This window comes from Callospermophilus lateralis, chromosome 4 (assembly GCF_048772815.1).
Source record: "Callospermophilus lateralis isolate mCalLat2 chromosome 4, mCalLat2.hap1, whole genome shotgun sequence".
NCBI classification, from domain to species: domain Eukaryota; kingdom Metazoa; phylum Chordata; class Mammalia; order Rodentia; family Sciuridae; genus Callospermophilus; species Callospermophilus lateralis.
In genome coordinates, this window is record NC_135308.1 from 147,772,565 (window position 1) to 147,844,653 (window position 72,089).

Genomic DNA, 72,089 nt, shown 5'->3' on the forward strand with positions numbered 1-72,089 from the left:
ACAGCCAAGAAGCTGCGAGACCTTGCCTCCTGCTCCCCACTAACCTGGGTGCCTCTGGCTTTGCTCTGGTCCTGGCCTCACAGGCTACAATCTGTGCCTTACTGGAAAAGAGGTTGTAGGCTCTGCTATTTTATCTTAGGAGCCTTGCTCACTAGTCAACTGCTGCACCCTCCCTGCCCTCATTTAAGAGCCAAACGACCAGAATGCTGGGAGGGACTTGGAGGTTGGAAAGCACAAAATCTAACAGCTGAGATAGGCGGGGGGCGCCCACAACCGGAGCGCGCTGCAAGCCTCTAAGACAACATCAGGTGTGGCCGCCCAGGATTTCTCTGCTCTGTGTGCCTCCACCTGAGAGCGAACAAACCCAAAGTGAGTAGCCTTGACAACATATCCCCGCCCCCGCAATCTGTTCCGCGGCGCCAGTGCTTTACAAAGCACCAGGACCATCAGCTTCGCACCGCACCGGACGCCCCTGGCGCGATCGCTGTGCTATTGCAACTTTCCATTTGAGAACAGCAAAGCCTCTGGTGCACCTGAACCCAGGCGGCCTTTTATTCTGCCCGTCCCTCATGGACGGCATCAGTTTCTCAGGCCTCTCCCCCTCTTATACTCCCTATTCTCCAACCCAACTCAATCCAAACCGAGAACCCTCAAAAATGGGATGGATGGGCTTCCAGGGAAGGCGAACCGAGGGGGCTCAGACATTCAGTCATTCTTCAAACATTTTTAAGTCCCTCCTTAAGTCAGAGTGGAATAGGACAATGGTCACTTTCTCATGGTGAGATGTAAGCGCGAAAAAAAGATGACAAGATGATGTGCTGGGACAAGTCTGAACTGTTGGGGTCAGAATTCGGTCTTAGCGGTCAACGACTTCATTAACAACGGTGCTTGGACAGGACAGGATCGACATTTTCTCGGTTTTTGCTCTCCAAGGCAATCCCTTCCCAAACCTGCCCTCTAGGCTGGGAATCCTGCCCAGGAGTCAAAAGCGGCCGGACCCCACCCACTGCGTCCCTAGGCGTGCTCTCCCGTAGTGGGGAGCAGGAGGAGAGGTCTGGGAGATTCTGGCACGCGGAGGACTCCCGGAGTCCGCATTTGCCGGTGTCACCCAGGCCGTCACCACCCGAGAAGGGTGCCTGCTTGGCTCGGACCCAGCAGGTGTCCTGCCCGACTCTCAACGGTGGGGCGAATCCACCAAGCTCCTCCGCCCAGCACCTCCCACCACCTGCTTCGCTCCTCCTCTCTCCGGGTCGCGCGTCCTCAGTAGCAGGTTCAATTCCCGCTGGGACCGGGCGCACAGCAGCCGGTTGCCCGCTGGCTCCCCCACGCCCCTACAGCAGAGGCCCGGCCGGGGGCATCGGCGCGCCAGCACCTCTCCGGGGGACAGCGGCGGGCTGACTGGGCATGCTCAGGAGCCGGGAGGCCGGGCGCCGAGGGAGCCAAGCGCATGCACTCGCCGGGCCGGGCGCCGGCCGTCCAGGGGCGCGGCGCGCAAGCTGCTGCTCTTGCCGACGCCCTGGTCAGCCTGGGCGGGACGCGGGCCAGGATGGCCTCCCTCACCGCTTACGGTAACGGCGGGCGGTCGTGGGCTCCCGGGGCGGGGCGGCGGGGGTGAGCAGGTGGGGCCCTGGGAGACGTCCGAACTCCCCGGGAAACTTTGGGGTTGGGCTCCGCGGGAGGGTTTGGAAGGGAGGGAGTCAGGGAGTCAGGCATCGCGTGCCGCCCTGGAGGCTGAGGGACCCATACTCATTGGGTCGAAGGCTGCCAGTTACCTGGGAAGGGGGTATTTGCGGGAAGAGTCTGTGGAGTCCAAACGCTTCGAATTTGGGGAGGGTGTGGGAGCTTCCGGACGAGGGAAAAATTCCACCCGCTCCGACAACTCAGAGGAAGGGACCGGGGTGTCAGGTCCTTTTCAAGCAAAGCTTGGGGTTGGGAGAGATGCGTTCAGTCAGCGCTTATCTTGTCCCTGACTGACCTTGGGCAAGTTATTTAAACTTTGTGCTCCTGCATTTCTCCCATCTGTAAAGAAAGATGAGAAATTGTGACACATGCTGTGGAATTTAAATAATAAGCACCGAAATGTGTTTTTAATTCAAAAGGGAAATCAATTTGGAAATAAAAGTTCTATGGCAAAGGAAGGCATTCCCCCACCCCGGCTTTTTTGTTTGTTTGTTTGTTTGTTTGTTTAATTATTTAGAGAATATAGATCTACATATATACACACATATATGGCATTGTAAGATTTTGAAGGAAAACTGATTCACAGTGTGAAGGTTTCAGTCAGGTAGAAATCCTAGCAAGCCTTCTTATCAACATTCTTGCTTGTGTGGAAAAAGCAATTCTCTTTAGTCCTGTATCAGGCATGTTACTGAGACTTGGTTGTAGGAGGCAGAAACTTAAGAAGACAGCCCTCTTCCGCTGGCTTGCAATCAGTTGTGATAACATCTAGATTTGGGAGTTTTAAATGGGAAGGTTGTCAAAGCCTGGGGTTGGTGGGAGAGAAATCGCTGCTCCTGAGTGTGGAGGCTTCATTCCCCAAGGCAGAGATGTCCCTGCTCATTTTCCCCAAGGTGAAAGGGGTCAGTCCCTCTTTCTCTGTATTTAACTGTTTAGAATAATTATTTGGGTAGCTCAGAGGATTTGCATGATGGTTGGAAACTACTAACAGATTGAAAGCAGATTACAAATTGAGTTGCCTATTGTTTTTCTTTTCTTTCTTTTTTACTCAAAGTATTTTTGCTAGGATATGAGTTGTACCTATCCTGTGCACATTTAATACTCAACCTTGTTGTTCCTGGGTTACCATCTAGGGATGATTCAATATTTAGATGGTTCTTTGGGCATGTTCATGGGGAAAAAAAATCTATTTTTACACCTTTTCCTATCAGAGGGCTCTAACTTCTGATTTTTAATATCATTTTAGATACTGCCCTATGGATACTGTTGGTAATAGGTTTACATAATAATCCGTTTTATAAGTTTCTAGGTACTGTAGAAGCTTATATAGGCAACAAGGTAGAGAAAATGAAGTCAGAATAAGTGAAATTACTTTGAAAAGCAAATCTATTCAATAATTAAAGGAAAAGGTGGCTTATAATATTTTTTTTTGTGGCAATTAAGAATTCTCTAGGCGTCTCTTTGGAACCTTAAAGGGAACCAAAACAAATTTAAATAAAGATATCAGTCAGAATTTGTGCTATTTTAAATATGCTTCTGACACACTCTCCTCCCTTCCCCATTTCTGAAACCGGGAACACACTTGGCTACCAAGTACACATTAATTCTTAAGTCTGTAGCGATGTAACTCAAAACATGACAAGATAAGTTAGTCCATCAGGATTTTCAACTTAGTGAACAAATTAAGGAAAAGCAAATTTGAGCACATTCAATATATTCTTTATCCACCCAATGCTATTGACATCATTATCTGAGGAGAGGGCATGGTGGACTCAGGAACTCTCTACAAATTATCTTTTTGACAGTCAAACTGCTTTAAAAATGCCCCCCACTTTCAATTTTACTGGATTTGGGTTTAGATATATGATACAATAGGATTTAAATTTTTTTTTGTCTGGAATTTATAGGGTTCAATTTTTATATCCAGTTGACTGATTTAATAATGCTTTAGTCCTATCTTTAGAACAGGGGCTGCCAAGAGAATGAGCAGTTATACAGTAGACTGTGTGTTTTAGGTTCCTAAGAAGAGAGAGAAATTGGCTTATGTATGCATTTCATTAGTAGCAGCCTCCAGTAAACCTCATTAGCTTTCCTTCCAATATGCATTTTTGATCCTATATTAGAACTTACTCTTTCTTATTTTAGCATGAATTTTTACTTTCAGGCAACCACCTAGACTCATACATTCTAGAAATGTGAAATAAGATGAATATATAATAAATAATATATGTCATATGACCTCTAATAAATATATGTTCAATGAATGATCTGATTTTTTAAATTCTGAATTTTTAAAGCCTCAACCCTTTACACTTAGCCTGATATTTCTTTTCTTGTCCTTTAAATGGTTTGGGTTCTTAACCACTTTTAGCACATTATATAACCATATGCACAAGACTAAGGATGGGTGATGAGTCTCTCTTAGAGAGAAATAACTGGGACTTGGCCATGCAAGGGGCACAGGGGCCTTGTTCCAGACTAAACAAGGAAGAGCCCTGTCATTAGACTTGCAGGCCTGGCATTGAACTGTCAGCTTCAGCTCTGAGGATGCTTAATAAGGGCCCAAATAGCTGATAGAGCACAGTAGTAGCTAGTTCAGATAGGGCAGACCTCTTTGAAGAGATATTGGATCAGAGACCTAAATGAAGGAAAGGAACAATCCAGTCCATTACACAGGAAAAGAGAATTTCTAGTAAAGTGAACACCAAGTACAGAGGCCTTGTGGCAGGAATGAGCTTTAAGGCTACCTGGAAGGTCACTGTGGCTAGAGCAGAGAGAGTAAGTCAAAGACAGGAAGAAATGCCCAGAGTTGGTATTGTTAGAACTATGTTCCCCTCGTTTGCCTCCGACTTGGTAAGTTACTGCTGCTTTGTGGACTCTTCCTTCTGTTTGTGTTGCTTTGGTTCTATCCTTGAGCTTGATAACCACAGTCTCAACCATTTGGATGGTGTTGATCCATGCCCTGTGAGTACTGCAGACTGTCCCTTTAATGGGAGGCCTAAATGGGGTGATAAAATTTTCTGAGTTGTAAGTAGAATGTGGAGTATGCCTGGACACAATAATAATGGGGCTTTATGTGATTTAGCTCAGTTAATCCCCACAACAACCTTTAAGAAATTGGTCCAACATTAGTGCCATATTCATTAGAAGAAATGGGTTAAAGAACTTGCTTAGCCTCACATTGTGAGTGGCACATTCTAGGAGTTTGGCTCTGGAACTTAAGGGTGAGGGTCATTAGGAAGAAGAAGAAAGATGAGCAGATATGTGGGTGAGAGTGTGAGTAACTCCAGGGAGAAGGCTGACTTGAGCCAAAACTTGAAGATGATGGACAAATAAGTTAGTACTTGTGATTGGAAGTGGTTGCAGGAGAGGGCTATACTGAGAGCTAAGCCTAATTGTGGAATGTGGGAATCAAATGAAGGTGAAAATGGGTGAGAGCCCAGGACATAACTTCCCTTTCTGTGACTTCATCTGTATTCAGGTGATTCCTGCAGAGGAATCACCAACTTGGAGCTGCTTTTTTGCAGGTGCTACATTATACTCGGCTGTGTGCCAGACTTTTCCACTGGTTTGCCCTTCTAGCATATCAAACTCAATGTGTCCAAACCAGAATATCCATCTTCCTCTCCCATACCTGTTTCCTATGTGCTGTCTCCAGATACTGAGCTCAAACCCTGAACCCAGGGTTCCCAGAATGAATGAGATGTCACTATTTCTCTCACAGATGGAAGGTCAGCTGGAACACACAGACTCCTAAATAGAAAATTATAATGCAATATTTTATGGAATAGGCTGGGGTGGGGTGGCAAGGGATGGACCGGGAACATTTCCTTGGAAGAGTGGATGTTAAAAGACTGGGAGACATTCCAGGGAGCCATAATAGCATAAATTAAGATGAAGGAGAGAAATGTCAGGGGGTGTGAAGGCAGCTTCGAGTGGCATAGCATTGATAGAGCATGTCATCAAGTCTGGTGTGGCTGGAGAGGTGGGCAGGTGTCAGTGTGCTTTGCCTGCTCCCCAAGACAGAATCCCAGGAGTCATCTTCCAGTCCTCCTTTACAAGCATGTATCAATAGTGAACTTGGGCAAAATAATTTACCTTCTGTGCTTTTTTTTTAAAAAAAATAAATTATTCAAATAGGGTCTCTGAGATTTAGATGGAATAGTCTTGTAAGTGCATATTAGTGGTACATAGTAAGTACCATTGTCACTTGGTATCCAATGGTGTTTTGTTCCAGGACCCTCTCCAGATATCAAAATTCATGGATACTTATGTAAAATGGGAGAGTATTTTAATATAACCTACATACACCCTCCTGCATAAATCATCTCTAGATTACATATAATACCTAATACAATGCAAATGCTGTGTAAGTAGTTGTTACACTGTATTGTTTAAGCAACAATGACAAGAAAAAAAATCTGTACATGTTCAGTACAGATGCATATTTTTCCTAAATATTTTCTATCTTCAGTTGGTTGCAGAATCCTCAGGTAAGGAGGATCCAATGTACTCAGTAAGCTTTAGTATTACCATCAACCGCCTCTCTCAGCCAGGAGACTCTCAGTCACCAAGCTGAACCCTCTTCCTTAACATCTTTCAACTCTCTTTTCTCCTATCCCTCACCCAGGCCACCATCACTGCTGGGTCTGATAATCATAGCAACCTCTAGCTCCTCTGTTTCCATTCCCAACCTCTTCTGGTCCCAGTTGCAAATCTGATTCTTTATTTGCCTGCTTAAAATTTTTTATGGCTCTTCTCTGCCTGGGGTCAAAGTCTAACCTCCCTACTCTTTGTTCTTGCTGCTCTTGGCTATGGGAAACCCACCCTTTAGGGAGAGAGGTGTTGAAGGCTTTCTCTGGTTTCTGGACCTTGGCATACCACCTCTTTTCCTTTGACTTTCTCCATCTCAATTGGTGCCTCACCTGGGACCTCTTAGGGCATGTCTTCTTCCTAACACCTTCCCATTTTGTACTTCAATGAGTGGATTTGTAAAATCCCAGAGGACAAGGACTGTATCTTTCATTTTTGTATTTCTGGTGCCCATCATAGTGCCTGACACTATAGGTGACCCAAACTTGGTTGTTAAACTGACAAAGGGACTGAGTGAACTCTAGCAGAGGGCAGTACACCATTTACAAGTTGCTCCTCCCTTCCCCTCCCCTCATCTATCCATCCCCCTCCCTCCTTCTCTCCTTTCTTTCCTCCCTCCCTCCCTCTCTCTTTCTTTCATTCTTTCCTCCTTCCCTTTCTCTGTCCCTCCTTCCTTCCCTCACTCCTTTCCCTCCCTCCTTCCACTGCAACCACCTCCTCCTCCTCCTCCCTCTTTCCTCCTCCTCCTCCTCCTTCTTTTCTCCCCCTCCCCCTCTCTCTCTCTCTCTCTCTCTCTCTCTCTCTCTCTCTCTCTCTCTTTCAGAATCTTGCTAAGTTGCCCAGGCTGCCTCTCAAATGATCCTCCTGCTTCAGCTTCCTTAGTAGTTGAGACCACAGGCATATACTACCACATCCAACTCCATGCACAGGTTTCTAAACTCCATTTTCCCATTGCAAATAACAAGTGAAATAACTTTTACTCTTCAGAAAAGAAGAGCAGACAGAAGAGCAAAAGTGTTCATGCTATGTGGTGATATGAGACGCATGCTAACTGGCTGGGACTCAGGCTTAGCTACCAAATAAAGACAAAGAGCTATTTGATGACTTCCTCATTTTGGCCCTCCTTCTGCCACCTGGCATGCTTGTTATTATGCAATCCAGACACTTGTGGTCAATATTGATTAGGATCCTTTTGATTAGGAAACTGCAGCAAAGCATCTATGACCTTCAGTCCTTCACAATGTATAAATTTCTTTTGGGGTAAAATTAAATTAAAATTTCCTTTTGATCTTGTGAAAAAGCATTTTAATCATTCCTGTAAAACATTGTGTTTTTTGTATGAGTGTCTTAGTCTATCTGCTCTGGCAAGCTATATAGTGAAATACCACAGACGGAGTGGTTTCAGCAGCAGACATTCATTTCTCACAGTTCTGCAGCCTGGCTAGACTGGGATCAAGGTGCTGGCAGATTATGTGTCTGGTGAAGGCACATTTCCTAGTTTGCAGACAGCGTTCTCATTGTGTGCTCACATGGACTTTATTGGATGTGTGCTCATTAAGAAAGGGAGATTTCTGTCATCTTCGAGGACACCACTCTCACCATCAGTGTCCTGTCCTCATGAACTAACCTAAGCCTCGTTATCTCCCAGAGGTTCCACCTCCAAATACCGACAGGTCGAAGGTGAGGGCTTCAACATAGGAATTTTGGGAAGGACATAAACATCTACTTCAAAACAAATAGTAATATGTATTTTTTATGAGAATATAAATGTAGACAGATATTTCACAGCTGAGGGAGTTTCTAGAACAAACAATTCAACCTAGGTTTTGTGAGTGCTTGCTGTGTGTTAGGTACTCTTGGCAATTCTGGAAGTAACAAGAAAAAGAAAGGAGGAAAATCCTGTTAAACGAATCTTACATGGTTATGATAAGACACAGATCTTTTCTCTCTGAGGAAGATGCAAATAGAATGTATGATTTTCAACACTGAATCGAGTAGGTGTAAGTAGGAAAGGAAAGGGAAGGCTTTTCTCTAATTAGAGTTCATGAAAGGGCCTTTGTCGCAGTGCCTGCTGCGAGAGTGGAATCGAAGGGACGCTGAGATGATGAGGATCAGGCACAGTAGTTAAAATGTAGGGATGGTGATTAAAGTATCTGAAAGCTTTCTAGAGGCTTTGGCAAACATTTGTTGTGCCTTCTATGCATTGGCAGCCAGGCACTGTGGACACAGCTGCTGGAGGGATGGCCCTGCCCTCCAGGAGTGTGGGTCTGGCTCAGGTCCGGAGGAGGACACAGAGAGGCAGCTGCTACTGTAAGAACTCCCGCGATCAGTGCCTGCCTCGCCTGTCCTCTAGTGAGCAGAAGGAGCCCGTGAAGAGCCAATGCAAAAGCTCTATGAAAACCGGGAGAGCCCTGTAGCAATGTACTAGTATACAGCACTGCGACGTGAATGGTGTCTTTATCACAGTAATAAAGGGATGTTTCTATAGGAAAAGCTCTGATGAGTAGAAACACACTTCCTACACTTTGATTCATCATCAGCAGGTTCTACTGGAGACAGCCTGTGCCTACCGCACATGGTGGGCACTCAGTGTTTTTAGAGTAGATGAATTTCAGTGATAAGAAAAAGGAGAAAGTCGAGGCCCAGGGAGATGAGGAGATACACATGACTCAGCTAGAAGGAAAGGGTAGGGCTGAAAATTTAACCATTTTGTAAGCCTGTAAAATACTCAGTAAACATGGAATAGATTCTCACGTTGATATTCTGAAGAACACATGGTGTTTTAGTCAGCTTTTTTTTTTTTCTTTTGTCCTGTAACCAAAAGACCTGATAAGAACATTTTTAGAGGAGGGAAAGTTTATTTGGTGCTCTTGGTTTCAGAAGTCTCAGTCCACAGATGATAAGCTTTTTTGCTCTGGGCCCAAAGTGAGGCAGAGAATCATGGCAGAAGGGTGTGGGAGAGGGAAGTGGTTCAGGATATGGCAATCAGGAAGCAGAGAGAACTCTGCTCACCGTGGACAAAACAGAAAACCCAAAGGCATGCCCCCAATGACCTGTCTCCTCTAATCACACCCTACCTGCCTATAGTTACTATCCGGTTAATCCATATCAGTGATCAATCCACTGATTAGGTCAAGACTCTCATAACCCAGCCATTTCATCTTTGAAAATTCTTGCATTGACTCACACATGAGCCTCTGGGGACACCTCATATGTCTACCATAGCAACATGCATGCACATGTATATACACATGCATGTGGTGCATATTCAAGTGCACCCCAGTATCTTTTCTTACTAGTAGGTTCTCTAGAGTCTTTTTATAAACAATTTAAATTGATTTAAAAAAACAGATGCAATAAGTAGTTGTAGCTCACTCTATACAGTGAGTATATTTAGCAAATTAAATGCTATTTCTAGTACACCAGCAGAGATGGTTATTAAAGGAATCATAGTAAATGTATTTTGCAAACTCAATGGTTATCCATTATTTATCTGTTGGTAAATTCATGAGTTTCAGCCACCCATGTTGTTTAAAAAAATATTTATTTGTTAGTTATAGGTGGACACAATGTCTTTATTTTACTTTATGTGGTGCTGAGGATTGAACCCAGTGCCTCACGTATGCTAGGCGAGTGCTCTACTTCTGAGCCACAATCCCAGCTCTTAAAACGTGTTTTTAAAAATTAAATTAAAACTTTTTTTTTCTTTTTTAAATTTGTCCTTACTGTCCTGTAGGTAAGACGTTTGCTTGCCCAGGCTTTGTGGATTGAGTTGCAGGGGAAAACTTAGCCTCAGACTTTAGGCCACATGTTTTTTTTTTTTTTTTTAATTCAAGGGAATCTGGCATCTTACAAGTCTATCAATCTCTCTTATGCCTAATTTATGTTCCAACAAAATCCCAACTTAGAACTTTGGAGCCTTCTAGTTTGTGAAAATAATCAAGCAATCATAAGAATTAATAAAATTTCTCAAATGTAGAATGAAGAAGAATGCCATAAAGATGAATAACTTAAAATAGTTGTTTCCCTAAACATCTTGGGAAGACTCATGGGCTAGATTCATGTTAAGATATCTGAGCTCTCCCACTTTTCAGCTGTATGACTGAGAACAGAGAATGGACTTCCAGGGCCCAGTTACCTCAGTAAAATTAAAAGGGTAGGACCCAGTCATTTTTGCATTTCTAGAAGTCTGAGCTGTCATCCTTCAGAACCCAGCCTAGAAATGGATGCCATTCTAACTTGCCATTGAGCTGGTCATACGAGAGTTGCTCAGCGTTACCTGCTCTTGTACATTTTCCAGGTGAATCTCTTAAATAATGTCCTTTCACATAAATTTATTTGTAGGTTGAACTCTTAAGGTAGTTTTGTGATGCATTCATTTTGCAAACATTTTCATTGAATTGTGCACTTCAGATACCTATCAGTGTGGGGCTCAATATTTGATTTTTAAACTGAAAGTCATTGTGCTGTTTCAATTTTATGCATTTTTAATGAAATTTTGCTTGTTCAGTTATTAAGTATATGTTAAAAACTCCCCCTCTCATGGTGGATTTGTCAGTTTCTTCCTCTAGCTTCACATATTAATGTTAATTTTAGTTTTTGCATCATACATTTTGAAGTTATTTTGAGCTTACAGGTTTGGTGCTTTTTAAAAATTTTTTTAACAACTTCCTGAAGAATTGGACTCTGACACTCTGCATTCTTAATAATTTTTTTTTTGTCCTAAAACCTTTTTCATCTAAAAGTAACATAACTACATAGCTTTATTTTACTTAGTATTTTCTTGTTGTATCATTGTATATATTTTTGGTCTTTGCTTGTTGTAGCTTTCTATATATATGGTATTTGCCTGCAATCTTTTTATATCTTTTACTTTCAATATTTCTTAATCCTATATTTTAGATGTTTCTTTTATAAACAACAATTAGTTGGTTTTTTAGAAAGGAACCCCCTCACAATCTCTTAAATAACAAACAGATTTAGATTATTTACATTTATCATTATTACTAATATACTTGAATTTATTTCTATAATTTTACTTTGTACTTTGTCTTTTTTTCTATGCAGTTTTTCTGATTTATTTCCTTTTACTAATTTGAATTAATTGCTTAAATCCCTGCTCCCTCTTTACCATTCTGCCCCTACCTCCATGAATAAAATAAGAAGTTTTGAGATTTAGTGTATTTCTGTTTTTTTGTACTTTTACTTAAATATTTCTTAAAAATGAAATACCCACTCATAACTAACTCTAAATTTAATATATTAAATTTTCCCTGAACAATACTTCGAGGACCCAGCTCCTGGTTTGTATAGTAACTGTTACTTAACACAAGAGTTCTGTTAATTTTTTCCTAAAACCTCACAAATTAGACTAATTATTGTCTTCTGTTAGCAATTTTTTTACTTAAAATTGACTTTGTGTTTACCAGAATTTTACATTCAGTGAATAGGCATAAATAGGTGAGGTTCATTTTTTTCTCACTAAGGTTATGATGAAAGGTAAGGTAGGTTAAGCATTGAGATGGGCCTGATTTTCTTTTTCTAAGACCATATTGTTAATGAGCATACTGAAGATAATTTAAGACAAAAAAAAGTTGTGTTAGTTTTGTCTATTCTTTTGTTGATTGGTGCCCTGGAGATAGTGGATCTTGCTACCTATAGAGCCTCATTGCTTAGCACATCAGATAAACAATCGATAAAGATAGGGTACCAGATAAGGAGGAATCCACTGAACACAGCTTGCTTTATAATCTGTCCTCCTTTTGTCTTTGTCTCTGTTTTCAATTATTATTATTTTTTTAGTGTTAACACAAACCTGGGTTCTAATTCTAGGTTTATGACCTCCCAGAAGTGTGGCTCTGGGAAAATTTCTTAATTTTTTGAGTTCCCAGTTTGTTACATACATAGTGGGATAAGCACATGTACCTTGAAAGAGTTGTTTTGAAGCTTTAATGAGACAGTGAATGTAAGCGAAATAATGAATGTTTAGCATAGGGCCTGGCAGAGAGCAAGTGCTCTGTGACTGGTGCTAACTCCATCACCTCCTCTTTTTCTTACACATTTCTTTTTTCCAGAATTTGCATTCCAGGTTTGCCTTACCATGATATTTTCCCTTTCTTTAAAAATGTTATTGTGAACTATAATATAGTATAGACAAGTGGGTAAGACAAATTTATAATTTAATAAATACTTATAAGGTGAATGCCATGCATCACTACCTAGGCCAAATACCAGAACATTTCCAGCAGACCCTACTCTGTACATACCCCCTGGGTTCCCCACCAAATGGAGCCACCATGCTGCTGATTTTTGTACTAATTATTCTATTACTTTTCTATACAGTTTAACCATCCAGGTACGCATCTATGGAGAGCATTAATTTAATTCTGTTTATCATTGAAGTTTGCATAAATAGAGTCACATGTGTTAGTTTTGGGATTGCTTCTTTCATTCAATATTATGCCTGTAAAATTCATCCATGATACATTGTGTAGCTTTACTCCATTCATTTTCTTGCTTATTACGTTTTGTGGATATCCTTGTTCTTTTTAAGTGTGAAATAAAATATTAGCTAACACTAATTGAACTCTTTTTATGTGCTAGGTGCTGTTATATAAAAACTTTTTATATATTAATAACTTAATGGGAGCCCTTATTATTCCTCTTTTTATTACAATGAATCAGAGCCACGTAGGGATGAAGTAACCTGCCCACAGGTTGGAACCAGCTGTCTAGATACTGACTCCAGAGCCCACAATGTTCATTGATCTCATTCAGTCTCAAGTTTTTTCACTAATTATCTGATATTTTCATTGCTCTTGGTTGCTCAAGGATTAAGTGGCTTTTAAGCCTCTTCCATGAAGTCTAGTATTTTTGTTAACAAAACCTTCCATCTCAGAATCACCATGAATTGCAGGCTGCCATGGCTCTTTGTACTTTTGCTCTGTGTCTTTTCAAAATATTGCCACCAAAATTATTGCCCCAGTTTTACCGTTCCAATTTGACTCAAATGGAATAATTTTTTCATTCAAATTTATTTGCAGTCTCTTCCTAGGCCTTCATTACTAATCCAAGCATCCTGCTTCTGTGCTGATTGCTAGTTTCTCAGTATGCTTTTCTTCTTCATTCATAGACATTTCTTCATTTGTAGATCTCCTCTTCCCCTTTGATTTTGATGCCCTTGGTCTTGTCCCTTGACAATCTCCTCTCTTGCAAAGTCTCTTAAGGACAGACTATTAGTGAAGGGTTTAAAAAGAATTAGGAATGTCAATTTGAGAGTAGTTGGAGTAGTCTGGGATGTTTTGGGTCTGGATTTTGTTGATTTCAGCAGATTCTACAAATATATACTGAAATATTTGCTAACTATGCATTACATGTAGCTGATTTATTTTTATTAACCATACCTCATGCCCCTCTCCCTGAAAAAGTGAGGTAAGCATTATGGCCAATACTTTCAGCTGTAGGAACTAGTATTGAAGAGAGTTAAGCAGATTGCCTAAGTTCAAAGAGCTTCTATGGAGCAAAGTTGGGCTTCAGCCTGGTGCTCCTTCTCTCTGATCACAATAACCTCTCTGAAGTTATAAGTCAGTATCTAGACAGTAGGTTCCACTCAGTGGGCAGTTATAAGTTATTATATTATAATTTATAATATTTTTTTTCTCTTTCTCTGAGTCAGTGAACATTTATTGAGAATTTCTCTTGTGCCAGGAACAGCACTTATCTCTGGAAATTACAAATTGAATAGTATGGGTCTGTCCTTGATAAGCCCAGGACCTTGGAGCTGTGTAAACCAGTAGTCTTGCATGCCCAGTGTGGTTATTGGAGACGTGACTAGCTGTTCAGGAAGCACCCTAGAGGCTGGCGATGGTCTGGGAATGTGTCTTAGAGAAGTTGGCCACATGCACTTGCTAGAATTATTTTTCCCACACTAAAAGTAGTCTAAAAATGTTTCTCACTATTTTTACCTCATTTGTTAACCTACCCAGTGGTCTCAATGTAGCCTCTGAGCCGCATTTCTTTGCCCTTTGGTTCACCATCTGCTTTTGTCAATACTTTGTTTTCAAATACAGGGCACAAACAAACCTGTGCAGATGACTGTGCAGATGACTCTCATTTCCTGGCTTCTTTGTCCAGGGATCTGCTATTTTTAATTCCTAAGAATGTTCACCTACAAAGTCATCATCTTTACCAATCCTCACTGTGCTATCATTAGAATGTGATTCAATATGTTTCTAGACATCCTTCTTCTTTGGAAACGTTTGACTAATTCTTATTTTTTTCCCTATAATTTTTACCATTATAGAACAGAAATCTAGGACTGGGGATGTGGCTCAAGTGGTAGCGTGCTCGCCTGGCATGCGTGCGGCCCGGGTTCGAACCTCAGCACCACATACAAAGATGTTGTGTCTGCTGAAAACTGAAAAATAAATATTGAAATTGAAATTCTCTCTCTCTTTAAAAAAAATAGAACAGAAATCTATAATGCTTTAGTGTTACATAATATTCAAAAATTTTCTTTACGTTTTGCAACCATTATTATTATGCCTCTTTAGTTTGTGGTATTTTATGTTAGACTATATTTTGATTCTTAAAAGTCATACATGCCCTACTATGTTGTTGTTTGGGACTTTATTTGTTTAGAGCAGTTTTGTATTCACACCAAAATGTACAGAGGTTCTATATGTACCCTGTTCCCACACGTGAACAGCCACCCCCATTTTCAACATCCTCTACGAGACTGGCACAATTGGCCAATCTACATTTATGTGCCATTAACCACCTAAAGGCCATAGTTCTTCGGGCTCACTCTTGGTGTTGTACCTTCTGTGGGTTTGGATTAGCATGTAATGATATGTATCCATCTTTATGGGATCATATGGAGTTGTTTCACTGCCCTAAAAATCTCTGCTCTACCTATTCATCCCGTCCCTCTGCCCAAACCCTGAAAACCTGATGTTTTTAATGTCCCCATAGTTTTGCCTTTTCTGGAATGTCATACATTTGGAATTGAACAGTAGGTAGCCTTTTCAGATTGACTTATTGATCTTAGTAAATGTGTATTCAAGTTTCCTCCACATCTTTTCATTGCTTGAGAGTTCATTTCATGTAGTGCTGAATGTGCCACATTCTGTCTGGATGTACCTCGGTTTGTTCATTCACCTACTCAAGGACATCTTGGTTAATCCCAATTTTGGAGATATTTGTGCTATAAATATTTGTATGCAGGTTTTTGTATAGACATAAATTATCAGCTCATTTGGGTAAATACCAAAGAGCAGGTTTCCTGGATCATATGATAAGAGTCAGTTTAGTTTTGTAAGAAACTACTAACCTATCTTCCAAAGTGGCTGTACCATTTCGCATTCCTACCAGCATTGAATGAATGAGAATTCCTCTTTCTTTTTTTTATTTTTTATTTTGGTCGGGGGAAGGTCCTGGAGATTGAACCTGGGGATGCTTTACCACTGCTTTATCCATAATCCTTTTTATTTTCTATTTTGAGACAGGGTCTCACTGGCATTTCACTCTGTCAGTGTTCTGAACTTTGCTATTTCTAATAGGTATATAGTGGTGTCTCATTTTTGTTTTAATTTCCATTTCCCTGATGATATGCTATGTGGGACATGTTTTCTTGTACTTATTTATCATTCCCTACCTCCTTGGCAGATTGATAAGGTCTTGGACCCATATTTTTTAATCAGGTCATTTATTTTCTGATTGTTGAGTTTTAAGAGTTGTTATTGTAGATAATAGTTCTTTATCTGATGTATCCTTTGCAAATACTTTCTCCTAGTCTGTGGCTTGTGTTCTCCTGCTCATGGTATTGTCTTTCCCAGGACAAACTTTTTACATTTTAAAGTCTGCTTCTCAATTACTCTTTCATAGATTCCCCTTTTGGTGTTTTCTCTAAAAATTGATTGCCATATCTAAGGTCATCTAGGTTTTCTTCTATGCTGTCTTCTAGGGGTTTTGTAGTTCTATACTCTTGCTGTGTTTCATAAACAATTGGGAGAGGTTCTTGTTTGGATTTGAGCTCTGTTCTGAGACCTATTGTCATTGTGACCTTGGGCAAGACACTTGGCCACATGGAGCCTCAACTTTCTATCAGAGTCATGAGGGTGGTGTCTGCACAGGGTGCTTATGGGTGAAAATGCTAAAATGCGGTATATTTTTTAAGCTCATGATTTCTTTTGCACCCACTCTGCCTAGGATGTTTTCTGTTTATAATAGTGAAGGAATTCCATGCTCTGTGCTCTACTTTCAGCCTTGAGAGGAATTGCATCCACTTCTCTGGTTTGGCCACTGTTATCTCTCATCAGGATTATTGCAGTATACTCAGAAATGAATCTTTATGTTCTCCAGTCTGTCCTCCACACTGCCATAGAATGATCCTCTTGAAATGAAGAGGAGATCTTGCCTTCTAGGAAAAACCCAAACTAATTCATGTGGTTTACAAGACCCTGTGAAGTCCAGTACTGCTCCCCTCTCCTGTTACTGAATTTAGCTGCTATAACTCATGAGGTTTTATGTGGGCTCTGAGCCGAAAGCTCTATGGACATGCTGAAAGCTTCCTGCCTGAATCTTTGCCCTCAATTCATCCTTTTTTTTTTTTTTTTTTTGCCTAGTCAGACAGTACTTGACCTTTAGGTTTTAGTTTGCTTGTTACTTCCTCCAGGACTCCTTAGTGTTCTCTCACCTGAAGCACCCACCCAAGCACCTTCACGCCTTCATTATATAATGGTGACACTGACCTGAAATTGCCTGTGTGTGGCTGTCTGGGTCGATTATCAAGATATTCCAAGTGCCCATACCAGTGCCTGCACCTAGCGTCCCCTAAACATCAAAGAATATAGCAGCAACTGTGTATGAAGTCACCAGTGACACAGACAACTGCTTATTTACTGCCAATTATATATTTAATTGTGATCACAGGGTCTACAAGGCGGTGACTAACCTTCTGGTCTTTTATTTTTTAAACAGACAGAGATGTGAGCAGTGGGAGTTATAACCTATCTTCTGCAACAACGGGCAGCTACTACAGTTGTGTCAGCCAGATCACCATAGGTGAGCAGCCGAGTCAGCTTGTTTTACAAAAATGGTTGTTGCCTGGAGAGAGGGGTGGGGGGCGCTAAAGAGGGAATGAGAAGAAAATGTGCATGCATAAGCATTTATTTCCAGAACCAGAGCAATTGCTTGTGGACTCACCTTTCTGGGGCGCCCTCTTGTGGATTCTTACTGCTTTTGAGTAGAACTGAAGGAAATAAGATCCAAGGACTATAGTGAACTGGTCTTTCCCACTTTTCATAGTTTGCTTTAACCCTTTGTTTATGTATCACATGAATTATCATTTACCTAATATTAAATTAAACTTAATTTTTAATATTGATCTATTAAAAATAAACTTTTTATAACTGCATATAGAAAATGTGTATTTACCATAAATGTAAGGTAATGCATGCATGCACGCATATCTATCTACATACATATATCCAAGAAAAACCATGCTGGACGTGGTGGCACACACCTGTGATCCCAGTTACTTGGAAGGCTTAGACAAGAAGATCACAAACTTGAGGCCAGCCTTTGCAAGTTAGTGAGACTCTGTCTCAAAAATTTAAGAAAGAACTGAGGCTATAACTCAGTGGTAAAACACCCCTGTGTTAAATTCCCAGTATCAAAAAACAAGCAAACAAACAAACAAACCACACACACAAAAAAAAAAGAAAAAAGAAAACAACAAAACAAAACAAAGCAGTGTTACTAAATATTACCTGAGAATTATTGTCCTCCAATGCTCAGGGTAGAAATCTACTCTTTCTTGTTTGAAAAGCCATGCTAAGCAGCTCTTAGGGTGGTGCTACAAACCAAAGTGAGACTTTCTCCTTGTTATGATCAAAATGAGGCAAGGAGTATTAGAGATATTGTTCTCACCATGACACTTTCCACCTTATTGAATGCACTGTGTGCCTCATGCAATTGATATTTTTGCAGCATTAAGAGGCATTCCAAACTCCAAGGAATCATATGTGTACAAGCTGCCTTGACTCCTGACTTCTCAGAAACAAAATCTCCATATCACATCACATGGCTGACTTCCAAGGCTGAAGCCCTGTATTTTGGGCCCTGTTCTCTGTGTATTGCCTCCTTGTCGTGGGACCTCACAGAGCTCGTAGCACAGGTGCAGAACATGGTGTGCTCCCCCAGCATCCTTTTCTGTTCCCTTTCTCTCCATTGTAAATGTAGTTTATTTTTGGTCCAAGAGGGAAGAGTGACCCTCATTACTTTTCTATTTGTTGAAGTCTTCCTATCCATTCTACTTCTTTTCAAAAATTTCATGATTCCAGAGACCTGGGCACTGACTTAGCAGGAAAATAAATAATGGTGATAACTATAGCTAACATTTATTTTGCGCTTACTATTTGCCAGCTGTTCTTGGTCCCCAGCATACAGTATTTTATTTAATCAGAACTTCAAGAGGAAGGTATCAGTATTCTTCAGTTTATAGATAAGGAAACTGGATTTTTTTTTTTTTTTGCAACCCAGTCAATTATTAATGTATCCAGGATTTCAGTTCAGGTTTGTTAGACATTACAGTCCATGATTTTAAACACTATGTCATAGTTTTTCAAACTCCAGCAGTGTGGACCCCTGTAAAAAAGAAATAATAATGGTGAGCCTCTAACATGGACTTAAATTCTATTATAAGGTTCTTTGGTACATTCAAATATAAAGCTAAGCATAGACACCTTATATTCCAAGTAGCCACCAAAATCAAATAAAATTTAAAACACTGTAAAGCAACAAAACCCTCAAATTTGTCACTGTTAGTTGATTTTTTGCTGTTGTGACAAAAACATTTGACTTTAAACAATTTAGAGGAGAAAAAGTTCATTTTGACTCATAGTTTCAGAGGTTTAGTCCACGGTCTACTGACTCTATTGCTTTGGGCCTGAGAGGAGGAAGTCATCATGTTAGAAGGGCATGGCCGAAGAAATCTTCTCAATCATTGCAGTCAGGAAACAGGGCAGGGGGAGGGAACAGGGACAAGATATAGTCCCCAAGGGCATGTCCATAGTGACTTACTTCCTTCAACAGGTCCCATCTCCTATATTTCCAAATAATGCCATCAAATTATTAATCTGTTGATGAGATCACAGCCTGCATGATCCAATCATTTCCCCAAAACCTCTGCACTTGTCTGCATTGGAGACCAAGCCTTTAATACATAATCATTGGAAGACATTGTGATTTTACTGGAACACAATCACAGTTTGTAATGCAGTATGGTACTGGCTGCAGTGGTGAAGGACCTTTGAGTGCAGCATGTCATCACTGCTAGGAATTTCATGGTGACTTGGCATTGCTGTCATTGCTTTCTGTCCAACCCACTGTGAAACCTATTAATGATCACTCATGTGAGGTTATTGGATCTTCATTTGGTATGAATGCACCTTGACATATCCATCTCTTTCCTCATTAAGTGTATCAATTGGTGCCAACCTGCTGGAAACAGAAGCAAGCCCAGACACTAAAATTAAGTGTCAGAACTTGGTTCAGAATGTGCAAATTTTTAAATGACTAACTTTTAAATGAAAAGGAAGGGACAACTTAATATATATCTCACCTGTAAAGGTGACCTCACTTGGAACTAGGGTCTTTGCAGATGTTAAGATGAAGTCATACTTTCTTAGAGTAAGCCCTAATCCAATATGACTGATGTCCTTATAATAAAAGAAGGGACGCAGAGACATAAGGAGAAGGCCATATGATGATGGAGTGATATGTCTGTAAGCTAAGGAACACTAAGGATTTCCAGCCACCGGAAGCCATGAAAAAGTCAGGGAACAGATTCTCTTCTAGAGCCTTCAGAGAGAGTGGGGTCCACCTGACACTGTATTTCAGATTTCTACCTTCCAGAACTGAATTTCTGTCATGATAAGCCACCCAATTTGTGGCACTTTGTTATAGCAGCCCTAGAAAACCAACCTCTAAGGGGAGGTAGATATGGCAGATGCTTGGTCTTCTCTAAAGATGATGGAGGAACCAAAAGAGTCTGGATGCTGCTTCAGTTCCCTGATGTAGACTGGCTGAGACCATAGGGAAGGTTATTATTTCACATAATGGAAGACAGGAGGCAGGCTTATCCTTAGGACAGGTTGATGAAGATGCTCTGTGGCACTGAGAAAGGTCTTTTCCATTGGTCATTTATCTCTATGGTGGCAGCCAGATGGCTCTTGGAACTTCATTCAGACAGCAGTGCTCAGAAGTAAGAGTGCTAGTACCTTTGTTGGTTCACTGGAGGGGCCAAAACTTTCCCCTGAGGATCCCCAACAGATTTCTCCTACCTCATTGGGCACAATGATGTCTCATGACCATCCTTGAATCATCTAGGGACAAGGAAGATGGCATTATCTCTAACCCTACCAGACCCATTTGAGGTCCTTGTTGGGGGTGAGGATGAGGTAACCTGTCCTGATGTCACAAAGCTTGTGGGGGTGCAACAGATTCCCAAACAAAACTGAGACTACGGAAAGGAAGGAGGGGGTTGGATTCTGCACAGGCAATAGGCAGTTGGTAAAAGTGGTAAATAATTAACAACTTTAGACTCAGAGTGCCAGAAGAAGGACACATCTCTTTGACTTTGTAATGATATTTTTCAACTTGATTGAATTAAGAGATGTCCAGGAGTAAGAGGTTTATGGGTGTGTCATTGAGGGTATATCTAGGAATGATTGGCATGTGGGAGAGCCAACTGAAATGGAGACCCTCCCTAAGTGTGGGCAGCACCACCCAATAGGATGATGGCTTGGATAGAATAAAAATTGAAAGAACAAGGAAGCAACAGCAGATGCAAGCTCAGTTCTTCTTGATCAGGTTATTGATTGCTGCTGATCATCTGAAGATATCAGACTCTTCGCTTCTTCCCTCTTCCAAAGCCAACTCTGCCAGTGATTCTCCAGAAGCCTCAGTGTCTTACTGGGGTAGCACTGTTGATCCATCTTGTTCTGGGCTTTAGCCTCTTGGACTGCACAGCGACTGGTTCTCCCATCTCCCCAGTCTGCAGACAGCCATTGTGGGCTATCCAGCTTCTGGTTGAGAAAGTCAACTGATAAATCCCCTTTTTATAATTATACTTCCTGTTGATTCTGTTCCTCTAGAGAACCCTGACTAACACAGACTTATTTAGGGAACTGTTTCAGAAAAGCTCCTTGCTTTCTTCCATCTCCTGCACTTCAGCCTTTTTCTTACAGCGTAGTCATTTCATCTAGCAGTGTTGTGTGGGGTTATTCCATGTACAAAAATGATGCTCCTATGGATTCCCTACTAATGTGGTTCCTACAGAAACTACAACCTGCCAAAAGCAGAGATGTTAAAAAAAAACAAACCAAAAAACCAACCAACCAAACAAACAAAAAACACCCCAAAACAAATCCCAGGAATAGAAAAATGACTCTTTCTGAAATCCAAGAGGGTCTTGGACAATTCCTTATTTTCTGGTTATAAATTCTCGTTTTACCCATTTGTTAGAGATTGAAGAATAAATAGGTAATTGACATCATTTTTTTCCCTCTCAAGACAGCCTATAAACTCTAGATGTTCCTTCCATGACTCCTTTCACAATTTGGGAGCTAGTGAATGATAGTGTTGACATTGAACCTTAAGAGAATCAAGACCTGTGTTTCTACCTCCCTCCTCAATAGGAGACATGAGGGATGAGAAAGAATAGGCAGGGTACAATTGTGACACTCCTATTACTTGCCTCTTAGATGACAGCTGTTTCCCTGGTGGTTGTCCCTTCAAAGTACTTTGACCTCATTGCTACTTTTAAATTTAGACTAGTCCATTTATATTCTATCATAATTATGCAAATCTTGTCGTAGCTCATTTGTATCAATAATATGGGTTAAAATATTTGCTAATGAACTCCATTTCTGGAGTAAATGATGTGATAATTTTCCAAACTAAAAAAAGGCTTATTTGCCATGTGAACAGTATTTTTTTTAAATTAAGTATATGCTTATAAATTAACCATAATTTTATAAAACAAATGGTAAAACCTGAAATTGTGCAGAGTGCAGAGTTAGTTCCTTACAACCTTAAATTTTTTCTTTTTAAAATTTTGAAGTAAAAGAACATGTATTTGTTAAGGAAATATGAAGAATCAGTACTACATATTTATTTATGGGTGTATAATATGATGTTTTGATATACCTAGTGAAATGAACTGCATTCAAGAAAGTTAACATATCCATCATCTTACATTTGTGTGTGTGTGTGTGGGAGGGGGTAAGAGCACCTAAAATCACTGTCTTTGCAAATTTTCAGTATACAATACAATATTATTTACGACAGACCTATGTTCTACCTTAGGTTCGTCTTATTGACCTTACATAACTGCAATTGATATCCTATAACCTATCTCTCCCCATACCTTTCCTACTCTCCTGGTAACTACCATTTTTACTCTGTTTCTATGTATTTGAATTTTTTGAAAAATTCTATGTATAAGTGAAATTGTGCAGTACTTTTCTATGTGTCTGGCTTATTTCATTTGATTGTCCTCCAGGTTGATCATCTTGAGGTAAATAGGGATCTCCTTTATAAAGCTGAATAATATTCCCTTTTTTATATTTGCTTAAGTTTATTCATTAATCTGTTAACGGACATTTAGTTCTTACAGACTTTTAAACATAATGCTTTCATGGTGTGCTCCATTCTTTACAATAATTCCAGAGAGTGTCAGAAAAATGGAACAAGAGGGATTTAAGCAAGTTTCTGAATGAAGCAATAAGGCAAGAGGAAAACATGGGATTATTATTCCTGTAGAAGGATTCTGTGGTTCAAATAGAAGGCAATGAGTTTTCATATTTTTAAAATATATTTTTAGTTAGATGGACACAATATCATAATTTTCTTTCTTTATTTTTTTTAATGTGGTGCTGAGAATTGAACTCAGTGCCTCACACATGCCAGGCAAGTGCTCTACGACTAAGCCACAACCCCAGCCCCTCATTTTTTTAAAAAATATTTTTTAGTTATACATGGGCACAATATTCTTATTTTGTTTATTTTTTAAAAAATGTGGTACTGAGGATCGAACCCAGTGCCTCACATGTGCGAGGCAAGTGCTCTGCCACTGAACCACAACCCCAGCCCAAGTTTTCACATTTATAATAAACATGAGGAGCATCAATTTAAACAAAAAATTCTAGAATTTCATTTCTATGGCTCAGAACTGTCTTAGGAGTTAGGGCAGAGTCAAGAGTATTGATCACAAACTTGCATCAGAAGTTTAGTCCAAGAAACATGATTAGAATCAGTCTTGGGGCCATCAGCATTAAGTTTAGACTTTTACAACATCTCTGGCTCCATCTTAGTTCTTATCTCTAGGGGTTTCATATTCCTCATTCAAGATTCACTCACACTCATTGCATTCCACATAGGACCTTTTTAGAAAGGTGACCAACCAAGAAGAGTTAAAACAATCCAGTCAGCATGTCATCAGCATTTCCTGTTCCTTGAGCATTCTGGTTGACCAAGATTTCTCTATTAAAGATTATTCAGAAAGGGATAGATAATATAGAAACTTTTCAGGGAACAGTCCTGTTATGGTGCCATATCCCCAGCTGCTTTCCTCCTCTGCTAGGATGTTTTGCCTCACCTTGGGCTCAGAGCAATGGAATTGGCCATTTATGGACTGAGACCTCTGAAACTGTGAGCCCCCAAATAAACTTTTCCTTTACAAATTGTTTTTGTCGTGTCTTTTGGTCATAGCAGCTAAAAACCCAACTAGAACAGAAATCGGTACTGAGGAGTAGGGTTGTTGCTGTGACTAAACTGGCCTTGTGGTTTAGAAGCTTTTGGAGCTTTTTGGAATTTGTGCAAGTAATTTTGAAAAATTTTGAAATTTAGAGATATAAGCTGGAAAAGTTTAAGAGTTTTGTAAGCATAGCATACTGGGCAATTCTTGGATCTTAGAATGCCAGAATGCCAATAGGACTGTGGACAGTAATGATTTGGCTCAAGAAGTTTCAGAGGAAAATGAGGGCTCTGTTGGAAATTGGATTAGAGGCCATTAGTGTTATATTCTGGCTAAAAAGTTGTCTGCATTTTTACTGTGTCCTGAGACTTTCTGTGAGCTTGAATTTAAAAGTGATGAACTTAATCTGGTGGAAGAAATTTCTAGGCAGCATAACATTCATGGCTATTGCTGGAGGCTTTTAGCCAAGTTTATTGTGATAATAAAGAGCAGAAAGCAGAGCAGAAAGATTGGGAAAACTTCCAGTTTGTTTAGAAAACTGTGAGTAAAACTGGAACTAAAGAATGTATGGTTGTTAAGACAATATAGCCACTGAAGAAAAACTAAATACTTTACCTAGAAATAGTAGGAAATATGGCTTTTGAGGGCATCTCAGGAATTGGCAAGATCACACCCATCTCAGGTTCAAGGGTATAAAAGTAAGAATTCTTTTGAGAAGAGACCAGTGGGCTACCTTGCTTGCACAGGGCGGGCCTAGAAAGTTGTTTCACCATGCTCAGTCACCCATACACTCAAAGACTGCAGCAGATATGGCCCCTAGAGTTTTGGCTACTGCTTTAGATGGTGGCAGACCTTGGCAGCAACCACCTGGAATGCAGGATGCTGGAGTTAGGGGATCATGGAGGCTTCCACCAAGATTTCAATAAGGAAGGTCTAGGAGGCCAGGCAAAGTGCAGCAGGATTGGATACCCAGTGGGCAGCCCCTGATACAATGATATGTGGAGATGTAGGAATGCCTGCTGAGAAAAGCTATAGACAGGCCAACTAGAAGCCATGTAGGCTGCAACCTGCAAAGCAACATGGATGGAGGTACATAAGTCCTTTGGAGAGAACATCAGGATGCCATGTGCCCCATATGCTGAACATGGAGCTATAGCACTTGTTTGCCCAGCTAGATTTCAGTCTTGCTTTGGTCCCATTCCTTCTTTCTATGCTCCTATTTCTCCCTTGTGGAATGGAAATGTTTACTATATACCTTTGTATAGTGTACATATGTAACTTGCTTTTGATGTTTACACTTAGAGTTTGTTTTGATGCTCATGCTTAGAGTTTGTTTTGAGTCTCAGAAGAGACTTTGGACTTAGACTTTTGGCAATCCTGGAATTGTTCAAAGACTATGGGTCTCTTGGAGATGGACTAAATATATTTTGTATTGTGAAATGGGTATGAGCTTTTGGTGGTCAGGGGCAGAATGTTATAGTTTAGATGTGAGGTACCTCCCAAAAGCTCATGTGTGGGACAATGCAAGAAAGTTTAGAGGTAAAATGATTGGGTTATGAGAGTTTTAACATAATTACTGTATTCATGCCCTGATAAGGATTAACTGGATGTTAACTGTAGGATGGTAGGGTGTGGCTGCAGGAGGTGGGTCCCAGAGGTCATGCCTTTGGGGGTATATATTTTGTCCTTGTTTAGTGGATCTCTCTCTCTCTCTCTCTCTCTCTCTCTCTCTCTCTCTCTCTCTCTCTCTCTCTCTCTCTTTCTCCTTCCTGGTGCCATGTCCTGAGCTGCTTTCCTCCTCTGTACCCTTACACCATGATGTTCTCCCTCTCTTACTGCCAGAGAGCAATGGAGTCAGCTGTCTATGGACAGAGACCTCTGAAATCATAAGTGTCAAATAAACTTTTCCTCTTCTAAAATTGTTCTCATCAGGTCTTTTGGTCACAGCAATGAGAAAGATGACTAAACAAGTCCCCAATTATAGCTCCCAGAATCCCTGCTGTTGCCTCCCTTCTTAGCAAGAAAGTGTGTGTTGGTGTCACAAAGCACTGGTATTGTCTACAGTGAGGGTGGACTTGAATCTTAAGTGTCATTTCTGTGCCTTGTTGACTTTAGAATAAAGTATAACATCCCCCAGGCTCAGTTTTCTTATCTGTCAATGGGGCTAATAATTCCTTCTGACAGTATGATTGTAAGGTTTAAATGAGGTGGTGCTTGTAGATCCCTTAACACAGTGCCAGTAAGTGCTAGAGAGTTCTGCCATTGTCAGTGGATCTGTTACTTAACCATAGTGAAGTGGATGGTTCATTTCTAGGCCTCACTCATGACTTCTGTGTGGATGACTCCTAGATTTTTGACTGTGGTCCTGTTTCTTCTGACCCTCATTTCCACTTTGTGTTTTTTCCAGCTACCTGCTCTACAGGTCTACATGAGTATGTTCACTCAAGCTCAAATACCTCTTATCTAAATCACACTTGACTTTCCTTAGTCCTTGGAAAAAGCCAGTCCTGATTGCCACAGTTAGAGTGAGAAAATCCACCATTCCCTTTGTCATAAGTCTTTTCTGACATCTTGCCAGTGAGGGATGAAGCTACCTAATAGCTAGAGGCTCCTTTCTTCCCAGGTCAGTGTGGCATATCTCTCTGCCTCCTTTTTCCTTCCTCATGACAAGACTTTAACTTGGTCCCTTAACAACTTTCACTTGGCCTATACTCAGCGGTCTCTTGCATGGTCTCCTTAAGGCTGCATTCTGAGGGGAATTTAGTGAACGGAGAGTGCTGGCTTGGAGCCCAGCTTTGGTGGTACATACTAGTGGGAGGGAGGGAGGACTAGAGCCAAAGAGAAAAGCTGGAAAGAAATTATGAAGGTGACTAAAGCACCCTCTAACCTGAGGGAGGCTCCATTCATAAGAGAGACAAACACAGAAGAAATAAAACTTGGAGGGAAAGTCTGATCCATATCTATGTCCATGTACTTTCCAGCATGGTGGGGGAGGGCTGCTCTAGGTACCGTGGTTCAGTCTTCAGACTTCATGCAGGTCGCCTTCCTTTCTAGCCCTCCCCATTCAGGACTGTCTTCCTACCCACCTCCAGTCCCTGCATCTCAGCATCTGTCACTGGCTGTCACTTCACCATGGTAAATAAGCTTCCAGCAAGTCACAGTAGGATAGGAGAGGAGACCAACAGAGGAAGAAGTGATGATTCTGACTACATCAGCTGCTGTTGATGTGATTGTACCAATATTGAAGAATATTGCTTTGCCTCCCAAATAAAATCAGTTTAATTACCTTAGCATGTAAGACCCTTGACTGTGTGTGTGTGTGTGTGTGTGTGTGTGTGTGTGTGGTTGTGACCAAAAGACCTGTCAAGAACAATGTAGAGGAGGAAAAGTTTATTTTGGCTCATGGTTTCAGAGGTCTCAGTCCATAGATGGCTGACCCCGTTGCTCTCTGGTCCAAGGTGAGGGAGAACATCATGGTGTGGTGGAGGAAAGCAGCTCAGGACATGGCACCAGGAAACAGAGAGTGAGAGAGCTCCATTCATCAGTGACAAAATATAAATCCCAAAAACATACTCCCAGCCACACATCATACCTGCCTAGAGTTACCACCTTGTTAATCCATATTGGTGCATTAGGGTACAACTCTCATAACATAATCACTTCAACTCTGAAACTTCTTGCATTGTCTCACACATGAGCTTTTAGGGGACATCTCACAATTACACCACAACATCTAACTTGGTGTTCTTTTTTTCTTCTGACTGCACATATATTCCTGTGCTCTAAATCTAGGAATGTAAAGACACACAAGGGCCAGGCATGGGTGTCAAAGAGTGGAGCCAGGTGGGAGTGAGGCATTGGAGAGTGGTGGGGACCATGGCAGGTTGGGATTCCCTTACTCTACCTCACGGAGGTGGCAATGTCATGGCTCTGACAGTTGCCCTGTGGGAACGTGGGACAGTGTGTTCAGTAATATTCAGGAGAAGATCAAGAGAAGACTGAAATTGGTACTTCTGTGAGACTGTTTTAGATTTTTATTGTTTTCAATTTTAATTTTTTAAAAAGTGGACTAAATAGAACACATCTGCACAGCATATTTGCCCCTTTGGTTTCTAGGCTGCAAACTTTGTCTGTAAGGCTAAGTTTATGCCAGCTTCTCTGTGACCTAGTCCCTCCACCTGGCATGGCTCTCTTCCCTGAACTCCTGAAGGGCCCTTTCAGTCCTACTTTTAATCTGTTTGTTTCATTTTGCTTTGTATTGTAGTTAGTTGCAGTTTAGGGGAAAGAACATAGATTTTGGAGTTAGACATATCTGGGCTTAAATTTTGCCTTTGGCATTTTCTGATTGCTTGATCTAGGCCAAGTTGAGATCCAATTTCCTCATCTGTAAAACCAAAGAGTAATAGTCCTCTTGTACAATTGCTGTGAGGACTAAAGACCAGTTATGCAGAGTATCTGGCATATAGATAGTCTTCACCTATGTTTTATTACAAACACAGATAATAGTCTCTGAGCTTCTCAAGAGTAATGACTGGGCACTAGCTTGTAGTATGCACTTAATAAATATATGTTGGACAGATGAACAAGATCCATCATGTATGATATTATCTGCTTGCTTATTATTTAACATGCATCCTTATTTTGAGTGATGTTTGGTTTGACTTAGCTAAGACTTTGGGAAATACAAAAACAAATAGAAGATTTTGCTTGCAGCTACTGATCTAATGTGTTTATCTCACCAGGTTATGATGTTGCCGGGCCTGTTGCAATTGGGCTCACCCACTGGAAAAATCCATACGCACAAGGAAGACCCACCCTCCCATCAGATCTGCCCCTCTTGGTCTCCAAAGATGCAGGCATCCCCGTGTACCACCGATCCTTCACCTGCAGGACTGACTTGGCCACACCCTTGTCTTGTCCAGCCTCATTGTCCATCACTCCAGTGCCTTCTTACAGCAGCAGCAGCCAGGAAACGCTGAGTCAAGACACGACAGGTAACAGTGTTGGCCTCCTATTGTAGATTCAGAACTTAGTATATCGAATATTCCATCATTCATTTGCCTGGTGAACAAATTGCATCTACATGTCTACTGATGTGATGCTATGGACTTCAGTAATACTTCCGCACTCACTGGCTTTAATTGCTTGGCTATACCAGAAGGAAGGTTGGGTGTGTTTGGAAATATTTTGACCTAAGCGTTAGTTCTGTTTGGTAAAATCTCATTTGGAAATTACCTCTGAATCAGAATTCCGAGATCTGTTGTATGACTTTTTCTTTTTAATTTCTTTAATTCTCTCTCTCTCTCTCTCTCTCTCTCTCTCTCTCTCTCTATATATATATATATATATATATATATATATATATATATATATAATTACATATTATTTATATATTATTATTATATAATATAACCTGACTTACACTCAAAGAGGTCATTGTGTTAGTCTTTTTTTTTTTTTTTTGGTCACTGTGACTAAAAATATCTGACATAAACAACTTAAAGGAAGAAAAGTTTATTTTGGTTCATGATTTTAGGGGGTTCAATCCATGGACAGATGGCTCCATTTTTCTGGCCTGAGGTGAGTCAGAACATTATGATGGAGGGCATATGGTAGAAGGCTGCTTAGTTCATGGCAACCAAAAGTGGAGAAAGGGGAAGGAGAGAAGTCAGTGACAAGACAGACCCTTCTAGAGTCCTACTTTGTCCAACTAGGTCTCACTTCTGACATCCTCTACCACCTCCCAGTAGTCCATTTAGCTTTCAAGGGATTAATCTGATGAAGTCAGAACCCTTATGACCCGACCATTTCCTATAAAAGCCCCACCTCTGAAAGTTGTTACATTGGGTACCAAGCCTTCAAACATGAATATTTGGGGGAAACTTCATATTTAAAACATAGCAGTCAACAAAAGGGCATTTTGAATACCTTAGGTAAAGAAATTCACATTGCTCCACCAAATAATCTATGTCAGGGGTCTGCAAATCACTGCCCATGGGCAGATCTGGCCAGCTGAGAGTTTTTGTATAGTCTAAGAACTAAGAATAGGTTTAAACATTTGTAGCTGGTTATAAAATTTTTTAAAATAATATTTTCAGACATGAAAATTACATGAAAGTTAAATTTCAGTCTTCAGGTATAAGATTTTATCAGGACATAGCCACACTTACTCATTTGTATATTATCTATGGCAGAAATGAATAATTGTGAAAGAGACTTTAGTGCCCACAAAGTCTAAAATATTTGCTATCTGGCCCCTTTCCATAAAATGTTTGCCAACCTCTGATCTATGTAATAATCCTTGAAAGTCATGTCTTGAACAATCAAAGCAAGAAGAATGCTTTTGACATGTTGCCTGAAAGTTTGTTACTTATATCACACTGATATTGGTTACAGAAAGCTCTACCTGTGTAAAAGACTGTCCTTTGGTTGTTTTTATCTCTAAAGTATGTGTTATAAGTTTAAATGATGCAGAATCTATGCTGCCACATTTTTCTTCTATAGATAATGGTTTAGTCAGTCAAACATCCAATGTGTGGTTTCCTGTTCTGGAAATAAGCCTTTGTTGGAATTCCAAGACCCTCAACAGTTCTCATATGCTGCCACCTAGAGTGAGACTTAGATATTGCCAAAGTTCCAGACTAAAAAAGCAATCTCTATTGAATTGCAGGCTTCTCTATATCGTTAAGGAATCACTGTTAAACTTGTTAAAAATGAAGATTCCTGGGCCCTGTCCGAGGGGACGCTGTGTCTGTGGCTAAGAACAGGTTTAAACATTTGTAGAATGAGTTTCAGAAATCTGTATTCTGCAGGCTTCTGCGTACTGGGATTTTGATTCCTCAAGTTCCCATGCCTTGAGGGACCCCCTCCAGTGGTTAAATGATGAAATCAGAATTACAGAGACTGATATTCAAAAAGGTGGAGGAACATTTTCATACATCAGCTCTGTACTGGACAAAGCTGATTATCTTTCTGATGGTCCTGATTGAGGGTCATTTTGATAGCAGAAAATCTATGATCTGGTATTTGAAAAATATCCTATATTGCAAGTTTGAAATCTCCTAGGTTTTAGTCTTATCACAAAGAAGAATAACTCTGCTTGCTTTAGTTTAATAACATCTGAGTTAGGAAATAGAGTGTCTTCTTTGGCCAGGGTTGCTGAAAGGTTATGGCATTTTTCAGCAAAAAGATGTGAAATGGCAGCTGCCAGATGAGCATTTTATCACATTTCCCTGTGAGTTGGCTTTTTTCTTTCCATAGAGCACCATCCCCAGAAGCAATCTGATTTTTGGAGGAGGTTTCTATTTTTAACTTGTAGGTTTTCAAAAACAAAATCAAAGCCCGTGATTCTCTTCATTTCTGGGAACTTTCCTTTAGCAATAAAATATTGGTGTTTTTAAACAATCAACATCATTATTATTATCATCATCACTACTACTGTTATTTGTGTCTCGATAAAGTACAATTGAATATCTAAAGATGTACTACAAAATTACATGGTGTGATAACATTTTACCACAGAAATTGTAGATGTTGGTGTAATTTCTGTAAGTCTCAAAAATATGTGTAGGTTAATTATTACATTTATTTGATTTCCTATAGCAGTTTATTGATTTTAATATGTATTTTGTATGAAAGCTTTGTTTCTTCTTATTTCTTTGTTTTTTAAAAGTAAAGTTAATATTTATTTATAATTTTTTTCCTTAAGTCTACACAGTGGCCTCGGGGGCTTATTGGTACATATATGATATGTGAGAACTCTAAATTCCTGAGTTGTGCCCAACTGGTGACGCCATGAATTTGTCTGAGGTGTAGAGTTCCTTAGAAGGGGTATATATGTAGTAGCATGAATTCGATGTCTTTCAACAAATTGTGACAAGATACTTTTGGAACTGATGCCAAAGGAAACAGGAGGTTTTTAAATTTCAGAGATAGAGTTGTTACAAACAGTGATCTTGCAACTTGAGCTGATGTGACTGTGAAATGTAATCTGACCTTGCTGGGAGCCCCGGGTGCTCATGTGCTCTCTTTTAGAGATGCTCAGAGACACTCTTTCACCTGCCTCTGCTTGATACAGCATGTCCAGCTGTTATTAAGTCTTTCTGATTGAGTGTTTTCCCAGACAAATCTCTGGGGTAGAATAATACAATGCCAGTTGTCCTCTACAAAAAACAGGACAATATAAATCAGAAACAGTTTCTAAGTCATTCTATTTAAACTGAGTTTCTCTTAGATAAGATAGAGCTTGGTTGGTTTTGTTTGTCTTAATCTTTTCTGACAACCCCTATCTTTTAATTGGTGTATTTGGATCATTCACATTTAATATGATTATTGATGTAACTGGATAAGTGTCTGTCGTATTTGTAATCATTGACTATTTATTTGTTTGTGTTTCTTTTCCCCCTTCTTTTTTTCCCTCATATAATATTTTAAGGATGGAATGAAATCGATCTCCTTCTCTCCCTGCCCTGAAAATTTTTCTTCTTGTCAAAATGGCTCTGAAGGAATATTTCAGTTGAAATCATATGTTATAGAATAAATTTCCTGGTTGGGTTTATGTAGAACGTGGGTGTGAGGGTTAATGTACTAAAGTTAGGAAATTGTCACAGTTAAAGCCACACAAATGTTCTGGCATTTCTATGCATTTTGGAGGGTGATCTGTGGTTTGCTGGCTGGGTAGAAGATGCCACAGTGGAAGGACAGGTGAGTGTGCAAAGAGGTTGATGAAGTGAGGAACTGGTATTCTAAGCAGTAGAACTGTGTATAAAAGCCGATTCCAAGGCACTGGGAGTAAATGTTTCCTTCACCTTCGTTATGGTTTGAATCTCAAATGCCCCCTAAAAGCTTGTATCTTAAAGACTTGATCCTCAGATGATGGTGCTATTGGAAGGTGGTGGAAGCTTTGGGAGGTGGGATCAGGTCTCAGGAAGTAGATCACTGTAGGAATACCTTTGAAGAAGGTATTGGGGCTCTCTTTCTCTCTCTCTCTGCTTCCTGTCTGCCATGAGGTGAGCAGCTTTGCTTTGCCACGTGCTCCCCACCATGATGTTCTGCCTCATCACTGACCCAAAAGCAGTGGAGCCAACTGATCATGAAACCTCTGAAACCACAGGCCAAAATAAACCTTTTTTCTTATTAAGTTATCTGACTCAGGTATTTTGTCACTGTGATGCAACCCCAGCAAAACATTTAAGGTCAAACCCTGAATGTACTATCTGTGGATATATTGCTGCACAGGGTGGTTAGGTTCTCTAGGGCTGTTACTTTGTTATTTCATTTTGACATTCAGTAGTTAATTGATGCTTGTGATCAGGCCCAAAATCTTAACCATGTATATCCTACTTAGAGAAAAATTGACATAAATTGGGGACTGCCTGTACTTGAGAACTAAAAGGATCATTGCAAACATTCATTCGATAGGAGAACTGCCTAAGAAAAATAAATCACAGAGCTTTCTTCAAGTTTCCTGTTTTCCTAAATTTGACTATATTGTTCTTTTCTGAATTCAAAGCTATATGCCATCATTTAATTTCTGAATTAGCACAGTCCTAGTCATTCCTTATCCATATGTGGTCATTTGGTTTTTGAAGACTAAAAACATTAGTGAATCAAGGAATGATTAATGGCACAGGAGGACAAGTCAAATTAAATAATGCAGCTATGAAGTTGAAGATTTCTGTTTTAAGAAACTAAAGAATTTGAATTAAAGCTGTGTTAAATTAGATATAGAAAGAACAATATGTTCTTATAAACAAACAGCATTAACATGCTCCAGTAAAGTCATCCATTCACTCAGGCATCTAAACTCTTATTACTCAAAGTGTGATCCATGAGAGATAATAAGGTCTAAGAATGGAATTGAGCAAAATAGTCTAAAAGGAGTGCATGCGAGGACCATTTTGGAGATAGCTTCAGTGCATGTAGTGATTAATGAGATGTGGCATGAATAAATGGCTATCCCAAGTATTTCTCAGTTCAACTACAATGGAAGCTCCATAGTTTGGACTAGTGATTCTCAAACTTTTGATGTGAATATAAATTACCTGGGAATCTTGTTAAACTGCAGGTCCTAGTTGAATGGGTCTGGGTAGTTGGTCTGGGTAGTTGGTGGTAAGAGTCTGCATTTCTAACAAGTCCTTAAGTGATGTCCACAATTCTGGTCATGGAGCTTGGAATGTAGCACAAGGCAAAGATAGAAAATATTATACCAAAGAATGTGTGGTCAACAAGAGGCAGGTGCTATGAAGGAAAAGAATAATCCTCTTAGAGATACTGGGTAATATTATCCAAACATGCCTCTGTGTACTCAAAACAGCACTCCATACAGGACATTTCCTTCACCAACAGTTGTAAGTGGGAGGTCTGCTTATACTCTGTTATGGGAAATTTCTGACTTGTGAGATATGTGTTCTCACTTTCCCATAGACATTGTTCAGACACTAAAAAATGTAATGAAAGCCCCACAACATGGAGCTGTCTAGAGAGGGAACTTAGCTGTCTTTATTCTAGTTTCCTGGAAATAGATTCCAAGCCAGAGAAGCATGCGCAGAAAATTTACTGGGGAGTGCGCTTGGGATGAGAATGTGTGTGTGGGTGTGTGTATGCAAGTGGGAGGGTGGAGGAAGCATGACTGGGCACAGGGAAGATGTGAGCTGTGATGCACAAGTGAGGTGTCAGCCAGTCACACAGGGAGGTCTGGGGCTGGGACGGATCTCAAAGTCGTCCCACAACAAATCCAGCCTCTCATTGCCTGGATGCAAGCTGCTGCTGCAAGGAAAGGTATGATCTTTGGAAATTCTCTTTGAGAGCAATTCCCTAGGAGAGGGCAGTTATGTGTCACCAGCACCATGCTCATGAAAGGCAATCCACTCCACCAGCTGACTAAATTGAAGCGATTTAGAGGATAAAAATGGGGAAGCAAGTTGGAAAGTATAGTAGAATTTTCAATTAAGCCTTAATAAGAAATTCACCAAATTTCTTCAGGCCTGTGATAGGAGGGGGAGATGGCAGCCAGCTCGTATATTGGAGTGCCAAGTTGAAGCAGGCTAGCATTGTTGAGATCTGGCTCATCAGAGCTCATTTACTGAGGCTGTGAATGCCAGGTTGTAAATTATTTTGCAAGACAGGATTGAGAAGAGTGTGGAGCTCTGAGGTTTGTAGAGAAAGAGGCCTTACATCTGGGCACCTTTTCCCAACCACCAGGAGCTGCTGAGCACCTGGGTTCTTGTTGCGAAGTGGCACCCGAAGAGCTAGGAAACACCCTGTGCCCCTAGTTATGAGGGTGTGTGCTTTGGAAATTGTAGTTTTTAGGCAAATAAGAATACAACTAAATTTTGGTTGTACTTGTACAGTGGAAGAGTTAACTCTATAGTTCTTGCCCCAGGTAATGGGACTCATATTTATTTATTCAACAGCTATTTCCTGGGTGCCTGCCACATTAGGGGCTGGGTATTTCTGAGTGACCCAAACAGATATGGTGCCTTTCTTTATGGAATGACAGTGGAGCAGGCTAGTACAGGAGACACAGACTAAATAACTACATAAACAAGAAACCTTGATTAGCTCCATGAAGGCAAGAAACACAATATAGAGAATCTAGAAGGGGTTTAACTTGGATTTTGGAAGTGAGAAAAGTCTGAGGATGTGACAGTAGATCGAGAGAGACCTGTGAAGATTTAGTGAGAATGCGGATAGGCGGCCAAAGAGCTCCTCCCAGATCCTCTATCATGTTACCTTTACCAAAAAGACCTAATCTCCTTGAACATCAATTTCTTCGTTTGTAAATGGGTACTTTTATGAAGGACCATTTAAGTGAGATAAAATAAGCAAATTTATTTTAAAAATACTAAAATGCAAGGCAAAAGCTGTTATTTCTATTAATTAACCCAACCCACTCCTCCTCATATATCCTGGGCTGGGCTTGGATACTAAATGTTCTTGGTATTTAAATGCTATCTAACTGCTTCTTTCAACTTGTGACTTGTGGTTTTTGAATCATTGTCTAAAGTAAGAAATACTTTTATATGTGATTTAATACTGGTACTTCTCTGTCTCCCCCACCCCATCTCTTATACACATACACCTGGAAAAAATAATATACCACACCAAATTCTTCTGAAAACATACCGGGTTTGCAGGAGCAGTTTGTTTTTTCATGTGTGTGAATTCCATTGTACAAGGAAATTATTTCTCTTTGAATACTGATTATGAATGTTCATTTTAAAAAATCTATAATGCCTGTGGCAGTGAGACCATCTTCCAACGTTGGCCAAGTGGTAATACCTCAAAGAATTTCTGTGTTCCCTGCAGTTCTCATGGTTCTGAGAACTTTTGCAACAAAGAGCTGTGGTAAAGGATCCTATATCTGTTAATCATTATCACAATAAAATGGCATACCTAACAATCTCAAAACAAAGGTGACCTATGGCACTAAGCCTTTACTCATGCATCCAGGATCAGCTGGGAGTTGGCTAGGTGACTGCTGATCTTGGTTGGGCTCATTCAGTGTCTTGCAGTTGGCTGGCTAGTAGCTGACCTAGGCTTACCTCTGCTGGAGCAGCAGGGATGACTTGGCTGTGCTGCATAAGTCTTTCATCTCAAGCAGGCTAGCCTTGGCATGCTCTCATGACAGTGGTAGAGGTACAAGAGAAAGGGTCATCTCAATCATGCAAGCACTCTTCAAGCCTCTGCTAGCAACACATTTGCTAATACTCCATTAGCCATAGCCATGACACCGAGCCCAGAATTAATGATGGAGTGGAAATTTCTCTCTTTCACTGGAGCAGCAATGCAAAGCTACATGATTGGACATGTAATTAGGGAATTGTGAATAACTGGGAATGATGACTCAATCTATTGCAGCCTCTCTCTCTCCCTCTCCACTTCCCCTCCTCATACATATATCATCTTCTTGACCACAAAGAGGTTGTTTGCTTGGGTAGGTCTCAGATTTGAGTCCTTAAGCTGGACCAGGATTATTTATCTAAAAGAGACTCAATGCTATTCTCCTCCTACCTGGTTAGATGATCTTTGTTTTTTCTATTTGTACCCAAACTTTCTTATAAAGATCCCTTTCTCTAGTGTAGATCATCTTAGAAAAAAAGAGGCTTATAGACTGCCTGTTCTGCCAACATGTAAGATGTACTGGACCTGCCTGGGTCCTAGGTGTAGGCATAAACCACACTGTATAGTCAGCTTTACATCACTGTGAACGAAGTGCCTGATAAGAGCAACTTAGAGGAGGACAAGTTGAATTTGGGCTCACAGTTTTGTGGCTCAGTACATGGTCAACCATGTGCATTGCTCTGGATCTGCGATGAGGCAGAGCATCATGTGGATGGATGTGGAAGAGGAAAGCTTTACAGCTCATTGCAGCCAGGAAGTGGAGAGAGTGAGCAAGGAGCCAGGAACAAGGTATAATCCCCAAGGGCATGCCCCCAGTGACCTCCTCCATCCATTCAAATTATTAATCCATCAAATGGATTATTCTACTGATAAGGTTAAAGCTCTCGTAATTTAGTGATTTTGCCTCTGAACATTCCTGCATTGCCTAACACATGAGCTTTTTGAAGGATATTAAAGATGGAAACCATAACACACACATATTTTTTACTTGTTTTTTTTCTAGTTCTTTTTAGTAGGAGATTTATACCATTATATCATACTATTTTGAGGTGATTCATGAAATTAGATATCTAAATGATATTTTAATGAGTACAGCTAACAATAATATTTGTCAAAAAATGGTCCTTTGTTCTAACTTTCCCCCTAGAATTTAACCCTGAATTTCTACCTGTCTATTGGGCATTGCTACCCTAATGTTCTACATGCACTTGTCTAAACCGGTTCTGGGTTCTGTGTTTCAATAAACTGAGTCACCATCTACCCTGTTTCTCAAACAGTAGCAAAGAGTTATCTTCAACGCCCCTCATTCACAATCAGTAATCTATCAGTTTTTTTTCTCTGGTGAATAATGGTTGCCACTATTATTCAGCCAGACACTGAAATTATTCTTTGTTCATTTATTGGGCCAAATTCTTTGCTAAGAACTAGAGATGTGAAAATGACTAAGACATGACTCTTTCTCTTTGAAAGTTAGCATCTAGTCAAAGAGGTGAACTGTGAACATGTAACTCACGATATAATGTGGGACTATGAATAAAGTGTTCTTTTCCACACCTTCCCACATCTAATTGCTCATCGATTCTTGCTCATTCTGTCTCAGACATGCCCCTCAAATCTACCTACCTTCTCTTTATTCCTGTGGTCATTGCCCATGCCAACAATCAAGGCTTTCTTTTTTTTCTTTTTTTATCTGGGGTGGGTGATAGCCTCCTGGCTGGCTTCCCTATCTTCTCTGTTCCCAATCTATTCTCCCCTCCCCACCGTTTTCTGTCATTATTTAAAACACTGATCCAAATCTGTTGTTCCTTGGCTTAAAAATCATCCTTGGGCTTGGAGGTTCCTCAATAAGTTTTAAACACAGAATTACCAAATGACTCAGCAGTTCCACTCCTATGCATATAACCAAAATATTTGAAAATAGGCTCTCAAACAAGAAATTTATTTCCTTATGAAATAAAATGCAATCACAAATTTTAAATATTCACAGCAGCACTATTCAAAATAGCCAAAAGGTGAAAACAAGTATATCACTTGACAAAATATTGGGTATACATATAATGGAATAGTGTTCAGCCAAAAAAAGAATAAATGCTGATATGTGCACACCACACTAAGTGAAAGAAGCCAGACACAAAAAGCCACAGATTGTCTGATTCCATTTATATGAAATATGCAGAATAGGCAAATGTTTAAGGAAAGAAAGCAGAATAGTGGTTACTAGGGATGAAAGGAAGGGGAGAATGAACAATTACTACTTTGCCTTTTGAGGTGATAAAAGTGTTCTGGAACTTGATAGTGATGATAATTGCACACATCATGAATATACTAAATTTCATGAATGGCAAATTATTTTATGTTAAGTGTATTTTACGACAATAAAATAAATTCAACCCCTCCCACCACAAAACTGTCAATGGCCCCTTAACCACCTACAGTTTAAATTCATACTTCATAGCATTGAGTTAGGGTCCTCATGGTCTGGACCCACTGGTCTGAGCAGCTTCATGTCCCCCAAGCAACCTGTGCTCCAGGTCTATCTGGTATACTATTAATATCCTCCACTTATGCTGAACTCTCACCTGAAGTGCCCTGTTCCTTCTGCCTGATGAAATCTAAGGTCTGGTTCAAATGCCAGTGCCCCTGTGAGGGTTTTCTCATGCCACCTTTTTCCTCTGAGGTCCTGTGGGACTGTAGATACCAACTACAGTGAATCTTGGTTGAGTGTGTGTCTTTGCCTTGCTAGATGGTAAATGCCATGCAGGTAGGGAAGAGGTCCAATTCGAACTTGGATCCCTGTGGTCTTGTGTGTGTGTGATACGTAATCATTGGTCAACAGTTATTGAATTAAGTAGTTTGATTATCTAAGTTTTGATTATGTCCTTAAACTAATTCTGTATTCCCAATCCTTAATTTAAAGTGCTGTAACAATCATAATGCTTTTATTAGAAGCATGTCTGATTATCTTCATCTATTTACCATGAATTGTCTTGGCCTTAATAGATTTCTTTCTAGTTTGCTAGCACCTTCTCAATCCAAATATTTGTTTTCTCTGCAGTCGGGGCCCTCATTTTCTTTCACCTGCTCTCAGATTTGCTAATATTATAGCCATTGTTCTCCTACCTCCCTTCCGTATGCACAGAAGTCCTTTGAAACCTTCCCATTTAGCCATTTCACCTGTTCTAAGGAAAGTGTGACAGGGGACATTCTTACTATTTTATCAGAGGATCACTAGTTCTTAGAATGGCAGGGTTTGCAAAGAGATTGTGAATGGTTTAGCACGAGGAGATATCGGCTTGTGGTCCCCACTTGATTCCATGTCTGGCTTCTTTGTGTGCTGTTGTTATTATTTATTACCATTATTATTGTTTTTTTTGTGAGTTAGACACAGTGTCCTTATGAAATAAAATGCAATCACAATTTTTAAATAAGTTATATCTAAGTGAGTTTTAGATGTTTTACATTACTCCTCCATAGACCTCCTTTGGTCTCTGGGTAATCCGTATAGTAAGTGGATCCTGGTTCTTTCACCTCTTTTCTTTAATTGATGAAAAACATTGTAAATTTTTACTTTCAACATAGTAAAGGTTAATAAAGAAAATGTTTTGAAGTGTTATTCCTCAATTAATTCTAGAAGGGCCACAATCTTAATATTATATGCCCGGTCATTCCACTGTACTTTGGAGACTTCCTAATGTAAAAAAAAAAAAAAAAAAAAATTAACAAAGATTAAAGATAAAACTGAAGGTGTCATTTAGATTTGTGCTTTGAATATTATTATGTAATGTGATTTAATGATGAAGCAAGCATTGACCAGGCTGAAATAAGGAAAAACAGAGACCAAGAAATTAGGGATGCCCCTTCTCTTCCTACCCCATCCAATATTTGACCTTTTTTTTTTTGTTTAAATCTGCCTACATCTTGAAAGACAAATTGCTATATAAATTTAATTGTAGCACTTACTGAAAAAACTTTTTCTTTTGGCTAAAGCTCAGAATCATTAACCAGAAAAACTGAGTTTTCAATTTGGCTTTATCATTTATTTTCTCAGACTTTTTAAAATAAATTAAAGTGGGGATGATAATAACATGTACATCCTTGTGTTTTAATGAGTTAATCAGCTTAAAGCTAAAGTGCTGGCAAATAGTCGCTGCTGTTATTCATATAACCATAAAACCAGTTACTTAATTTATCCAGTATTTATTGAACACCTCCTGTGTGCCTGCCATTGAGCAAAGTGTTGTAGATTTTTGCAAAAATGAAAACATAGGATTCTTAGCCCTTTTGGAGCATCGAGCAGAAAAGATAGTTACATAAATAGTTATGATTCAATAGTTATGATTCACTGTGATTCAATAGTTTATACTCACTTCTCGTCACCTCCTTCTCTCATACCCCTCCTGTGGTCCTTAACAGTTCTTCACACTAGTGGATCCTGTCCCTGAGCCTCTTCTAGACTTTGCTTTTTCCACTGTCCTCCTCAACTGCTTTGTTCCATTTACCATATACAGTCACTCAAGTTTCACCTCTTATAAATAAACAAAACCCGGTTTTCAATCTATAACCAAAACCAATAAGCAAAACCCATTTCTTAATTCTAGAGTCCCCTCTAACAGTTGTCATCTGTCCCTTTCTTCATAACTACATTCCATTAAAGGGAACCCGGCACCCATTTTCTTCACATCCTATTCATTCCCTACCCCTGCATCTGGCTTCTCCTTCAGGGTGTCTGGGGTGTTCTTCCTGGGATATGTTCTTCCCAGGTCATGAGCAATACCCTTCCAGGTCATGAGCGATACCCGGATTGCCAAACCCAGTGGTGACTTCTTGCCTTTCCCCACTCTCGGATGGATATTTCAACTCCTGGGAGATCTTCTCCTTCAAGTTCTTCAGCTATGCACATGTCCTACTTCTCTTATCTTCCTTCACTCTTTCTCCACATGTCTCTTAAATGTGGATGTGCCCAAAGTGTTGGCCCTTGACTCTCCTCTTCTGCTCCATCTGCCACTCCTGGTCTTGTCCACTATGTCTGTTTCACCTGCATTCTGTATTCTGTACTTTTGATTGAGACCTCCCACCTGACTTTTTCTGATTTCCTTCTAGACATTTCTTTCTGGCTGTCCCACAGACACCCCGATTCAGGTTACCCCCAAACCATCTTTTTGCCACAACTTATTTCCTGTCCCTTCTGCATTTTCTGTCTCGATAAATGGATGCAATTTCCCAATCCTGAAACCGAGAACAACCATACTTTCCTCTGCCCTGCTCCCTAAATCCAGGTGAAGAGCCTGCCGAGTCAACCTCTTTGTTCCCGTCCCACTTTCCCTGGGCTACATCAGAACCTCATCACCTTCAACTGGACTTTATCCCTAGTCTTCTTTGGAGTCTCTGCTATCTATTCTCTTCATGGCTGCAGGCTTAATCTCTATAGTACACATTTATTTATATCGTTTCCTTTCATAAAACTTTTTAGTGGTTCCCAATTGTGTTGTCTAGAGAATACAGTTCCATATCTCTAGTACTTCTGGACTGGGCTCCTCTTCTTTTCATTCTCATCTCTGGTTATTCTTACCAGCTCTCCGTTTTCAATCTTACTAAGGTAGCCTGATTATGAAGGCTGCTGGCCACACTTGGTGGCCTCAGTGTGTAATGCTCACTAAGTACCTTGACCTTATAGAGGTGGAGCCACTGAAGATTTTACATTAGAGGAAATTGAATTCCAAATTGGAAGAAATCTTTGAAGTCTTCTGAGTCCACTCACTTCATCAATTCCTGATGAGCAGAAGTCTGTTCTCTGAACACAGACTGTTAACCTGTCTCCTGTTCTTTGTTCTGTTTGATTAAAAGGGAGTGCTTACTTTCATACAAGCATATTATAAAGTCTGAAGTCACCATTAAATTCATCAAGGATGATTGTTCCATCTTTCTCTTATATTCCCTTTCTGTTATGGTTTCTGAGCAGTTTTTCCTTCTCTGTAGTCTTCCTACTCTGAACAATGTATATCTAGTTTCCACTCCTTTAACTCCTGGAGTTTAATACAAAGAAAAATTCAATTTAATTCAATACTCAAAACAAACAAAGAAAAAAAAACTTGCCTTGAACTGGAAAGGCCAGAAAATATCATGAGAATCAAATCATATTCAGAAATGTCCCAAACAGGGCGCTTTGGATTGGAGATTGGTAATTGAGTGATTTACCTTTCCTTCTTCAGCCTTGAGCTCATCTGTACTGAAGAGCTCTGATCCAGAATTGCACTGTTCATGGGAAGATTTTGGCCTCTGAGTCACCTGCCCTTGGTCTTGGCTCATTCAGAATTGGAGTAAGGATGACATTGAAGTGCACTTGGATGTGAGTTGTTAGTACAGATGGTGGCCTCAGTGTGTAATGTTCACCATGTGACCATGCCTGGGAGCAGATGGGTGCCTTTTTTCAGCACCAGCTGACACTTGGATCTTCCTGAAAGGCATGGGTGCAAGTGGAGTGAGGCAGTCTTGGAGGCAGCAAGATAGGGAGATCAGACCCTTAGAGCCAGTCTCCAGCTGTCTAGCCATCCTCTCTGTGAAAGGCTGCTGGGTATACTCTCAAGTGCAAGTCTGGAATCTGTCAGAAGACATATTACTCTCCCAAATTTTGTGATTCAATAATTACAGCTACCACCTATATCACTGTAAATAGTTCATGATATGCCTTTTCACATACATGATCTTATTTGAGATCAAGTATAGACCTCAAATATGGATTCATGTAGGGTTCCCAAATCCATATTGTCCATTTTGGTCCATGCAACCTATAAAGGTAATGTATTTGTTTCCTGGACCACCGTAGCAAATTATCATAATCTTGGTAGCACAAGACAATGCTCTTTCACAGATCTGGAGGCCAGAAGCTTAGATCAAGATTTATCAGGGCCGTATTCCTTCTGAAGAATCCAGTGGGTACTCTCTTCTTTCCTATTGCAGCTTCTGGTGGTTCTTAGAATTCCTTGGTTTATGATAGTATAACTGATCTCTGCCTCTGTCTTCATATGACCTTCTCTGGCTGTCTTACCCTTTTCCATCTCTTAAAAAGATGCCTATCATTTGACTCAGGAGCCATCTGAATCCAGAGTGATCTTATCTCAAGATCCTTAATCTTAATTATATCTGCAAAGACTCTTATACCAAAGATTACTTTCTGAGGTTCCAGGTAGGCAATTATTTTTTGGGGGGTGTGGGGCACTATTTAATTCACCTCAGGTAGGTATTCTATGTGAGGATGTGGAAACTTGAGGTAAATGCTTTGTTCAGACATTTATTGAATCATGGACTCAATGTTTGGCTGCATATAGTAGGAATATTACTTTCATTCCATTTTTATTAAGCACCTACTACATACCTTGTGAAGTGCATATATCTTTATCAAATTATGAATAGAGTATGTTGGAACTGTCTTCTTATCATCATGATTGAGACCCGAGTCAGGCGAGAGTGAGTTAATAACAATGGATTCCTGTTCTGGCTCAGTCGTTTCTCTTATATCCTTCTTTCCCCCACATGTCCAGGGCTATCAGAAGGAGCTAGGCAAAGCTTAGCTGCTAGGACCTTGTGGTCACCTGTCTTGTAAGGGCCTGAGATCCCTCAACCTGGGAACTGGATGGGAGTTACATTGCTTCCCTCCTTTCCTGGCCAAAAGGCACCTACATACCAAACCTAAAAGCTTAAAGAAAATGTAAACATGAACAACATTTTCAGTTCCTTTACACATTTCATAGGAGGGCTGGGTGAATCTCAGAGGTCAAGATTGCAATGTACCCTTTTTGAACCCATTTTGCTATGGAACACTATAGTGTCCTACTGTTATCCAGGATCTCTTTCCTGTGCCTGTCATATGGAGTGGTTCCCAATACTATTAAAGTTTCTCTGTCTCTACCCCCACCCCATATAAAGACTTTCTGTTTATATGTGTCATTTTTTCTCAAGGATTGCTTTCTTTCTTTGTTTAAACATATTATTATGGAATATTTCATACATATGTAAAGACACTAAAAGCAAAACTATTTGGAGAATGTGGCCCAAGTTGGATGATGTTCCCTTCTGCAGTTTTTGTCCAAGCCCAGGGAGAAGCCACCTTCGGCAAAATTTGAACCAGTAGAGCATCCCCTGATGTGTTGTCCCAAGTAGGAAGGGAAAAATGGAAATCAGAATCTCTATTGCTTTGGAATTTTGACTAGACTACCTCTTCCCAATTGAGAAACATGGCTCCCCTGGTGAGGATAGGAGACCAGAAGGGTCAATAATTCTAGAAAGTTCTCTACCAGAAGTTCTGAGGACTGGGGCTGAGAGGATGGGTAAGCACTTACCCTCAATGCTAGGTGATAGTGTAGTTGGAAGAGAGTTGTGAGCAGACTCTCTGCTCTGCTGGTGGAGGTCTCAGGCCCTTTTAGAACCTCCTTCCTAATTTCTGTCTGAGTCAGGCCCTAGCCACAGAAGAAGGGGAAGTGCTGTCCTGGACATGTTCTGAACACTGCCAAGACTGATGCTGTCCTGTGGGTACAAGTCAGTCCTCTACAAAGCAGTTTCCATGCAGGCAGGGAGGTAGGGAGTTCTTCCTGTTTTGTCCACTGACGTGTCTGAAATATGATAGGCTCCCAATAGAGCTCTGTCAAATAAACTAGTGATCCCACTGAGTCCTCAGAATAGCCTTCTGAAGTACTGTTAGATATTGATTTTATGTTACAGATGAGAAATCTAAACCTCAGTGAGATTAACTTGTCCAAGGCACATAATATAGCAAGTCGGTAAGCAAGGATTTAAACCAGATTCCTCTGGCTATATAAACACAGGGTCCTTCTAAACAATTCCTGAATGGTTTGCCTGTAGCATTCTGGGTGTAGCATGTTACACTCGGAGGGAGTTTATCTTCTGTAACTTTTGTTAAATGACATCATTGGAGCCTGGTTTTTCTAGAATCCACATGGCCACAAGAGTCTGCAACCCCTGACCAGAAACCCATGGGCCTGGCCGCACAACCAGCCCAGGATCCTGCCCAGGCAACAGATTTCAATATTGTTCTTCCTTCGTGTCAAGCAGTTCAGCCATAACAGAAATAAAATAGGCATATTGCCCCTAAGGAAAAAGGTTAAAGGAGCCCAGCTAATTCACACTGAGGAGTAAGTGCCCCTGAGGATACTTATTTCCCAGCTAATAATCGTCCATTTCCATGCCGTTCTCCCCAGGTCCCTCCACATTTTCTCCTTTCTCGACCCACAGTCATCTGTTTACAAATGCCTGGCTGTCAAATGGGCAGTACTCCCTAATCTCCAGCAACCTGGTCCAGTCCTGTGGCCACTGTGCAGTGGCTCAGGTCTCAGTTTACATAGGCCTCGGGGCTTAATTTTAGGTCACTGGGGTTTTTGTGAGGGCACTGCATTTCTTTCATCCACCCGTCAAGCCTCAGACTTAGTGAGCGCATAGCAGGCTCAGTATACAGTGAACAAATCCTCCCCTTGTCAAGCACAGAGTTGTTTTCTGAGTTCTAAACTAAAGTTCTCAAAACCACGTTTCTCCTAAACCTAGGAATCCTGTTATGCACATCAAAGAGAAGCAGCCAGAATTGGGGCCATATTTGGTTGACAGAGGCCTCCAAGGGAATGTAGTAAGTACACTTAGCTGCAGGCTGCATTTAAACTGTGGAAAACCCCCCTGATAGCCATGGATAGCTAGGGTAATTACCAGTTGACCGTTTTTTTTTTTTGTTGTTGTTGTTCACATGCTTCCTTGGGGGCATCATTCAATCAAATGTGTTTTGGAAGGAATAATGCTGATTATGTATAAAGTGAAAATTAATACTTTTGGTCACACTCTTATTTAATGATGACAAGAGGTGAGTCCGGCAGCCATGGCTGATTAGGGTGTGTTAATGGCAGTGCTTGTTTGATTATGCTGTTAACATGGCTATTGGGTTTTAAACTGAATAAAAATGTGAGTTGTTTTATTTATTTAAGGAAAGAAATGACTGATATAGAATGACATTTTGACAAAACCTTGAGTTTTCTTAATATAGTGAGGTATGAAAATTTTATTGTTGTCCTGAGAAAACGGTGAAGTAAACGTTTTGTGAAAGAGATGGTCTGAAAATCAGAATTTTGAGTGTGGTTCTTAGACAGTTAAGCCCCAGCTCCATAACTGATTTGCTGGAAAGTCTTAGAGAAATCTAAGTAGATCATGTCTAATAATGCCACATGGCATTGCATGAGAACCACTTTTATTTTTATTCTGGAAGCGTGAATGCAATTAGTGTAAGAAAGTTGTCTAACAACAGCAGGAAGAGAGATTCAAACTCTTGAGATCTTGTGGAATTGTCGCAGTGGAAAATATGAGCTTTGTTGTGGTGCTCACCTACAAACAGCCATCTTTCCTTTCTTTCTCGACATCAATAGGAATCAGGCCCAAACCAGATTTTGGAGGGACAGTCCTCAGTGCTGTGTAATGTATGCATTTCTTAATCATGGTGGGAGGATCAAAGGTGTTGGAGGTTACTCGATGTTTCATACCCACTAAAAAGGTTATAACTTGAACTCTGTACTTTTTTACTTTTGTTTTGTCTTCATAGCAGTCTATTTTATTTTTTCCCAGCTTTGTTGAGATATAATTGACAAAATTATGTATGTTGAGATATAATTGACAAAATTATGGTATACATTGTGATGTTTGCATAGACATATGTATATACACTCACACAAATACATATATTGTGAAGTGATTACCACAATCAAACTAATTAACATATCATCTCAGTTATCATTTTTTTGTGTGTGATGAGAACATTTATGACTTACTAACACCCTTAGTAGTTTTCAAGTATACAATTAATTATTATTAACTATAGTCACCATATTGTATAATAAATCCCTTAAATCTATTTATCCTCTTTTCCCCCTCACTCGGTACTAGGGATTGAACTCAGGGGCACTTGACCACTGAGCCACATCCCCATCCCTATATTGTATTTTATTTAGAGACAGGGTCTCACTGCATTTCTTAGCACCTCACTTTTGCTGAGGCTGGCTTTGAACTCACAATTCTCCTACTTCATCCCCCTGAGCTGCTGGGATTACAGGTGTGCACCAAGGAGCCTCACACTCTATTCATCCTTTTAACTGAAACTTTATATCTCTCCATCCCATCCCCCACTCCCTAGCCCCAACATCATTCTTTTTGCTTCATGAATTTGATTACTTAAGATTCCATGTGAAGTGAGATCTTGGAGTATTCATCTTTTTGTAACTTATCTTGGTAGGTAATTAATTGCTTTCATTTGGCTAATTTTAAAATTCTCTTTATGCTTTGACTTTTGAGAATGTGACTATAATGTAACTCAGTGAAGATTCTTTATATTCAATTTAATTGGTATTCTTTCAGCTTCATAGACCTGGATATTCATTTCCCTCTCCAGATTTGCAAAACTTTCTGTTATTATTTCTTTAAATAAACATTCTGCCTCCTTTGTTTGCTGGTTCTGGAACTCTTATAATGCATCTATTGGTTTGCTGTATATGTCTCATAAGTTCTGAAGGTTTTCTGCATTTTTTTCTTAAATTTTTAAAAAAATTTTAATTGTTTTCTGTTTGGATAATTTCAAATGACCTATCTTTTTCTGCTTGATTCGTCCTGTGTTAAAGCTCTCTGGGATTTTTTCAGTTTAGTCATGTATTCTTCAGCTCTAGAATTGATTTGGTTGTTCTTTTTTTTTTTAATGGTTTCTATCTCTTTGTTGAACTTTTCATTTGTTTATTTATTGACTTCCTTACTATATTTAGTTTTATTCTCATAGCTCACTAAGCTTCTTTACAGTGCATATTTTGAATTCTTTGTCAGGCAGTTTGCTGATCTTCATTTATTTGAGGTGGGTTACAAGTGTTTTATTTGGTTCCTTTTGTGGTGTCATGTTTCCCTGATTATTCATTGTCCTTATGGTCTTGCATTAGTGTTTGTGCATTTGAAGAAATAGGCACCTCTCCCACTCTTTATAGGTTGGTGTCAGCAGAGAAAGCTCTTTATCAATCGGTCCATCCAGATTCAGGGCAGGCTTTTTGGTGGTGTGTGTAGTGGGCTTACTGATAGCATTCTCAAATGAGCTGGTCAGCAATTGGGTTAGTCTGGAATCTAGAACCTCAGGAGCTGTCCTGGATACTGGGTTCACAGGGCCCATTTCTAGTACTGTGGTACATAGGGACCATTCCTATTCCTGGGTTCACTGGAGTGGGCCTGTAACCTGGATAGATAGGGGTTAGTGTATTGCCTGGGGCCATGGGGATAGGCTTAAGCCTGGGTCCTTGAGGATGGGCTAAAATCCTGGATTTGTGTGGGTTATTTCAGTAACTTGGTCTACTGGAATGGACCTGGAACCTAGATCTGCTGGAACCTGGGACTATGGGAAGCTAGCCTGTCATTGGGATGGGTCCAAATTCCCAGGGCTGGTCTGAAGCCTGGGTCTATGGGTGTTTTCCTGGTTCCTGGGGCTTTGGAGGCCAGCCTGGTGCTATGCATAAATAGAAACTAGGACTACAAATTTCATTCTGGAGGTTGTGTCTTCAGGCAGTCTGTGGGTGCTAGTCCAGCACTGGGTTATATTGCCTGGACCCTGGATCTGCTATCGTATGGGTTGGCAGGGGCCATTATGGTATTGGGAGGGTCTGGAGGCTTTATCTGATGGTGTTGGTCTGGAACTTGGCTCTATGGATGTTGGCCTGGTGCTTTAGACCATGAGGGCTGGCTTTGTCCCTGGTTTCACTGGAGTGGACCTGGTACTGACATCTATGGTAAACTCGGGTGCATACTTCATTCTCCTTTCCCACGTGGATGGTATCTCTCTCCATTTTGTGCTGTCTGGGCTTGTGGTGGGAGAGATGACATGGGTAATGTAAAACTATCCTTTCTCCCCTCTTTAGTTTGTCTTTTCTTATTTCATACTACACCAAAGTGCTATGATCTCTCACCTGGCTTCCTTAGCTCTTATAAAGGTATTCTGTTGTATGGAGAGTTGTTTAAATTTAAGTTTCTTTGAGGAGACAAGAACTGAAAAGTCCTTTCTACCATCTTACTGATATGATTCCTCCATATCACATTTTAATTGACGTACTCATGTATATGTCTTTTCCTTTGGTCTCTGAGTGCCTTTTGGTCATGATTTTCAGTGTCTAGCACAGTGCCGATCCATGGTAGGACTCCAATATATTTATTGAATTAAATTGGTTTATTTTGTTTATTAGAGCTTTGAGTTTTAAATGCCATACTTTTAGGTTATTATTTTTACTATCTTTGAATAACAGAAGAATTGATTTTGTTTTTTGTTTTAAAATGCTACAGTTTTCCCCAATTTTCAGATTTCCCTATGATGTGTTCAGATAACAATCAGATATCTTAGAGAGTATGGGAATAACATTGTTTGATATCACAATTCTGTTTTTATAAAACCTTAAAGAGACCTTAACTCCCTTAAATGTGAATTATTTATTGATATTAAAGATGCGATGTGAACCTCTGTGCCTATGATCTTTATCCGTGTGAAAATCATTTGCTTAGGTAGATATTTACAACATAACAAATAACTTATCTGTTAAAACAAGGAAACAACCAAAATAGAAAAGCAAAAACAAAAAACATCCAACCTATTCACACATTCTTAAACTTACAGAACATCTCTGCTTTCTCATGAAAATATGTTTTGAGTCATTTTTCTTGGCTCACTTTCATTGAATTATAAAACTGGGCATCCATATCAATCTCACTTTTCCTATAAATCTCACTTTTCCTATCAAGGATGCAAGGATTTCCTGAGAGGTATGTGTTTGTGATTTTAATACAAAGGAAAGATGCTAGTAATCTAGCTGGCTCCTGAAATGATCTGACCTCTTAATAAATAATGCAAAATATAAATAGGATATTCTTGAAGATAATAAAAATGTAATTGTAATTTTGGTGTTAGGATTTAATAATAAGAGTTTTAGTGTGGTCATTTCACTGGGATGGAAACAGGATATCCGGGGGTTTCATTCTTGCTTGTTGCTTGACTAGATGTTGTCCAAGGACAACTTCCAGAATATCTGAGCCTGGTTTCCCTATTGTGATGCATAAATGAATGCAGGACATGTTGATATAACTCTAAGTATACAAATAGAAAAGATTATTATCATAGAAGGGCAGGTCATCTGGATTGTAGATTATTTCTAGGAAACTTTCAAGTAAGTTCTTTGAAAGTAAGTAAGCACAGATTCATTGTATAATGGTACATTTTCACTCCCATGTGACCTCTTTTCTTTCTATTCCTTGATCTATAGTGGGGCTCATTAAGTTGCTTGAACTTAAAACATTTACCATACGCCATCTCTTGTGGAGATGTGGGAGTCAGAGGCAAATTGTAATAGTTGGTTATAGGATATTTGCTTAACACATATTTTCAGAAACAAAATGAACTTAGAATTTTATTGAGTACCATTTGATATGCTTCCATGTAACTTTTTTATTAACAATTTTTCTAAACTTTCAAGAGTTACCATTTACTGATTTTAAGTAATTCAACTTGGAACAACTTTACCGTGTAGATAGTAATAATAAACATGCTTTATTTTACTTTTAGAATTTAAGAGAAGGTTGTCTCTCTGGTTAAATATAGTGATGGTTATATAATGCAGTGTTTCCCATTTTAAAAAGCTTTGGCTATCAGAAAATTCAAAGCTCAACTTTCAGTTAGAGTGACTATTTGACCCAGTGTCAGTGTTTAGAAGATTAGACTACTGGCATCAGAATCACCTTGAACATTTATTTGTTCATGTGGACTCTGTTCCTTGCCCCAGATCTACTGATGCCAAATATTTGATTTTTAGAACTGGAAATCTATACATAAACTGAACACTGTTTATTATAAGGGATACTAAGATATGAAAAGTATTGGCTTAAGATGTCAGATTCTTGATTCTTCCTCTCTTTAAATGGACTTTGATTTTCTCTTTCTATCCTAACAGCTATATTGTCCATCTTATAATAAACCACCAATAGACTTTTTGGAAGATGGCAGGACAAAATAATTTTTAAAAAAGTTAATTTTGAAGAGGTTATAAGAACCAAGAGAGCGAAGAAAATAGTTTTTGCTAATTGCTTTGTTTTGTCTTTCCTGAGCTTTAAGGGCTGCAAATCAGCTCTTGCCTTGACAGGGCAGGAAGAACTTGTAGCTAGGAACTGCCATCTAATATTTGACCCCTCTTTGTGGTAGGAGTGATGATGCATATGCTAGATAAAGGACCTACAGATCTGTAGATTTCATGATTACTAGAGTGTAAGAAGCCCTATCTTGATTTCTTTTCTTTTTGGCATTTATATATCTATCTCTGATTTGATTATAAGATCCTTTCTTATAAAGAGAAAGATATTGATCCTGTTAAAGAGGAGAGGAATGAGTTATGTTGGAATTAGCAGATTTTGACCAGGAATCAACCTGTTATGTGGCTGGTGGAGGCAAGAAAGAGGGATTTCATTTGTGGGAACAGTGGGATGGACCTGGCCACTATGGCTTGGCTGGGGTCAGATTAGTTGGTAGACAAGGAAATTAGAGCACAGAAATAATAGACTGGCAGAACCAACCCTGTTGACTCTTGAAAAGACCAGTGGGGTCTGTCTGGAGCTTAGCTGAGCTGCCAGGTGTCAGGGTAGCTGAGCAGGACCACAAGCTAATGTGAAAGTCACAGTCAAGCCTATAATTGCTTATCGTGGTATGGCAGCAAGAGGCTAAGCTGGAGAATGCACCAACTCCCACCTTCCAAGGTTCCCCCATGGGCTGGTGCAGCGGTCAAGGTCAGATAGGTAGATAGGTAGTGAAGACTTGGGGCTCATTGGACTGCCAAGGGAACCCTGAACAAAAGAATTCTATGGATTCATGGGTCCAGGAACCAGGGGAAAGACTAGAAGCAAAGAAATATTGAGTACTGCGTCTAAATGGCAAAAAAGATCATCGTCATGGTTTTTCCTACCTTGATGGGGATATCTTGGCAAAGATCTCTGAGCCCAAGGCCTAGGGACCAAAGACTCAAGATAAAAAGGCCTTAGAATAAAGATGCCTGAGCTAAGGATGCAGATATGCAGAAGAGCATGGCTGGGCAAGAGGGGCGTGAGTCCTTGACTGTGGCACCCTGCGGAGACTGCAATATGTTGTTTGTGCTCCAGGTCTGGAACAGGGAGGACAGCTTTCCCAGGTAAAGTCTTTGTAATAGTTGTGGTCAGGTCTGAAAAAATCACACTTAGGATTTGGGCCAGGAGCCAGATTCCTCAAGGACTTCAGTAGGATGTTGACTCCCATTAGGACAGTGTTCAGAGAACCAGAACTGAGCCAGGCTGTCTCAGGGATAAATAGTATGTCAGCAATTGAAGGGCATTTAGTAGGACCTGTAATGTGTATAGCTGGTGGTGAATACAGGGTTGCCGTTATCACCATCAGAACATTTGGGTTGGTGCTAATTGAGGAAGTGCCACTGGGGAAGATATCTCTGTAGCTGTCTCAGCTCTTTGAAGAGATGATCATGTGTTTGCATGAGGTAGATGACACAATATTCACTGAATGAGTTTGGAAGGGGTGGGGAATTCAGTGTTGAATCAAGGTGTAGAATCACACATCAATTTCACCGACTTTTTCTTTAAATGCTTATATTGTTTCTGCCCTTCTGCCTAGCACACTCCATTCCCTAACCCCCAAGTCTCCACTAGTCTTTCAACCCCCAACACAGATGACATCAGGGAGTCCAAGTGGCATAGGGGACTGACTATAGGATAGGAAAACTTCAGCCTGGGGATTCTGAATCTTCAGGGAGTTCTCAGCCTTCTGAAGCCCATGAGCAGGGCAGCCACTTTTTCTGCTCGTTGATTGTGGAATTTTTCCTTTGGAGCTCATGCAACTGCAGAATCCGGAGGCAGCACCTCAGTAAACTGCTTCCAACCAGTGAAGTGAGTGCAGAAGAAGGATCCTATTGCCATGGTGACCTTCAGCCTTTCATTCCTCCTGGTCAGAGCCACCTCTCCTTCTTTAATTCTTTTAAAAAATGGTTTTTCATTAATTATTGAGTACATATAAAATATTTATAAAGTGTATGTAGGATACAAAGGATCACACAACCTGAAACACCTGTGTATCTACCATCCACTTTAAATGAAAGAACACGAGTGTACCCTTAGAAGTCTCCTGTGGCCTCTCCCTAGTCCTTTCCCCTGCTTTCTCCCATACTAGAGGTAGCCACTGCCCAGAATGTAGAGTTGTCTTAGTCTGTTTGTGATGTTATAACAAAGTGCCATAAACTGAGTAGCTCATAAACCAACCAAAACATATTTCTCATAGTTCTGGAAGCTAAGAAGTTCAACAGCAAAGTGGCAGCAGATTTGCATATGGTAGGGTCCACCTCCTAGTTCATAAATGGGGTTTTCTCACTGGGTTCTCACATGGCAGAAGGGGCAATACAGTTAATTCTCTGGGTCTCTTTAACAGGGATGCTGATTCCAGTCAGGAGGGCAGAGCCTCACCTCCTCATATGATTACCATGGGGGTTAGGATTCCTACATACAAATTTTTTGGAGGGGCACAAACATTCAGACCATATCAGGGATTCATATTATCCTTGCTTTATGGTTGTATTATACATTCGTATCTTTAAACAATATGCAGTTTAGTTTTGAATGTTTTTGGATTTCATATAAACAGCATCTCATTGTATATATACTTTTGTGTAACTTGTTCACTTTAACATAAATTGATGAGATTCTTCTTATGATGTGAATAAATGTAATTCATTTATTTGTGCAACTGCATAATATTCTAGTATATCCATATATTAGATGTATTTATCCATTTCACCTCTTATGGACACTTGCATGATTCTAATTTTGGGCTATTAAGAAAAATATTGTTATGAACATCTTGGATGTACCTTTGGGGTTTATACCTCCAACTGATTTGCTGGGTCACAGGATATGAAACTACTCAGCTTTATTAGAAAATACCAAATTGTTTTCCAAATTGGTTGTATTAATGTACACACCTGCCATCAGTAACTAGTGATAATTTCAGTAAGCATCATCATGATGATGATAGCTAATTCACATAGCATTCACTGCATACCAAATACTATTCTAAGCATTCAATATACATGAATTCATCTAATTCCTACATGAGCCCTTAATGTTCTGTTTGCTTTGCATCCTTGCAACACTTAAAACTCTAAGACTTTTAAATTAATGCCAGTCTGGTGGATGTGAAATATTACTTTATTGTGATTTGATTTTGTATTTTTCTGAGCATCTCTCATATGTCTGTGTAGTGCCTGCCAACATCTTTCCCCCATTTAAAAATTGAGTTATTTTCTTATTGTTCTTTAAATCCTAATAAAGATTTTTAGCGGTGCTGGGAATTGAACCCAGGGACTTGTGCATGTGAAGCAAGCACACTACCAACTGAACTATATCCCCAGCTCTAAATCCTAAATAACTTTCTACTATAGAAAGCCTTTTTATTATGATTTATTTCCTATTTTATTCCTTCAGTTCAACTGCAAGCTTCTTAAGAACTGACAGCGTCTTAGATAATTTTGTTCTCACAGAGCCAAGTATTATGAATCAAACCTAGTAATTGCACAAGAATATTCATCCAATGAAATAATTGGAGAGGGTCAATTTTTTGCTTTGTAAAATGGTAATCCTGCCCCTCACCTCAACCTTAGAGATATTACTTAGAGGTAAACGGAAAACCTGCTGGGGGTGGAATTCCTTAAGTTTCCTCTAACTCCATACTTTCTCAACCTCTGAAAAAAAATCTGACTTATCCAGAAAAGTCCCTTTCTGTCTTGATTCTAACCCTTGATCAATCAGTTTCCCTGGACCCATTGGTCATTTTTAAAAAAACACACACATACACCAACTTCATTATGAAACATAACACATATTTGCAGACAAGTGCATAAAGCATAACACACTTGAATGCATTATATGTATAGCAATCAAGTCAAGTTTTCAATAACCTCTTTTGTGGAAAGGTTGAAGATCAGCCACCCTTATGGATTCAGTCTTTGTACAAACTGTGGTCTGTGGGCCAAATACAGTCAGACAGCTTAGTTTTCTAAATGAAGTTTCACTGAAATTTAGTCATGTACATTTGTTTTAGTATTATCTGTCTGCTTTGCTTTCATGCTACAATTGCAGAACCAAGTAGCTGCAACTAAAATTGTATGATCTGCAGAACAGAAAATATTTATTATCTGGCCCTTCATATCAAAAGTTTGCCAACCCCTGCTCTAGAGTTTGACTTGGAAAAACATAAATACCTCTGTATCCTGTCTGAACTTTACCCTCTCAATAAACTAGCCTAATGAGCCTCTGTTTGAGTAAAGGAAGTTAAATACTTATAACATTCAAAAATATTAAACAGAATGATTTATTTTAATGAAATCTTAAGAACAGCCAGAAACTAAACCCAAAGCACATTATCTCTAAATCTTGACCTCCTTAAGGGTCTGCTGAATTGCATCAACAACATTTTATAACTGGAAGACTGGAACAACCCAATAATTTTTAGGTCACAGGGTGTAACTAATTGAATAGAAAAAGAGATCAACATCTTGAGATTATATCCCTGGAGAAGGCCACACCTGAAACAGATTGAGTTTTTTGATTAACTTATTCCTTAGTGAGTAGAGGTTAAACATCTAAACGGATGAAAAGATCTAGAAGGAAATAGAGTAGAGCACACATCATTCTGCAGTTGACATTTGGAAAGTGCATGTACTCAACATGCCTCTCCCCGCCCCCTCTACTCACAGGAGATAATGCTTAATCAAAGACAAACCAAAATGAGATGACCACTGTCCATGTGTTCTTCATTTGAACCCAGAGGGTTTGGCTTTAATTCTTTTTTACAACTGACAACTTCCCTGTAGCAAAACCACTTTAGTTTTCTTTGGACAATCTCATAAATGAAAATAAAACATAGGGAATAACTTAACTGCCTATAGGGAAAATGCATGTGAAGATAAATGGTTGTATAAACTTTATTTAAAAAAAAAATCCAGCTTAATCTTTTCTCTGAGCTGTATTTCAGTCTAAAGGTTTTTGGTTCTCAGGAGGAGGTCCCTTTGTTTTGCTTCTTAGAGAACAGAGTAAGTTGTAATCTGAGCCAGAGACACACAATTGAAAGTCTGATTATGCTATCTCCCTCCTGGCTCTTTCTTCAAAATTAAAAAAAAAAAAATTATGTAACAAAAAAAGTCTACTTTTCTAATTTGCATTTAAAGAATGATGTTTGGGGGCTATCAGGTGAGAAAGTAGCAGTCTTTCAAATATACAGAGAATTATTATTTTTTTCTTTCCCAAAGAAGCAATTCTAGATATGCAGCTCTTTGGAAATGCACTCCTTGAAAAAGATGTGCAAACTTAGACACACAGAGCTTAAGATCAGAAGGAGATCCTAGGCCTATACAAAACCCCTCTCATTTAAGAGGAAACTGATGTGTGTGCATGGGATCGCATATTCCCTTTATTCTGACTTGCAGGGTGCAAACGACCCACTGCAGTAAACTACAATGGTTGAGGATAGCATTTGTCATCAAACAGATCTGGGCTCAATTCCAGATACCTCACTTCATAGTCATGTGACCTTGGAGAAGTCATTTGTTCTCTTAGAATCTCATGCACCTTACCTGAAAGATGAAAATAACCCCTACCTTGATGTTGTTTTAAGTATTAAATGAAATAATGATTATGGAAATCTTAATATGGGCCTGGAATGTTGTAAAGGAATGAGAGAAAAACCAGGGCATGTTTCATGTGCTTGTTAGCAGCTGCTCCTGGTCTTAGAGGTAAAGCCGCTGACTCCTAATTTAGATCGTAAAAACAAAAACAAAACCAACAACAACAAAAACCTTATTCTAACTTCTTGGAAATAAGAACTTCATATGTGTATTTTTTTTAAGAAAAAATTGAATGGCTTTGTCTCACCTGTGTGTATTTAAACATCTTTTGTGTTTAAAAAATTGCTATCTGTATTGATTACAATGGACGAATGTAGGCAGCCCTGAGAAAAGGAGCGAAAAGTTTGAATGAAAATAATAGTTAACATGTAACAAGTTTTTGCTATATGCCAGGCACTATTCACTCATGATTTAATTCCTTTATTCCTCAGAAAATCCCATAGGTCGAAATATTATCCTTGTTATAAAGGAGGGGAAATAGAAACACCAAGAAGTAATGTCTAGGTTTCATAGCCAGGAATGGGCAGACCCAGGACTCCAAGCCAGGTGGTCTGACCCTGCTCTGGGCATGTCACTGTGACCTGGGCATTAAGATTTCTTTAATAGGTCTGAGGTTGTGGCTCAGTGGTAGAGCGCTTGCCTCACATGTGTGAGGCACTGGGTTCGATTCTCAGCCCCACACATAAATAAATGAATAAAATAAAGGTCCATCAACAACTAAAAAAATATTTAAAAGATTTCCCTAGTTTGCCCTTGAGTGATGAGCTGAGTAGTTACAGGAACTGCTGCTCTCAGAACCAACTTCTGGGGGCCCTCAATATCTCTCTAGACCTTTCCAGAGCTTGGTTATGTAAGTTAATGGTTTAGTTTCTAATCACCCCAAGGATTCAGCACCAGAAATGACCCAGGGCTCTGGTTGCCTGGGAAGAAGAGCGCTTGCCTGTCAGTTTATTTTCCTTTCTAGATCTTTCACTGGGGGACCAGAGGCTCTTGTGCAATTGCCAGTATCTGTTGAGATGCATTTTGAGGATCCTTGTTTATACTAGAGTAATTTTTAATGTGAAGGAGCCGCTTGAAATTGTCATGAAAGAAATGGTGGTCTTCAAGAGCTAGTCTAACGATTAATAAAATTTTAGGTTTTTGAATTCCCTTCACCTTCAGGGCCTACCCACTGGTTACTTAACATTTTGCTTCTATTTATTTTTTTTTAAGAAACTAATTAAGAAAACTGAATGTCTTTTTCAAAGAATTCCTGGCCTCTTCTTTTCCCTTGGGAGTTGTTTTTCTTTGCCAATTAAATTTTGGAGGACTGTCTAGAGATGAGTGGAATATAAGCAAGAATGTTAGGATATAAGAAAAACATGCAGATGCTGATATTTAAGGTGACCCCTTAGGGACATTGATTACCAAATATTTCTTAGAAGTGACAAACCGGTGTTCAATCCAGTTTTAGAGTTTTAAGGGACTCTAAAAACATATTTTTCCTCAGTTTTGCAGCTAAGGAAGATGAAGAGAAGCAACTTATGACAGAGCTAGGACTAGAAACTAGGTCTCTGATTCCTATGCCTCTATTTTTTTTACACTGTTTGTTGGGAAGACCAAAAAGTCATAGGAAAGAGATAGCCACCAGAATTCTCCCTTGGCTCAGACATACAGCCCTGATGTGCCACTTACCTAAAATTAGCATTTTGCTTTAAAAAGACCCTATAAGTTAGAAACTTTTTTCTAAGTTTTATGCAGTTAAAGAAAAATATTGCCTCTCCTATATACAAAATTTGGCAATATATAGTACCCTTAATTTGTCATTATTGCTTAGGATTCATATTTATAAATTAACACTACTTACCCCCACACACAAAATTTACCATTCGTAAAGATGATTTTCCCTTCCCAAAGATGATTTTCCCTTCCCTTCATTCACCTTTGTCTAATCCAAAGTACCTCTATTCCATCCTTACCCCAACTCCCACTGGCCTTATTGTGTGTTAGCATCTGCACATCAGAGAGAACATTTGGCCTTTGGTTTTGGGAGATTGTCTTATTTCACTTAGCAGAATAGTCTCCAGTTCCATCTATTTGCCAGCAAATGCCATAGTTTCATTTTTCTTTATGGTTTAGTAATATTGCACTGTGTATATACACCACTTTCTTTAACCATTCATCTATTGAAGGGCACCTAGGTTAGTTCCATAGTTTAGCTATTGTGAATTGAGCTACTATAAACATTGATGTGGCTGTGTCACTATAGTATGCTGATTTTAAGTCCTTTGGGTGTATACTGAGTAGTGAGATAGCTAGGTCAAATGGTAGTTCTATTCCAAGTTTTCTGAGGAATTTCCATAGTACTTTCCATATTGGTTGCACCAATTTGCAGTCACCATCAATGCATGAGTGTATCTTTTCCCCCACATTCTCGCCAACACTTATTATTACTTGTATTCTTGATAATTGTCTTTCTGACTGGAGTGAGATGAAATCTTAAGAGGAGTTTTGATTTGCATTTCTCTAATTGCTAGACATGTTGAACACTTTTTCATGTATCTGTTGACAATTTGCATTTCTGTGAAGTGTCTGTTCAGGTCCTTTGACCATTTATTGATGGGTTATTATTTTTTTTTTTGGTGTTTTCTGTGTTGTTTGTATACCCTGGATATTAATGCTTTCTCTGAGGTGCAGGTGGCAAAGATTGTCTCCCATTCTGTAGGTTCTCTCTTCATGTTCTGAATTGTTTCCTTTGCTGAGAAGAAACTTTTTAGTTTGATACCATTCCATTTATTGATTCTTGATTTTATTTCTTGTGCTTTTGGAGTCTTGTTGAGGAAATCTGTATCTAAGCTGACATTATGGAGATTTGGGCATACTTTTTCTTTTAGTAGATGCAGGGTCTCTGATCTAATGCCTAGGTCCTTGGTCCACTGTGAGTTGAGTTTTGTGCAGGGTAAGAGACAGAGTCTAATTTCATTTTATTATATATGGATTTATTTAAGTGGATTTTTCTCTGTGTTTTCTATTCTGTATCATTGGTCTTCATGTCTGTTTTTGTGCCAATACCAGGCCATTTTTGTTACTATAGCTCTAAGCCTTTACTTATATTGGTATTTTCCATTCACCAATTATGATCCACTATCTTTTAAAAAATGTTTTATATTTATTTATTGGCAATGGAGATTGAATGCAGAGTGCTTAACCACTGAACCACATCCCCAGCCCTTTTTAATATTTTATTTGGAGACAGGGTCTTGCTGAGTTGCTAATCTGCTGAGGCTGACTTTGAACTTGTGATCCTCCTGCCTCAGCCTCCCAAGTTGCTGGGATTACAGGTGTGTACCACATACCTGGTATGATCCAATATCTTAATCATCACTTACATTCAGGAATGTCCTCTGCTGTCCTTAACATGTGGTTGCCTCACAAGCTACAACACACTGACATTCTTCCTCAACTTTGAAAGACAGTGCTTACAATTTTGAAAACTTTCTTTATCTCCCTCTTTGTCACAGAAAGAAGCTTTGATGGACTTAAATACTGTGGTGACAAATGAGAGTGGATATATGCTTGAGTTTTTGCTGGGATTTTAAAGTATGTGAAGGCAGGTGAATCAGCAAGGCAGACGATGTAATTAAATCAACATACATAAAAATGAAAGATTGTAGCTCTAGAACACAATATTGTTTTCTGCCACCAAGAAGATTAAAACTGTGAGATGAAGTCCAGAGAAAACAGCTCCATTAAGGTTCCTTTCCTGATGATTTGGGGCTGCCTCCTCAGCTAGAGGTTGCATGGATAGTAGAAAGAGCATCAGAAGATGGAGGTTCAGGAGACCCCTGCCTTCCACCCTGAGATGTGAGGCAGATATGTTACTTCTGTCTCAAGTTCTGTCTATGAAAATTTGGCTAATGGTTTAGACCGGTGGTTGTCAGCCCTACCTGAGCATCCTAATCAGTTGGAGAGCTTGTGCTTTCCCACATTTTATTGTAAAGTTTTAAGATATACAGAATGTTGAAAGAATTTTACAGTGAACACCCACTACCTGGATTTTATTATTTAACATTGGGTTAAACTTGTTTTTTTTTTTTAAATCAATATCTACTTATCCATTAGTTGGAGAGCCTTTAGCTAACTAGCTCTCTCTCTCTCTCTCTCTCTCTCTCTCTCTCTCTCATTTCTACACTCATACATGGTGTGGAATATATACCTCCAGAGATAGGGAGGGCGAAGAAGGGAAATTACTTTTCACTTTATATACTTGTATCGTTTTAGATTTGTTGTTTTCACAGTGAGTAGGCATTACTATCTCTATTACTAAAAACCACAACCCATCATAACAAAAAATATATACATACATTTACCTCCCAGGTCTCCAACCTCCAAAAATTGTCATATAGTAGGTGTGGGATGGGGTTTCTACATTTTTAATAGTATAGCCAGGATTGAGAACACCAGACCACAGGTCTCCAAGGTTCCATTGAGATTTATCTTTGTGTCCCCATTTGGTGACACATGCATATTCTGAGTGTCATGAGCTCTCCTTTATTGCCAACTTGGAAATCCCTCTATGGCAAATTGCCTCCAGCTTCTTCTAGGTGAATTGCAGATTCTTCCCTGTTCATCCTGAGCATGCTTGCATTTCAGCGCTGCATCTCTGAGCTTACAGGCAGGAGAAGGAATTTCCCTGTGTAAGTGGAGAAAACCTCAGATTCGTGTGGAGCAGCCTTACTTCTTGGCAATTTCTTTTTTTATTCTTATCTATTTTACAATGGTAGCCACTTCAAACCTCCGATGTTCTCCCAGGCGTGCCGTACTCTGAGTATCTAGGCCTCTCTTCCTTTGAGATATCTTTCTCAGCCACATTTCCACTCATCTTTGTGTCCGCATTTGGTGACACATACATGTTAGGTGCTGGTTCTAGATATTTGTCCCTCTGTATCAGTGATCTATGCAATGTGGATTTTTTTTATATACTCAACAGAACATTTGTGCCCTCCAAAGACTATTTGTAATTGGCCATTCAGAAATTAACATTTTTAGTTACCCATTCAAAAACCTAGTTTTTTCTTAAGCTTTCAATTTTAAACCATATATTTTATTTTAAATTTGTAAGTGTTAACAATCACTTACAATGAATATGTTGGTTACTGTCTGTTGGACTTTACTTCTTTAATTAAATTCCCCTAAATATTTTAATTCATTAATAATTTTAATGTTTTGTTTTTAGGACTTAATTTGCTCATCAAAAATCTTCCCAATTCTTATAAACTTGTGAATTAAATGTATGAACACAGTAAAACTTATATTCTAAGCATTCCAATGTGTTAACAAATTTAATAGTAACAAATTCTAATAAAACTTTTAAATTGTAATCACAAGTCTCAATTAATCATGCAATTTACATTAGAATCACATCACTCATTAATTAGCTACTCTGACATGCCAAACTCTCTTAAATATTATAAACACTTAATCATAAATAAAAATATTGATATGATAGACCTAATTTATAACATGATTTCCATGTGTTTCTAAGCTCTCCCAGGCCTAACACATATTTATCCGCTAAGGAAACAATTAATTCTCAACTGTAGTACTGTTTTACTAGTTCTTGAGGTTGGGAGTGATAGAGTCCAGGTGGGTTTTTCTTACAACCACCAGGATTATGTAGAACTTTCTTCCACAGATTCTGTGTCAGTGAGGTCTCCAAATTCACATGTCCACATGGAATGGTCCTACAGACCTTTTGCTTTGGATTCTGGTTATACTTTCTCTAATCTAATTGAGGTCTGTGATCATCCACCCAGGTTGCTTTACTATTAGGTTGTATTTACTTAATCTATTTACTGCTTAATTATTTTTTTGCCACAACTTTTTCAAGTATTTAATAAAGTCTTATCACTTTGTGTTAATTCTAATGCCAGTTAATAATAATTATGCTACAAAGAGCCCCTTTCATTATCCCCTTCCCTGGATGTATGTTTTAGAAGACCATTAAAAATGACAGCATTTAATGAATGGTAATTAATCTGTGATCACTTTCTTTTGGCGAATGAAAGAGAAATTTAACTGCCTATCAGAGTTTCTTATCAGCATGAGATAATCAGTACTACAAAAGGGGTTGATGCCGTTCTAATCAAAAGGAAATAAATCATATCTGTTCATGTACAGTCTGATCAGAGGCTAATGCATGAATTCTTCTTCTTTTTTTTTTGGTACTGGGGATTGAACTCAGGGGCACACGACCACTGAGACACATCCCTAGCCCTATTTTGTATTTTATTTAGAGACAGGGTCTCACGAAGTTGCTTAGTGCCTTGCCATTGCTGAGTCTGGCTTTGAACTCATGGTCCTCCTGCCTCAGTCTCCTGAGCTGCTGGATGCACCACTGCACCTGGCTTGCATGAATTCTTGTAGGCTTATGGGCACACTGAAGATGGTTCTTAAGATCTCATCATTTCCTTTATGGACAGCATTTTGGAAACCGCAACACAATCTTATTGTTGGTCTGTCTTCCCTCCTTTCTCACAGACTGGTTCATCCATTCTCCCCATCTTTGTGGGGCTTTCCTTATTCATTGCCTTCTCCTGTGTCTCTCTTCCCCGCCCTTCACTGTTCTCTACTCTTTGACCATGGGCCTCTCACATCTTGCTTGTGTTAAAGAAACCTGTGCTTGACTTTTCTTCTCCCTCTAATGGTCATCTGAAATGTGGACTTCCAATGACCCGTCAATCTTTCTGAATGTGCCCATGGAAAGTACTTATTCTTTCTCTGCTTACTCTAAAGAACATAGCTTCTCTTCCTCTTCTCTACTGTTCCCTATTAAAGGTCACTTGATTATAGTGAACACCATGGGTCCTTCTTAGCATTTTTTGGTCTGCTGTCATTTTGGGAGTCTGCTTCTTTGAATTCTGTGCCATAGCATTTCTCTCCTCTTTTTTCTTCTCTGACCAGTCCTTAGTCACTTTATCTAACTGAGGGGGCATACTGAAGAGTACAAGTTTGGAGTCAGACAGAGTTTGAGTCTCAGCTCTGTCCCCACCACTCACGTGACCTTGGACAAATGTCAAATTTTGCTGAGCTTCAGAGTTCTCATCTGTAAAATGGGAATAACAACATCTTACTTGTAAGTTGTTATAAGTATAATCAACGTATAGGTACACCATTGAGTACAATGACTGGTATTCTATAGATTCTCTTTTCTTTGAAGTCAGTAATAATATGGGTATTACCCAAGACTTATAGAAGTATCCTTGGTAATAAAGCAGTCAGCTTTCATTCTGTGTAGTGATCTATGACTTGTGTCAGGTTTGTCTATTTCTGAACCCCCAGACTCATATTTCTACCAGTGTACTAATTTTCTTTACCTGAATAGCTCATTAACCCAAGATTCAATATTATTTAGGTTGCACTTGGTTAATAAAATCTCAATCTTTATAGTGGCTCTGAGGTTTGCAGCTCTCTCCCCCTCTCTCCCTCCTTTCCTTCCTTCTGTCTTATTTCCACCCAACCAGTGCACACTGAGCACGCTGTTATGGGTCATTCCCTATGGTGTGCACTTAGGGTATGGTAAGGAGCAAGGCAAAGGTGGTCAGGAGCTTGAGGTGAGGGTCAGTTTTAAGGTAGGATGATGGGTGCAATGGTGGTGGGAATAAAAAAGTACAGTGAAGACATATCAGAGGGTCCCCCGGCAGGGTTGGGATGAGGTAGTAGGCCACAGTTTAATTTCTTCTGCCTCTCCAAGCTTCCCCATTTCCAATAGATTCTCTAAGTTCTATTCATGAAATATCTTACTTCCATCCCTTCTTCTCCATTCCCACCACAACTGTTTATTCAATCTGAACATTCCAGGAGGACATCTTGGCCAGACCTTCCTGAGAGTTTCCCACATCTGTCTCTAGTCAATTAATCTTCTTTCCAATCCATTTCTAAGCATCTGTCAAGGTCACTTCCTGAAGCACAAATCTGATTATCTCTTTGCTTTGCTTAAAAGTCCTTATTAGCTACACCAATTAGGATTCTGTATAGGAAACAAAACAGACAAAACACTCTTGGGTATTTTGATGAGAAAGTATTTAATTTGGGGGGTTGGGCAGCCTAAAATCAGAAGAGGGTTAGAGGAACAGACACAAGAGTGAAGCAACAAGGGTCTTCCTCCAAAGTCTGCACTGAAAGTCTGGAGTTCAAGAACTACTCTTGGGTCAGGAAGACAATGATACGACTGCCCCACACCTGCCTTCCCTCACTTGGAAAGATGAAGGACCCTGGAATAGTGCTGCAGAGAAACTTTAGAGTTCTATGGTCTTACTTGTCAAAGTGGAAAACAGATCAAAAAGGTCAGGAAGATTCTTTCTTCCATCTTCCGAATCTCATCTAAAGGCATCAAATTAAGGAATCAAATCCTCCTTCAGCATCCTAGCTCCAGAGTTCATTGGAGGTAGGTTTTATCTTTCCAGTGTCTGTTTTGAAAAGGAGAATAGAAGGAGCAAGGAATTGATGGTGAACCAACATCCCACGGTCTCCACCCCTCTGGGCTCTCTGCTGCCTGCACTGAATGCAGTCTAGTATTCCAAGCTATGTGCAGCTCTGTCACTTCCCACTGTATTTTTCTTAACCCCTTATCTTCCTTTGTCTACAACGTTCTGCCACTGATTGATGCTAGATATGTATTTGTTGAATTCATGAATGAACAAGTGAATCTACTCCTGACCCACTTCTTTGCTTCCCCTCTGGCCATAACCTCAGCAGGAGTGACCTGTCCCAACTTCCACTACCTGCTCAAATCCTGTTCTTTCTCCGAGGCGAGGCCCAGCCAAATCTCCCCTCCTTAGAGCATCTTCTAAAGTCCCCTTGGAACTCTCCCTGTTCCCCTCCACTTCCTTGTTGCCTTTTGTGCCTGCATCTTAAAACTTATCACTACCTACCCACGACGTTGGGTGTAGCTATGTGAGGCATTGCATTTTTACCTGCCATTTTTGTTAACTTCTGGGGAGCAGTGACAGTTTACTTTGCTGGTGTTTCTCCCCTCCCCCATCCTTATGGTAGGCTCACTTCCCCACTTCCTCCTCCTCTTCTCCAGACAGGGACACCACAATGTTTTTCTTCTAAGGATATGCATTTCCCTCACCTTTTATTTTCCTGTAATTGCAGTTGAAATTTCATAACGTATAGATGTTGTTAAATCTTTTGTAGCTGCTTTTCTCCTGTCCTTACCCCTGCAAAGAGCCTCACATGCTATTTTTTCCCCTCTACTAACACATGACAGTGAATGAACCTATAGGACAACTCATTATCGCTCAGAGGCCATAGTTTACTCGAGTTCACTCTTGGTGTTGTATGTTCTGAGTTTGAACAAATTTCTAAAGGCATATATCTACCATTGTAGCATCGTTCAAAGTAGTTTCATGTGCCCCTAAAATTCCTCTGTGCTCTACCTGTTCATCCTTCCCTCTTCTCTGACTCCTGGCAACCACTGCTCTTTATATTGTCTCCACATTTTGACCTTTTTTAGAATTTCCTATTGTTGGGATCATACAACATATAACCTTTTCAGACTGAGATTTTTTATTTGGTGATATAAATTTAAGGCTCCCACGTGTCTTTTAATGGCTTAATAGCCCATATATTTTCAGTGCCAAATAATATCCTGTTGTCTGGATGCACCACATTTTATTTATGCCTCCCCTCCTGACGGACATGTTGGTTACTTCCAAGTTTTGACAATTATGAATAGAATTGCTGTAAATGTTCACGTGCGGGGTTTTGTGGACTTAAGTTTTCAGCCCAGTTTAGGTAAATATCAAGAAGCTTGATTGCTAAACCATATGGTAAAAGTAAGTTTAGCTTTGTAAGAAACTGCCAAACTGTCTTCCAGAGTGTCTGTGCCATTTTGCATTTCTCCCAGCAATGCAGATTTATTTTTGTTAGAAGTTCAAAGGACTTCTTAAAAATTCATAAAAGGAAAAATCTGTCCCTACAAAGGTGGAAAGTGTTCAGTGTATGACCTAGTTTCATTTTACCAAAATATAAGCATGTCACTGTCCTTTAAAATGCTCGATCTGCTTTTCCCTCTTATCTCAAATGATAGACCTGGAAATGGGTTGCAGAGAAATGAGGGGAATTCGATAGCAGTGGCAAATGGGACAATCACCTCTGTGGCACTCATGTAGCCCATTCTTGGTTTTCTGCTTGTGGGTCACCAATGCTGGAGGAATGGGGGAAGCAGGTAAGTATTCTTTTGCCCCGCCCCTCAGGTGATTTGGCCAGGTCCCTGCAATTGTTTGGATGGGCTTCTTTTCTGGTTTGGATTTAGCCAGTCCAAAGGAAGAGTATTTGTTTAGATACTAATGTTTGGCAGCTGTATGCAGAGGGGTTTCTAATTCTTCAGATGCATTATAGCTACTTTTCTATGAAGTAGGATCAATGATAGAGGAAATGGGATGATCTTGAGGCTGGGGCAAGCCACTGGGCTGCCCAACAATATCCACAGCCATCAGGAGCCCCACTCTTTACACTGAAATTCTGCATTCAGGAAGATGGGGCTCTTTTCCCTCCAAACTTAAATGCTGGCAAAATTTCTCCAAGAAGTCCTTTCAGCCAGAGAGAATCAATATCCTTTCCTCCACCAGGCAATTCAAAGCAGAAAGTATGTTTGGAATGCTTTATTATCCCCAAGGTGCCTCAATTAGAGGGGTTAGCATTAAAAACCAGGAGTTTCAGAGGATGAATCCTTATAAATTAATGCCTGTGGTGTTTTATAATAAATCTTGAGAAGAAGGAAGATTTTGTATTTAAGATTTTAAAAATGAGTTAATTAGAAATCAGCTCAGAGAGTGTGGTTTTTTTCCCCCCACCCCTCTCTTTCTTGTTTTTTCCTTAATACCATGAGCCAAGGGTTTTTCATTTTGGGCCAATCATCTTCAAAACAACTCCATAAATATACACTGAGCATTCACAGGTGCCAGGCATCATAATATGCTGTTTGGAAAGGTAAGATTCTTTCCCATCCCTCAGAAGACACTGAGTCTAGTAAGAGTCTGATACATGGGGAAGCTTTGTATTTTTATAACCATTTATTTAAGTGCTTCAGGAAGAGTTGTCTCTGGGGATATGAAGATGAATAAAACTCAGACTGGAACTTCCCTGAAGGAAGTGCATAATCAGACGGTTATGATACTGGGTTATCAGTGCCAAAGCTTGGAGATGGTTTGCTCTATTGGGATGTAAGGAGGGTGTGTCAGCCAGTGCTTCAAAACGGAGGGGGATGCTTGAGTTGGTCCTTGGAGAATGAAGAAGAATTCACAAGGGGGAAAAAGCCTATGCCAGGGGAAAAGCCTATGCGGATCCTTGAAGTTTTAAGCAGCTTGGTGAGTTCTGGAACTCTTGAATTTGAGGACATGGATGGATGAGAGGATGCACGTGGGGAGTGATAGTGGGAGGCAAACTCGGAGAACAGTCTTGGGGCTCTCGTGATAGGGGAAGAATCACTCTTCATCCTGAAGAGTCCCTGTAGGAGAAAGCAAGATGCTGTCTTCATTTAAAACCCCTGTGTCCTCCCAGGGAGCAGTGCTACTGGTGGATAAGACAGGAAGGCTTGAGGCAGGGAGGCTACTTCTGACACTGTCACATTGACCCTGGAAGAATTGACAGCTAGACTGGGACAGTGGCAGTGCAGTGAGGATGGAAGGAAGAAAAGAGCGTTCAGGAAGTGACCTGGGCAGGTTGGGGTGAAGTAAGATAGCACTGAGGTTTCCTGCTGTCCTATAAAGTGACTGGAACAGTTGCCCATGTAAGGGTTCAACAAATGTCATTTTCCTTGGGCAATAGAGCATGTGATGATGCATTGAAATAAAGAAAAAAAAAATCCAGAGGAAGAGTAGGTTTGGGAGACAAAGATGGGGTCATGGGTCTGTGGTGTTTATCTCTTTTAAAAAAATCAGGCTGTTTCCTGTTAATGACAAATAAATTCATATGCCTATTTGGTAGCTGGGCATGTGATTGCTAATTGAAAATACTCTAATTGAAATGACCACTGGAAAGTAACCTTCATACATTATACAGGATTGCTATGGTTATTTATTTATTAGGCCTCCTATAAGGCTGGGCTAATCAGAAACAGGGATGGTGTGGTCAGGCTCTGGAGGATTTTGTGTATCTTGCCGTTGAGACAGCTCCCTGCGAGGAACGAGAAATTGCTTAAATTCCTAGATTCTCTGAAATCATTTGTTCTAGTCAATGCTTCAGAGATCAAGGACCTTATATAAATTTCTTCCCAGGATAGGATCGACCTGAGCAATTTTAGCATAAAATTAGAAAAGGAAAATGCGAAATAAGGATCCAGTGAACTTTCTGATTTATTAAGTAAATAAAATTTAACATTTGTGCTAGGTACTTCAGTTCCAGTTACATAGGTGAGGATTCCTATTGCCATTCTCAGTCATTTCTGTTTCTATGGGGGCAGGAGTTGGCATATTATTTGTGGATTCCCCTTGTCTTTGATAGCATTTTAATGTCTATTGGTGAGGGTTACCCATTATTACATAGCTATACAAACTTGAACATTGGGATACTGACCTCTAAGATTACATTCCCATTTAACAAAGATAATTGGAACTTTCTATAGGTACAGTTGTACAAACATTGGTCATGCTGTATGTATTATGTGCAGGACACTATTTTAAGCTTTTACATTGTAAAAGATAGGCATTAAATAAGCAATCATATAAATAAGGTGATTAGAAAATAGAGAAAAATGAAAAGAGTAAAATGCTAGAAAATGACTGGTGGGGGACTGGGATTGTGGCTCAGGGGTAGAGCGCTCACCTAGCACGGGCGGGGCCCAGGTTTGATCCTCAGCACCACATAAAAATAAAGGTATTGTGTTGTGTCCATCGACACCTAAAAAATAAAATATTAAATGAAAAAAAGAAAATGACTGGTGGGATCAGAGAAAACTTTGGGATGAGGGGACACATGTAGATCTGGGGAAAAAGATTCCCAGGCAAACTCATACATGGACCCTGGGGTGGAAATGAGCTTGACAAGTTCAAAATATAGAAGGAGGACAAGGGTTAGGGCACATATAGATAGGCAGAAATGGCTACCTTTTCCTAACCACTCATGGTCTTCTTATTGGACGTGTGTGTGTGTGTGTGTGTGTGTGTGTGTAAATATAAATATGTAACAACATGGTGAGGTAGGCATTATTATTCCCACTTCATAAATGAAGGACTCGGGTCTCAGAGGCCAGGTCTACGTAGCCAGGAGGCAACAGAGTTAGGCTCTGAGTCAGGGCCATCAGAGTCTTTCCATTTCACCCCAACTTCAGACCAGCAGGACTGACATAGGCATTGGGAATAACTTAAGTGCTGAGTCACTGGCCTCCTAGGTCGACTTCCATAGGATATCTGTCTAAACACATTGTGCAGTGGCTTTGATGGGGTATAAGCAGCAAGAACGATTATAAAGCAGTGATAAGAGTAACAATAGCTTTGCTTACCACCAAATGCTTGTGTAGTTAGTAAAATATTTTACCATTCAGTACCTCATCTGTAGCTTAGAAGAGTCCTCAAGTAAGCCGGACACATTGTATTCTCATATAGGCTGAGACAGGACCAGGGCTGGGACTTGGCTCTTCTAATTCAAGGCCCTTTAAACCACAGAAGCTCCTATTTGAAGGAGGAGGTATAAATAGTTACTAAGCTTAATAGTTCTGCAACATTCCCGGAAAACATGTTTGTACTTTCTTCAAAGTACTTTTGACTGTAAAAAATGAGGCATAAGAGATGTGTCCATTCTTCATGTACTCACTGAACTTCTATTGTGTGGTAAGACACTGGAAATATCAAAGAAGCCCAATTATATAGGTTAAGAGGCACTAATTCAGTACAGTGTATTCATTATCTGCATTTGACAATACAAAAGTAGAAAAAAAATGCTATAGAAATACATAGAAGAAGTGATTAAGTCACTTTGAGGCATTCTGTGCTTTACCAAGAAGATGACACTGAACTGGGCCTTGAAGGATGAATAGTAGAGCTTCTCCAGGGAGAGAAGCAAGAAAGGTTATTCTAGGAAAAACAGATTGCCATGATCAAAGATATAATGTCTGTGGGGAATCATGAGTAATCAGTGTAATGAGGGCATGGGCTATAGAGGAAGTAAGGTGGGAAATCACACTGGAAACCTAACATCAGATTGCAGAAGGCCCTGAGTGTCCACTGGAGATGTGTTTGGTTTCACATTCCAGGTTTGTTAGTAAGGGAATGGCATGGGTGCGTTAGCTCTGTTTTAGAAAAAAAATACTAATGTCAAGAGGAGGGTTAGCTTGCAGGATCACACGTGGAAAAATAAGAATTCATACCCCATTTGAATCAAATGTATGATATGTCAAGATCATTGTATTGTCTTGAACAACTAATAAAAAAAAAAGAGGGGGGTTAGCTTAGAACATGGGAAGGGTTAGAAGTCACTGTCATAGTTTAGGAGAAAATATGGAGCTATGAATTGGTTGTAATCTCTAATATGCATGGAAAAGAAATGAGCAGGTTACATTGATGAGATTTAAGGACTAATTGGATGTGAGGATGCCCCGTACGCATTAGCTTTCTAATATTTGTATATTCTCTCTCTCTCTCTCTCCCCCAGCCCCTTCTCCCTTCCTCCCCCACCTCCTTATTTTGACTTTTCAAGTC